We start from the raw sequence: 72,089 nt of genomic DNA, 5'->3' as shown, positions 1-72,089 counted from the left end.
TGTGCCCCAGCCATGTGTGACACAATTGTCTCCCCAACATATACATGTCACAGTGATTAAAAACAATTACTGGGACATGTATATTCCTGCAGTGGTCCTGACCTCCCATTCTCAACGTACCTTGGCAATGCAGAGTCCCTACCTTTGACTCCAGTGATGTGGAGTTGTGATGACAGGTGTTGTCCATGTGGGTCCAGTCAAAAACGGAAGTGAAATCGGGAAAAAGGTGAGCTTTCACCTCTTCCCCCCAGTCCACCAACTCAGAAGTGGAGGTCGGACCATCACTTTTTGCTTGACGGTAAGGCACATCCAAATCAGCCTGGTGGAAAGGGTGGCTGAGGACCTGTCGACATCCACTTTTCCCTCTCCAGCTATCGACGCTGGTGGTGTTTCTTGGCAAAGACAGCAGTTTGAATGTAGGCTTTTGGCTAAGGGACCGCCAACATCTAAATATGATGGGTGGACCGTCATAAGTTTTCAGTCAAAAACTCAACCGTGGGACCACTATTGCCAACATCTAAATCAGATCCTCAGTCCTTTTCCTCATCAAAATAAAGAGATGAGTGTTTTCTTAGCGCCTATACAACCTCTCTGTTTTGAATCTCCCAGCTGTTCAGTGGTGAACTGCCTCTCTCTCCCCAGTCTTAGGACCCATTGTTACCATGAAAGGTGCGGGTTCTGATATTCCCCTCTGTAAGTATTCAGCATCTATGGTGTCAGGGAACTCTGCAGTCAGGATTAACATAAAGCCCAGCCAAGAGATAGACCTGTGTGACCCGGAGAAAAAGGAGTGATTCCTCGGACTGAGGTGTTTAGTTCTTTCCACATCCCAAATGCCCAATGATTACCAAATTGCACTGGTGGTAATGGGTGTGGGCAGGTGTCACTCCTGGGGAGGACCTGTCCATTAATTGGTCAATGACATTGTTGAAATCTCCGTCTATGATATGAATGTCGGCTGCAGAGCCCGGAAGCACTGGGTTCATCGCCTCAAACTCTGTTTGGTGAAGCCGAGGTGGGGTGTATACAGTACAATAATAATATTCATCAGTCTCCTAATTGTGGACCTCAATACCCCTGCAAACATAACTAGGTGGTCCAGCAAGTTTTTTCAATTTGAAATGGGGAGTTTCTTTTCACTAGGATAGCTATTCCTCACAATACCCTGGCATATCTGACATAAGGCAAGGCTACAAATAGACCTCTGTTCAACCAAGCACAGTGATACATGCTTAAATATGTTTTCTGCAGTAATACCAAGTCTGGAGCATGCCTTTTCATATATTGGGTGACTACTCCCCTCTTGCATGTGCTAATGAGGCCATTAACATTCCACAATAGGATTTTCAGTAGATCTCTATTACCTGTAAGTTCCATGCCTGTGGATGTTTATAGAAATGGCATTTGCATATTTCACAACAGAAAATGCTTCCTCCCCATGGGGCAGCAAGCATTCTGTGAGTAGGCCTGTTACAGGCTGTTCCCGACCCCAGCTATAGACTCTGAATAGTACAAAATCCCTTCTGTTTTTTTACAGAATCTGACCCTGGTGATTGATCCCAGGCCGATCCCAAGGCAGGCCCTTATGTCTTGTCTTATCGTCTCTAGGCGCTGTCTGCAGCGGCTCCTGGTGTCCCAGGGGCCACTAGGTAGAACCAGTCTTCACTCCAGAGATGAACATGTGCTTAACGCAAAATTTGAGACTCCAGACCCAGTGGCACCCTTGTGCCCCTTCCTGGATAGGAAAGAGTCCCTTTAACAGTCTGTGTCCAGTCTAGTTTGTGCCGTTCTGGCATGCTAGTAATGCCTTGTCTTCTGGTCCTGGGTGATGGAGCTGTCCTCCAGGAGACTGTTTCTCGGTGGGTCTTCCACTGGTGGCGATCCTTGACAGGGGTGTCTATTCCACCCATCTCCACATTACCTCTGGTTGATCTAAGAAGTATGTTTTACCTTCTGAAATGGAGGACATTGACAAATAAAATATCAGTTGTTTTCTAAATATGAGGTATTTTTGGGAGAAAGTTAATTCTGTTCTTTCATCTATGGCACCCTCTTCATCTTTGACATTGAAGGACTCCACTCTATCTGACCTGATTGATAGAAACGTTAAATCAGTATTTAAATAACAATGTGCTGCCTCTGACTTTTGGCATAAGAGCTAGCTCTGATGCAGCTTACGCTTCCCAGAATCTTTTAAGCAATTTTCAAAGACTGTACGATTGTGTTCAGAAGAGTGCTGGCCTTTTGGCAATTCTAGTACAAACGGATGTACTTTCCCAATTTTTTGTGATTATGAGATTTGATAATCTGTGAGTTTCTACTTCAGCTGTGGGGGCAGCAATTGTTGGTAGGAGAACTCTGTGGATAAAACCATGGGAATTGGAATCAGCCCAGAGTTCCTTAGTTAACAAGCTTCAATTTACTGGATCAAAACTCCCTGGGGAAGAGCTTTATGACATGGTTTAGAGAACCTCCAAGCAGGACAAAACTCTAAAGCATTTAAGCTCTACCAGGGGAAAAATTGTTTTGTTCAGAATCAGCAATCACAGGAGTGCAAACATTTTTTTCCCTTTCGTCGCCGGGCTCTAGGTCAGGGAGCCCATTTTCCAATAAATCCCCAACCACAAGCACAATCTGCTAAATATCAAAATGTCAAATGACTACATAGATGTGAGGCCCAGGCTAAGATTCCTCCTTCCACAATGGACTATTAATGTTACAGCTCCTTGTCTACTCACGATGATTCAGGAGGGGTACAAATTCCCTTCAAACAATCTCCACCTCTCTCATTGTTCAGGCCAATGCCTTTGCCAAAACACAAGATCAAGAGAGAAGCTCTACTGTCACGAGCAGAAAAGATACTGTGCACAATGGCTACTGTTCTGGTTCCTCACCATTAGGAAGAAAATTGGTTTAATTTGAGTGAATTCTTGATATTGAAGGCAAATTGATATTTTTCTTCAGTACTGAACCTGAAAGCATTGAAAAAAGTCACTTCCAGCAGTTTTGGATGGTCTTGTTGCAATCGATCATACCTCGAAGAAGGCAATTCAAAGAAGGCAATTTCCTGGCTACTCTAGATGTGGAAAGCACTTATTTTCATGAACCAATCCATCCCGACATTCAACCTCACCTAAGGTTCCCGGTGGAAAGGAGGCATTTCCAGTTTCAAGTGCTATCGTTCAGGTAGTCATCCTCACCAGGAACCTTCACGAAGGTACTAGCACGAGTGGTGGCAATTTTGCTGCTTAAGTGGGTCTCTATTTTTTCCTATCTGTGTGATTGGCTAATCTTCGCTTCTTCTTTCTTTACCCAGACAGTAGATCTTCACCTGTTAAACTTTAAATTGAACACCTTGAGGTCTCACTTAATGCTGGCCCAGGTCATGCAATTCACAGGGGCAGTGTTTGACACAAAGAAGAGTTTGTGTTTCTCACTCAGAACAGAATCCAGTCTCTACAGAAGGAGCTCTAGGTACTTTTGACTCACCCAGCAGCATTGGTGAGGTTCTGGTTGAGGATCCAAGTGATAATAACTGCAACAGTTGTAGTGTTTTTGTGGTCCTGTTTATACTTGAAACCCCTGATGAATCACCTCCTAAATTCCAGTGACTCCTGCGATAACCCAAGATCTCAATTGGTGGTGTGCATTCACAACTTGGAGAGAGGAGTCTCATTTTCAACTTCCAGTTCTACTCCACTTGACTAAGGGTGAGAAGGGACCTTTGGAGAACTGGAATGCAAGAAGCAGTGGACTGAGGAGGACAGCCTTTGCTAGTCCAACTGGAGAGAACTGATTGCAGTGTTAGCTCGTTTTGACAGCGTCCACCAGGAGGAGGGGCAGGCCAAGGAGGCCCCTTTAAATCTGAACTCTTGCGCTCCCACTTCGCGGGTAGCGCGTTTTGACAGCATCCACCAGGAAGAGGGGCAGGCCAAGGAGGCCCCTTTAAATCAGAACTCTTGCGCTCCCGCTTCGCGGGTAGGGTGTTTTGACAGCGTTCACCAGGAGGGGCAGGCCAAGGAGGCCCTTTTAAACCTTAACTCTTGTGCTCCCGCTTCGCGGGAAGCGCGTGGGCGGTGCCCGGGCAAAGCCAGGGCCAAGGGCGGGCCTGTCCTTCGCCCGTCATCGCCAGGAAGAGGCAGGGCATGGCCCCCCCTATGACATCTTCATCACATATTTGATCCTGGGACATATAAGTGTGTGGTCGCCAGGAGGTACTTTTCTTTAATTTTCTAATCTGGAAAGGATGCTTTTATTCTCACTGCTGTTTGAATGCAAAATAAACTAAAGACTAGGATTTTGTCTGCGGTTGTTGGGGGTGGGACTAAACCCCCATAAACTTGACATTGTGCTTACGCTATAAGTGCCGGATTTGTCTCTGTTGTTGGGGGTGGGACTAAGCCCCTATAAACCTGACTTTGCACTCCTGCTACACAGGAAGCATCGGATCCTGTTTGAGGCTGTTGGAGGCGGGTCCTAGACCTCATAAATCTGTCATCGTACTCCCTTGGCTTTCTCCTCGTGCTATACATAATATTGAGGAATTGTATTAACGTATTCAGGATGGGGAAAAGGAAAGCCAGCGGTAATTCTATTGGGCAGGGAAGGGCGAAGAAAATACCTCGACATGCCGCTGAAAACTGTACACTGACTCAAATCGACGACCTAATAGAGGAAGTAGAGAGCTTGTTAGCTACTAAACCTTCCAAGTCTTCCAAGAGAGGGACCGATGTGTCAACTAAAGACATAAAAATCTTTTTTTCCCCTGTAAACAGAGAGCTGTTACCAGTGCTACCACGAGGGTCTCATTTAGAGCCTACTATATTAGAAACTTCGGCCAATTCAATAGAGAGCCCAAAATTGAGTGTGTTAAACCAGCAGGGTAGTGTATCTCCTCCTATTAACTGTTCTAATCATTTTTTACCTCTTGTCTCCCTGGCTACCTCCAGTATAGAGAAGAATGTATCAAGGGAAGTTTAGGAGCCATTAATACGCTTAGCAATGGAGGGGGAACTTCCTGTTGAGGCACAGTTAGTACAAATAAGAGCTGAAATTGTTAGCCTAAGAGTGTATCTTACATCCTTTAGTCACATGATACACGAGAAGTTGGACGGCATAAGTGCCGTAATCGGGGACATAAGGAAATCCTCTTTTAAATCTGAGTCTAACTCTCTACCCACGCAAATTCAACAAACTGAAATGATTGGTAGCACAAGACCGCCAACAGGAAGAATGTTTACCCCCTGAAGTGGTTGATTTAAATAAATGTGACACTAATTTGATAAGAGGGGCAAACCACGAGATGTCCAGAAGTAAGCCTTTAGTTATTAGTAAAAAAGACCCCCCTCAAAGTACCCTATCAAGCCAGACTAAGCATAGTTAGTATGACGTATATATGATGAACATTCCTAAGTTAAATCACGGATCAAAGGAAGAAGGGGATTCACTTAAAAATAAAGTAATCCATTGGATAAGGGGTGTAAAGAAATGTAGATCTGTTATAAGGGATTACATAGTAACTGTCCAGAGACATTCAAGCGATAGCTTAGAAACAGATTTTATAGGGCTGAAATTAAACAGCCAGAGCTTAGTAAAGGGCTTTATAGCGCTTGATCAAAGATCGAGACCTGGTTCTTCATCCCAAGTGACTCTTACCCAAACGATCCCCCAATCAACGGCTAATTTGTTTTTTAGAGGGAGCTCTAACAATCAAATGCTTCCCAGTATATGTACCCTGAGAGGGGGTAGTAGGAGCAGCCCAATTTTAATTGTGGATTGACGCAAAGCCCCCGCAGTGGAAGTAGGGAGTGATGACATACTCAGTAAAAAGGCAATGGACCCCTGTGCCTTAAGCAACCTGTCATTGGGTATCGTGGGAGTGGAGGCTGGAATGTATTGTAATGCTCAAGTAGCAGGGAGGGATTGCAGAGCTACACCCTCTTTAAGTAAGATTAAAGAGAGGCTGCAAAATATTGGGGGTGCAAATGATCCACTAATTACATTTTTATCTTGGAATGTGGCAGGTGTGTTACCAAAAACAACCAACCCAGAGTGGTGTAGTTTTATAGATGAACATCATATTACCTTATTGCAGGAGACATGGGCCCCTTCTGCAACCTATAGAGCAGGTTATTGGACCTTCCAGAGGGTTGCACTCCCATCACCATCTGGTAGGGCATCAGGGGGTTTGATAACTTGGCTAAAGCACAATCTGTTTCCCAAGGCAAAGGAGCTGTTTACTCCCACCAGGGACATACTAGCTGTGGATGTCGAATTTAGCAGCCTAAGGGGGCCTGTTCGCATAGTAATTGTAAATATATACACCAGACCTGGCCCACAAAGGACCCAGATTGTTCTGCTAAATTTACTTACAGATCTTTTGAACCAATTACCAGGGGGGTAGGGCTTAATCGTTGCAGGAGACTATAATATGCAACTGAGCTGTAAGGATGGCTACCAGCAAAAAGGAATACAGTTTGTGGATCCATGCGATAGATCAGGGCCGGTCCAGGTTGTAACAAAGAAAACAGGGAGAGCATTAGATTTATTGGAGGATTTAATAAAAGTAAAGGGGCTACGAATAGTAAATGGGACCACAAAGTCAGATACCCCGGCGATGCCTACATACAGAAAAAGTTTATATTCAAGCCACCTAGACTATGTCCTAGTAGACAACACACTTTGGAATTTTCTTATTGACATGGTTGTTTTTCTACGAGATGATAGTGACCATCAAGCTTTTTGTATATCCTTCTCAACCTCCTCATTTAATTGTAATACACTGACTAAGTGGGTGAAGGGTAATGCCTTAACCGTGACAAATGATTATAAAAATGTGAGATGGGAATTGGTGGAAGAAGATGTAAACTTCCAGATATCAATCTATAAAGCAGTTATATCGGCGTTCCTCCCCTTGAAGTACATTGATTCTGTACCGGTTGACCTGATTAATTTGCATAGTATCTTGTTCAATCGGTTAAGACCATATTTCCAGGTAGTAAGGAGGCGGGTAGAGGCTGGGGATAAACCACTGAGATGGTTCTTCAGCTCCTGCCGGCAGGCAAAAACACAGCTATTGGGAGCACTGAAAGCAGGTTATTGCCGAGAGATAAGAGCAACCAGGACTGCATACAAAATAGTATTGAAAAATGCCAAAAAAGAGTGGGAATCTAAATATTGGAACGGTTTGGTAGATGCTCTCCATTAGAAGGATTTTTAACTGTTTTGGAAATTAGTGGGAGGGAAAGGCTACTCTCAAACCGTGGAGAACTACCCAGCAATCCAGACAGAAATCTGGGTGTCACATTTTGGGAATCTATTTAGAGCGGATCAAATTAGCAATATCACTGCTTCTCTACCAAAATCCCAAAGCCTCCCTACTTCTCATACACCAGCTACCGGGTCAGTCATATCATCCAAATTTGACCTGAACTCCTTTTCTCTAAAAGAAACAACTTCGGCTCTCCAAACATTACATAAAGGGAAGGCCCCTGGGCTAGATGGTATCCCAGGCTATTTGTACTTGTCTCGGCCCAGAACTTGGTCTTTATACCTAAATGCGCTTAGCAACGAGATACTGAGGGGTGGTAGGCTTCCCCCTACATGGCAAGGAGCAATCATAGTCCCTGTTTTTAAAAAGGGGTTAAGAGAAGTACCAACTAACTACAGACCAATAAGTTTAATTGATGTTAGCCAAAAAATATTTTGTAAGCAGGTCCTGACTACACTGCAGACATGGATAGAGGACTCCCACATCCTTTCCAATATTCAGGCAGGATTCAGGAAGGGAGTGAGCACAATAGACCAGGCGTTTAGGTTGAATCTCCTTTGTTGGAAATACCTGACACTTAGCAAGAGCCAAATGTACATGGCCTTTATAGACCTAAAAGCTGCTTTCGACATGGTCCCTCTGGACTTATTGTGGAATGTCCTGGAGAACTACCAACTTGACAAAGAATTGCTGAGATTGATTAGGTACCTTCATGAGGGCACTTATGCCCAGGTACGCTGGTCTCAAGCCGGAGCTCTGACAGAAGCCATACCTGTTGATAGGGGGGTTAGACAGGGGTGTGTTTTGCCTCCCACTCTGTTTAACCTCTTTATCAACAGTGTGGTAGATCAGCTGATGTACTGTAATCATGATGCCCCAAAGCTAGCAGGAGTCCCTGTCCCCATTTCAATGTTTGCGGACGACATCTTATTGATTTCAAGAACCCCAATGGGTTTACAAAATGAACTTGACGCTTTTTCTAATTTTTGTACCATGAGGGGCCTTGAAATAAATCCAACTAAGACAAAGTTTATGGCTTTTAATCCGCATAAGTCATTTAGGGGGAAAATGTCCATAGCAGGACAACTGGTAGAGAGAGTTAGTCAGTTTGACTATCTGGGGATCAGACTAGCAGACAATCAACAGTGGTCGGCACAGATTGGGGAAAGTTTGTCTGTCCTTCGGCAGAGGTCAGTAGCAATAGGGAGAAAAATTGCTAACATCTCGGAAGGGGAAATTTCAACTGCTATCTAAGCGGTAGTGGCTGCTTCAACTTATGGTGCTGAGTTATGGGGGTACTGTAATTCTAGAAGTCTGACGACGATAGAAAACCGCTTTATTCGTAACTTCTTGTGGCAGCCGATGAGTACCCCCTCATACCTCTTAGGTTTGAATTAGCTTTAAACAAGGTCCACAATGAAATTGCCTTAAGACCTCTTATGTACTGGGTCCGCCTTTGGACTTCCGAACATCTGTCCACCTACCAAACAGCAACAGCTGAGCTTCATGGACGGTGGTGTATTAAAAATTCCTTGGTTTAAACATATTATTAGAGATATGAGTAAATTCCTCCAAATGGAGGAGGTATGGAGAGATCCTTGTAATTTGACCAAGGAAGCAAAAGCACATATAAGGAAGTGCTACTGGGAGACTATTCTAGTGCAAACTTGGTCCAAAAAAACTCAAGGCAGCAGGACACTACAGTTTTTAAATCATAAATGTAATCCTAAATTTGAGGCCTATATGGACAGTATAACCCCCCCCCCACACACATACACACACTAAAACCCTTTTTATCAAATTTAGGTTAGGGATTTTGGCTCTCAAGTCATTTACTGCTAGGTGGAGCAAGGAGGATCACAATCTGTGTTTTTGCCATTCCTGTCACGAGCAACCAGAGTCACTCTCACACTTTATGTTCTTTTGTCCCAGATATTTGGCATCTAGGAAGAAGTGGATTATTCCTTTATGTAGATCAATGGGGATAAGGAAATGCAATACATCCTTACACATTCTGGCAAGTGATACAAGTGACAAGGTAGTTTTTGCAGTCGCAAGGTACCTACAAACTGCTTGGGCTATAAGAACTAGAGAACTGTCATAACTGTGTGTTTTAATAATTTATTTTAGATTAAAATTAATTTAGGCTGAAGTAGACTACTAAGTGGAACCAAGATGCAAAGGTTTACAGGGTTCTAAAACTTGTTGTCCGTTTTGCATTGTTTTTATAATTGTGTGTTTTAATAATTTATTTATGAAGGAGTTGTTTAGGGCTTTTTAATGTACTATGTGGCACTTCTTGTTTTATCCTTCATTGTTTTATTGTATGATTATGGTATGTTGTTAGGGGATACTTTTATGGCTTTTAGCCGAAATAAAGTTTATAAAGAAAAAAAGATTGCAGTGTTGAAAGCAGCCTAGTGTTTTTAGCTGCAGTTGATAAGCAACAGTCTGGTGATCCATAATGACAATCAGGTTGCATTATGCTACCTGAATCATCAAGGGGGAACAAATAATTATCTTTTAAATCTCTTGGCAGCTTGAATTTGCTCTTGGACAGAAGTTCATTTATTATCTCTAAGAGCAATTTAATTGAAGGGACATTGAAGTACAATGCAGACAGCATGAGTCACAATCCACCTTCTTCTGTGTTGTATCACCCAGCAACTACACACTTTCAACAAATACGTCTGTATTCAGGACTCACTGTATAGACGTTAGCGTCACCAGAGAACATAATACTGCCAGTATTTTATTTGGAGGTCAATTTTCACCAAGGCTGGGCATTGGATGCTTTTTCAATTTAATGGCTACAGGGTCTCTTGTATGCTTTCCCTAGATTTCCATCCTACTGAGCATGTTGCAGAAGATTCTGGAGGGAAAAAGTATCAATGATTCTTGTGGTACTGTTGTGGCCAAGGCATTTATGATTTCCCCCTTTTAATGAATGTATCCACGGGCAGGGTCTAGAAATTACTGATAAACCCGTCTGCTTTGCAATTTCCAATCCTGCCTCTCAGCCAATTGCAAAACTTAGTTTAATTACTTGAAGCTTGAAAGAGTGGGTCTAGTTAGCTTAGGCTGTTCTTAACAGGTTGCAGCGGAAATCTAGCTCTCTAGGAAATAATTTACTTGTACCCTCTATAAGAGGTACTGTAATTCCTTTTCAAGGTGGTGTTCATCTAGGTATTTTAGATCCCGTAGGAAGGGTTCCATTAAGAACATTATCCTACAACTTTACCAGCTTAATCAGCAGCTGTTGATGAACTCAGGAAGTCCAGGATGACCTTAGTAATCAGAACCCTCTAATATGTGGGTTGTTTAAAGGTTTTCATTTGAGACAGCTAGTTTCCTCAACAGGGGTACCATGTTAGGACCTATCTATGGTTTTGAAAGGGCTACAGGGTGAGCATTTTGAACCACTGGGAACTGCACAGATGGTTTGGGGCTCAACTATCTTATTGGAGATTTAGGACCTGATTATGAGTCTGGCGGTCACTCTACTGCCAGACTCGCGGTGGCAGTCAGGATTGCCGTTACTGTGGCAGTCTGACCACCACATTATGATCCTGGCAGTCAGACTGCCCGGGTGCCGCAGTCTCCAATGGGATAGGTGATCCCAACGGGTTGACGGTGGGTGCAGGTTGGAATCTGCTGATTATGGCCTGGTTCTCCGCTAGCCTTTTAATGACGGTTTTACTGCCATGAAAAGTCTGGCAGAGGACAGGTGCAGGGGGCCACAGGGAGGCCCCCCACAGCCCATGCATTAGGCATGGGAGTGGCGAGGTCACCCTTCCTGCACTCTCATAATGCGCACTGTCTGCTGTGCATTACAAGGGTACTGGTGCCCTCCACGGAAGGTACCATTGCCACCTGCTTGATTACGAGCCGGTGACAATGCTGCTGCCACTTTCCCATCTGGCTGTTGGGTGGAATTTCCGCCCGTCAGCCAAGCGGGAAAGTCATAATAGGTCCGGTGAGGAGGTCCCCACTACAGTGGCAGCCACCCTGTCGGGAGTTTGACGGACATTTGTGTCCGTCCACCAAACTCGTAACTAGGCCCTATGTCAGCTAAGAGAATAGAACAGTTGGGATCTTTAGTAATTAAGTATCCATAGCATAATATTTTACCTGACGGTGTGATCAATAAACAAGGCCTTAAGTTTGCTTCTAAGGGTAACTCTAAATTTCATCTCTAGCAGAAGGCAGTTCTGACAGTTCTCCAGGTAGATGAGCATTAGCAAAATCATACCCCCATGATGTTAAAGGGGCATAAATAATCTACTTGCAATGGACTGGTGACTTTTGGGTTTCCATTTCCTGTTTGTATCATTTGGTAGTGTTAACAAGGAAAATAAGGTGTCCTTGTCTAGTAGGTGGATACATCAGTTGATTTCTACCGCTTACTTGCAGAAATTCCAAAAACCAGATTCAAGGTTGATTTACAAGATCGGTCTCAGCATCTTGAGCAGAGATTGCTGCAGTCTGTACACATGAAACATATAGGGCCACCACATGGGCATTCCACCATAAATTCAAAAAACTTTACAGACTGGATGTTCTGATAGAAGCATCTGATAATTTTGGTGTGAGTGTTAAAGCAGCAATGAGTCAATTGTCATGTAAATAATATTAATGGCATCAGATGTTGGTCCATAAATAGTTTGCTGAAGCTTGTGAAATCCTCAAGTAGTGAAGGACTAGAATGAGGGGAACAAATGAGCGGGGAGTAATGAAACCATTACATACTGATAAACTTCATCAGGTCTCCCTCATCACAGTCATAGCCTCTCCCTCCCGTCTGCTGAGATTTCTTCTGTACCTTATTTGTGTGTCTTGTTGCACACTGGTTTTGCATATCAGAGTCAGATTTTTTTTGCTAATGAGGGGCATAAAACACAGAAAGGAGTAGATCAGGTACAAGTCTGTTGGGTAGGCAGGGCTGTCCTCTTGTAGTAAAGGAGTGGAACGAGAGGGATCTGATTCGGGATAATGAAGTTTACTGGTACGTAATGAACACATTGGGCCCAATTCACATAAACAATTGCAATGAGTATGTCAGGTCAGATTGCCCTTGTTGTATTCCTGACCTTGTCATGAATTTCAGGAGTTACATTATGTTAAAACAGTTTCTGAAGTACATACTATTGCCCTAAAGGGGCATCCTGGGGCTAAACCTAATATGACATAACTGGACGTATGTTCTATCGATATCACTCAAAGAGGATGCTTATCTCAGCTTTCTTGAACAGATGATATGAGGTGATTTCTCTAATGTTGCCAGCAAGAGCATTCCAGGGGCTTAGTAGCCAAATAACCAGAAGCACAACCTTTGTATGAGACCATCTTAATATAAGGAAACACCAAATTTTATGCTTATGCAAAATGAAGTAGATGGCTAGGATGATTCGTCTGGAGTTTCTCCTATATGTCAAAAGCATGCATTTTGTGAAATGCATGATGCATCATACAGAGAGAGACTTGAACATAATCTTCTTTTCTTTGGGAGCCCAATGGAGGTTTCTCGAGTATCCAATCATCTGTACTTGTCTCCTATGTCCACATGTCATCCAAAATAATTTATTTTGGAGAAGCTGTAACTTTACAAGTAAGCGTTTGAGATGCACAGGAACAGACTGTTACCATAAAAGAAGTAAGGTCTGAGCCAATATGGAATGGAAATATTATAATACAAAAATATTGTGTCAAGAATATCAGAATGTAAAAAATATCATCCACAGGAATATCGAAGGTAAAAATATTATTTTAAGTGTTGTTTTCATTATCTTTGAAAAAAATATTGATTTAGAAATATTGCTGTATAAAAATATCTATTGCTTAGCAGAGAGTGCGCATTCTGATGGAGCTGGGGTGCTATGGTATTGGCCGCAGTGTACCACTGTTCCTGCCAGACAGCCCGGCTGGAACCTTATAATACAATGTTCCCACTGGTCAGCCCAGCGGGAACATTGTCATTGTAATATGGTCAGGGGGATGCCACTGCCATGGTGCTGGCATCCTTCCGGTGGGTTTAGCGGTCGGCTTGCCCAACCGCCAAACCCATAATGAGGCCCTATATTTCTAAATGCCAACAATACTAATTAAATAACACAAACTGTATTTACTACTTACAAATACAATTGAAATCTAGAATTTCACACTAGAATTATGAAAATATATAATCACACGCCAACGTAAGCAATTTTTAAGAAAGTGTTGGACACTAAATGGATGACAGTTAGTATTCCTACTCAAATCTACGCCAATTTGGGGGACTGTCTTGGACATTAAAGGGGTGATATTTACTATTCCCACTAATGTCTATACCAAGTTGGAGACGGTGTTGGACACTAAGGGGGTCATTCCGACCCTGGCGGTAAAAACCGCCAGGGCCGGGGACCGCGGGAGCACCGCCAACAGGCTGGAGGTGCTCCCTTGGGCATTCTGACCGCGGCGGTACAGCCGCGGTCAGAAACGGAAAACCGGCGGTGTACTGCTGGTTTTCCGCTGCCCTGGGGAATCCTCCATGGCGGCGCAGCTTGCTGCGCCGCCATGGGGATTCCGACCCCCATACCGCCATCCTGTTCCTGGCGGTTTTGGCCGCCAGGCACAGGATGGCGGTATGGGGTGTCGTGGGGCCCCCGTAACAGGGCCCCACCATGATTTTCAGTGTCTGCCATGCACACACTGAAAATCGCGACGGGTGCAACTGCACCCGTCGCACCCCTTCCACTCCGCCGGCTCCATTCGGAGCCGGCATCCTCATGGAAGGGTGTTTCCCGCTAGGCTGGTGGGCAGCCTTCTGGCGGTCGACCGCCAGCCCAGCGGGAAACCCAGAATACCCGCGGCGGTCTTTTGACCGTGCAGCGGTATTCTGGCGGGGGGCACCGGCCGGGGTCAGAATGACCCCCTAAGACTGTGACATTTACTATTCCCACTCCAATCTATAACAATTTAGGGAAGCTGTTTGCCAGTAAATGAGATATATTTACTCGTCCCACTCCAGTCAGTACCAAGGTGGGAAAGGTGTTGAACAATGGAAGGGTAACATACTATTTCCACTCCAATCTATACCAATTTGGAGACAGTGTTGGACAATAAAAAGTGGGACATTTACCATTCCCACTCTAATCTATAACAATTTGGGGAAGGTGTTGGACACTAAAAGGATGGCGTTTACTATGCCCAGTCCAATTTAAACCAATTTGGGGAAAGTAATGGAAACTAAAGGGGTAAATGTACTGTTTACAACCAATTTGAATGAGGTGTTGGGCAGAAAAGCAGTGACATTTACTATTCCCCCATCCAATCTACACCAATTTGGAGAAGGTGTTGGATACTAAAGGTCTGAAAGTTACTATTTCCACTACAATATAAAACATTTATATACACCTACATTACTCCATACTCACACAATACAATAAACTAAAATTTACTGAAAAAAGACACTAACTAATGTTAAAAAAATAATATGCATACTTAAACATTAACATATAAAATTATATTTCTACCATACCATATAAGCAGACAGTGTGCATTCTGATGGTGCTAGGCGGGGGGGGGCCCTGTACTGCCAATGCCAGGGACATGGGCAGTCAGGGACCCTCCTGTGGACCCAGGCACTGGTTTCCGCCAGCCTTTCCATGGTAGGGTGACCGCCATGGAAAGGTTGGCAGAAAGTGGGGTTGTTCTCAGCACGGCGGCACTGAGTTCAGCACTGCCATGGCTGAGTACAACTCCTGCCAAAATTGACCCTTCGGAAACCATGTTTCTGTTGGAGACGGAGGTCCCCTGGTGTGTCCGGGCACCAGGGTTATAATGTGGTGGTCGGACTGCCACAGTTGCAACTGTCTGACCGCCACCACAAGGCTGGCCGTCCGACCCTCATCGCAAGGCTGGAGGTCCTTAGACTGCCAGCCTTGTAGTGAGGCCCATAATAAAAATTGTTATGTTTGTAATAAACATATATATTTTAAACAGTTAATCATATTTAAATAATATTTTGTCATGTATTTTCTACTTTTTTCCATTGTTTTCCATTTTTTAACATTTATTAAATTGTTTTCTATATATATTTTGTACATCATTTTAAGAAACTTTTTCATTGTGTACTAAATAATTGTATATTTTTATACCATTATTTACTATACTTAATTTGTTATTTACTATTATTTAAGTTATACTTTAGATTTTTTTTAAAAAATTAGAACATTTTGACATGCTTTAAATCGTTCTCATTTTTCAACATTTTATAATACATTTATTCAGCATTTTTCCAATTAATTTCCATAGGGAAATAGTATTTTTTGTTAGTTTCATTTAGCTGCCATTTCATTTTTACCACTACCGTCTATTTTGTATTCTATTTGTATAATTTTTAGTCTGTTTTCCAGGTCCCATGTCATGGAAAGATGCTGCTGTTCATCACAGCTGTGAAATTCTTTTTAAGGATAAGGGGTTTTAGGGTGGTCTAAAGGTTAGTCATAGTGTTGTTTGTAGGTATTTTGAACATTTAGGTGTATTAATAGTAATTGTTTTCACTGGTGTGTAGTTTGTGGTTTGCATACACTGTTTTAGTAATGTATCATTTTGTTATGTTACATTGTTATGTTACTTATTTTATGATGATTAAGTCTAATGTACATGGGCCAGATTACGAGTTTGGCGGTTGGACCACTGTGTCAGCGGCCCCTACCCCACCATATTACAATGTAAAAAGGCAGAGCCGGCCGCCAAGCAAAAAGGCAGACCACCAGCTGCACAGCAGTCTGCTATCTAGGTGGTTCACCTCCATCATCGTCATCGTTGCGGCCAACCGCTGAGTCTGTTACAAACACGCAGTCAGGGTGGTGGTCCCTTGCGGTAGTTAGCCAATGGCAGTCGACTACCATGGTCAGTGGTCAGCAAAATAACAGACAAGTTCACATTGGATGAATTAAAAAACAACACATCTGATAATTATGGGCCCAGTGGACAGACCTGCAACTCACACTAAAAAAAGCACATCCCTTCATTGACCATGATCCTTTATATCTCCACTGCAAACAAGAGACCACATTTGATTTTGTTCAGAGCGATTAGGCACCCCTTTTTTCAATATCCCATTAAATCCCTTTCACACACTTTTCTCCATTTACTCCCCACATCACTTTTTTTGTACGCAACTCCCTTTCACCCATTTTAATTTTCCACCATTTCATGCTAAAAAATCTCAATTTTTCAGAGAACTGACTACAACTCCCATGAGGCCCTGTTTCTCTAAATCTAAACACCACCCCAATGTTCACTTGCACAATGACACCTGTGTGTACCCACAAATTAAGTTTACTCATTGGGTAGTATACCATTTGTGAAGTGTTGGGAAGTAGAGAGAGTGACCTGACTGCTAAGCCCAATAAGCTCTATTTCTCTACCTCCAAACTCCAGCCCAGTGTTCACTTGCCCAAATACAACTTTTAGTGAGCTCTCAAATGTAGTTTACTCATCTTAGAGTATATCATTTGTCAAGTGTTGGGCAGTAGAGGCATAGACCTGGCTGCTAAGGTCAAAATGCCCTATTTCTCTAACTCAAACTCAAGCCTAGTATTCACTTCCCAAAGATAGCTCTTTGTGTACCCTCAAATGATGTTTACTTACCTGGTATTATGGCATTTGTCAAGTGCTGGGAAGTAGAATTATTGATCTGACTGCAAAGCCCAATAGGCTCTTTTTCTCTAATTCCAACCACCAGCCCAGTGTTCACTTGGGCAAATACATCTGTTAGTTAACTCTCAAATGAAGTTTACCCATCTGGAAGTATAACATTTGTCAACTGTTGTGAAGTAGAGGGAGCGGCCTGACTACAACTCCTAGGAGGCCCTGTTTCTCTAATTCCAATCACCAGCCCAGTATTCACTTTCCCAAATGTATTTGTTAGTGAACTTCCACATGAAGTTTACTCACCTCAGAGTGATTAATATACAGATCATGCTTAAGTCAGAGACATGTCTGTCTAACCTGCTCTATCTTGACTTGACATTCCAAAATGAAACTAGTGAGGACAGGAATTACAACTTAAGAAAGTTAGTACACCAAGTATTTCTAAGGCCTTGAGCTGCATCAGCAGTTTGGTAGCAGCAACAAACACATTAATACACCACTGCACACATGATGATTGCAGATACAGATACAGAAACGTTGTGAGTTTGCCTGCATCTCATTCAACTAAATGATCAAACGCACATGTTACCTCTCTACTGTATTGGTTTCACTGCAGGTAAGATGTAATTTTCATTCTCTCATCCACACTGCAAATGATCAGCACATCTGCTGAGCTACTTGAGTCTAATAATCTAGGCAATCTTCACATATGTCATGTCAAGTACTCCAATACCATTGTAACATGGCACATTGGGCTACCCTACAACTTACGAATGTCCAATGTCTCCACTTACTGTGACACAACACCTTTGGAAGTAGATGGCTCACTTCAACCAATAACAATGTACTCTCCTACTCAACAGGTCAAGCTGGCAGACCTCTTCCACTGACCAGACAGCTACTATACCCCCGGATGAAGCCCTCAGTCATGGCAACACTCCTGGACAGGTGAATGTGGAGGACAGTCCTGGCACATCTGGGCAACCTGGTCAGATGGCAACAGTGAGTCAAACTGTGGCAACAACTACACCTCCTAGCCCTGTTTATCAACATCACAGGTAACAATGCTCCACCCAAACTGTGTACCTAGCACAGTTTCCACCATCCTGTGCCCCACAGTCCTAAATCCTGAGGTCCAACCCAACAATCCTGGCACTGAGGCTCTAGGACCCAGTGGGAGAGGACACCCTGTGTCAAAGGCATAGGCTCCTGGGTGTGGGGTCCATGGGAGGTATGCTGTGGGCCAGCAGAGAGAGGCCCCTGATGCTATGCACAACCAGGATACCATTAGCCAAGTCTTGGCGATCTATCAGGAGTCCTAAGATGTGATGGGCCAGGTAATTACTAAACTCCAGGAAATGAAGCAGCTGCAGAGGGACATGTGTAGGGACATGTGTGAACAAATGGAGGCCCACAATTGGAACATGGCCGCCATAACAGAGGTGCTGAGGGACATTCATACAACCCTGAGCATCGCTTTTTCAACCCAATCTTTCCCTTCCTTTGGGTCAACAACATCAGGCCCAAGTACATTGGCACCAGCAACAGGAAGGGAGGCCCTGCCAGAGGCACAACCACCACTAAACACCCCTACCTCTGTTGCAGCTGAGCCCCCTCATCGCAAGCGGGAACATCCATTCAAGAATCCAGGAGGTGAGGATGGCAAGACACCCACCACTACCAGTTAAAAACCTCTTCCTTAATGTCCTCCTTTGTGTGCCACACATACACTCTGTAGACTGATCCTGATCCACATTTCATTTCCAATGGGAGGAGTACTCTGGACTTTGAATGGTGTAGCACCTACTCCAATAATTTCATTCACCATGACTGACCCCTTCACTTAACATTTTTGTTTATCTCTTTCACAAATATTTTTGCATGTATTAGCATTGCAATACATTCAGCCATCACAAAGCCATTGTCTGCTATCTTTATTTTCACATTTAGCCAGCTAGATATGTCAGACCATGTGAACCGTACAATAAATATCCAAGGAGGGATATGTTGCATGTATACAGAGTCCAGACCAGGATCACAACCATTCCCACACAAACACCTACATACAAATGTCTTGTCAAAGGAGAATTGATATTACATTGTTCAGCGTATAGGCTGTCAGTATGTCTGAAACATAGCAAATCATACATGGTTGAATCATACTGGGTAAATTATCAAATTTAAAGATACAGACCTCCAGACCATGAAAGGAAGGGATTTATCAGACCTTGTCCTGTAGAATAGGCAAAAATTTAAGTGGTTAATGTCATCAGCTGGAGCCATATCGCCTACCACACAAAAGTAATCCAGCATCATATAATGCAAGACTCAGACAGATGGCAGTACAACAGTTTCTGATCACAGGGTCATAACAATTCAGTGCTTTGGCATCTGGGTTTGTGACACAAACAAATGCCAGTGATGTGCTGCAGGCACTTTAACCTACAATGATGAAATACTTCAAAAGCTACATACAGTTCATACAACAAGAGTGTTTAGCCAGTGTGAAGGGAAACTGACATGAATTTGGCCTAGGACTACATATTTTCTGGCCACATGACACACATGATGCATCAGGGCCACCACACGACAAAGAACAAGTCCAATGGAGTCTTCCAAACCGCCATCCTATCACTGTGCAAGCTGTCTTGGCAAAGGTCTTGTACACTCAAAGTCTGTGACCTACATTTCCAGGAACAATCCATGTCTAATTCGTATGTCTAAACAACATCACATACCTGCCAATGTCACAACTCTAAAATGCCCACATGAAGATGTAATGGTGATGGTACCTGAATAAAGAAGAAAAGAAGGAGTATATGTATAAAACAATACATATATCACCAGTCACATAGAAAGCATCTGGAGAACAAAGTACATTACAAGATGTGGACGTGTCAAAAGCTACCTCATCAAACACCCTTTGGCTGATTTTGCCTGAGGATCAGCTCCCTAATTCCAAGAATTATCTCCTTACATCATCACAACTACAGTTCATTACAGTCAAAGTCAGGACATCTCAAGACATACACTCATGAAAAGAAGCTGTCAGTGAGATATTGTCACAAGTCAGCTCCTTCCTCTTCACCACTATCATCTTCATTTGGCATTTCAGGATTCTTACCCAGTGGCACCGCAGGCTCTTCTTCCTCTGGGATGTAGGGGATAGTCCTATGCAGGATGACGTCATGGAGCATGCAGCATGCCACAATTATCTGACACTGGGCCTGATTCTAACTTTGGAGGACGGTGTTAAACCGTCCCAAAAGTGGCGGATATGCCACCTACCGTATTACGAGTTCCATAGGATATAATGGACTCGTAATACGGTAGGTGGTATATCTGCCACTTTTGGGACGGTTTAACACCGTCCTCCAAAGTTAGAATCAGGCCCACAGTTTCCCGTGTGAGTAGAGGAGGGCTCCCCAGTCCTATCCAGACAGCAAAATCTGGCCTTCAGGAGCACTAAAGCCCGCTCCACTGCCCACTGTGTTCTTCCATGGTCCTTATAGAAGCGGATTTCCCATGGCTTAGTTGCATTCCTTAGCGGCATCAATAACAAAGGACAATTTGGATATGCTGAGTCTCCTGTTTAGGAATGAGACACAAGTGCAACAATGAGTCACTCACTTCATGATTGCAGCACCTTCCATTGCACAAAATCTGGACAGATGTGACTTACGAACAAGCCACCCCCTCTTTGGTTGCAATTGTGACATCATCTGGGGTATGGTGCTGTTCCTCATTACAAAGGAATCATGGTTTGAACCTGTGAACCAGGCACAAACGTTTGAGAAGTAGAGATCTGAGAAGCAGAGAACTTGCACATTGATAGAAGTGCTTCCTGTCGCAATATACTTGTTCACTGATTTGCGGTGGCATCAAGGCAACATGTCTGCCATCAATGGCTCCCACTACGTATGGGAGGTAAGCAAAACCATAGAAGTCAACCTTGACATTGGCTAAATCCTCACATCGGGTGAACCTGATATAGCTGTTAATGTGTTTCATCGTGGCTGATAGCACATCTCTCAATATACCACTGAACATAGGTTGGGACATACCACCAGATATGGCCACTGTCTGATGTAAGGACCCTCTGGCCAGGAAGTGTAATAGTATCATGAGTTGAACAATGGGTGGTCTGCATGTTGGATTTGTGTTTTCAGGCATCAGATCTGGCTCCAACTAATGACATATTCAACAATTGTTAGCCTATTCAGATGCTACTGTTTGATGATGTGATGTTCTTTCATGAAGATCTGACAATGGACAGTACACAAGAGGCTGTTGCCTCCTCCCTCTCCCAGGGTACCTATTTGTGAAAATACATGAGTTGGAGCATTAGTTACTGTGTCCACACCTACATACATGATGTATAGCAACAAAATCATGAGCAAAGCATTTCTGACAGGAAATATATTACACCCATCACAGCTGTCAACTACACAAGGTTCAAATGTGACCCCCATGGTTGTCAACACATGTATCCACAACATGGATTTGGCAACACCCAGCTCTCTGCTCTTAAAATGCCCCTTGAAATTTAACAGTCTGTTCCGACCACCAAAAATTCTGTAAGCCGCGATGGACAGTGCACCTCAGTAATATGCCATCTGTGGCTAGCAACACTCCACACAGTTGATTACATAGAAGAACCTACACAACAAGGCTGTTTTAGAATGTTTGTGATGATCCGACTCACATATTGTTGTTGTGACCCATATATCAGGGCCAAATACTGTATTTCCAGCCACCAAAATGGCGGATACCTGACCTACTTCACTGGACTAGCGTTGTTGCCTGCGACAGTCACTCAGACACACAGTCACACATTCACTGGTAGTCGTCGGTGATGACCGCATATATGGCATACATGTATGCCACATTTTGCAAATTCACTCACTTGACTCCTAACACTGCTGCCATCAACACCTCCATTACTTCAGCTGCTGTGAGTCACCTCTGGGAACAATAATGCTAGGCTAAGCAGGCAAAAGAGTTCCTCCTTTCTCTCCTGAGGAGTTGAAGAGGCTCGTTAAGGAGGTCCTGCTCCTGCATGGTCAGCTCTATTGCTCACCAGAGGAGTAGGTAAGAAACACGTAAGCATACTTGACTCTGTTCAACACCATGCGTCCCTTCCTCATAGGCTACAATGTGCCTCTGTGAGCCAGTTAGTTTTTTTTAGTGCCTGTTGTCACATTGTGTGTGCCATATATGTGATTTACATGGTGCAGGTAGTGGATAAAAGTACTCTCTGTATTACACATTAAAATTGTGTTGTGTGATGTATGTTAATGCCTAAATCATCCTTGAGTTGCATTCAGATTTCTAGGCAAGGAGACTTTACAGCCATACAATGACACATCTTTCAATAGGATGGTTGTAAATGTCAAACTACATATATATGCATCAAGTATGTATACTGTTTGAGTCATTTAAGGATCTTATGAGCAATGTGTATAATGCCACAGATCATTCAGCCCTTATCTGGCCTTTAAAAACTGTTGTATGAGAAGTATATAAAAAATCAATGTGCCATTCAGAGCGCCACACAAGCCACATTGATCATGGCCCCATGATGTACTCTCATGCATGGAAGTGATGGGAATTTGAGTGTCATATAGGTTCTGTATGCTCAGCCTGCAGAGACCAGAGCCTTTTAAATCTATCTCCCAGTATGGAACTTGGTCCAAGCTGGGGTAGAGTTACTGTGGCTTTGGCTCTGTGCACACTCCCTGTAGACCTGCAGATGGTGGCATGTGGCTAAAATGAATATCCGGTGGCAAGATGTGGCCTGAAGGCCTATGTCCATTGACTAGATTAGGAATGGGTACTGAGGTAACTCCCTGACCTCCTACATATGTGCATTTTTCATCATTATTAATGTATGTCATTGACTCATGACAGGTCCCTTACTCCCACAGCTGCTTTGTCACCTTTATAAGTCATATTTCTCCATCACAGGCATATTGCACAAGTGACAATCTTACAGTGCAGATAGTTGGTTGATTCCGGAAAGGCCATGACATGTTACTCATTAGCTTGGTTAAATGGAAACACACCTTTATATGTTGAATGCCATCTCTGTAGGTTTACAACATATGGTGAAAAGTGTTTTCTGTTCTACAGGTACATGTCATATAAACCCACCCTCAAGTGACATGAGTTGACAATGGGTAGACCACATGTCCACACATGCACAGGGAGGATACTTTCTGTGTCCCTCCATGGCAGCCCTTTCATTGTCACTCAAATCTTAGGGTGAAGCCTGTACTATGGTAGTTGCCTGTAGGGACTGTATACAGATTGTCAGTGTTGCAGAATGTAATTGTGGCTGCCAGTCAGGCCCATGGAGTGTACCCTTCAGAAGGCCACAACCGTGTGTTATGTTTCATCGTGGCTCACATCACAGTACCTGTTGCTTGAGCCTGGGCTACCTAATATCAGTAGGAATGATAGTCAGTGTAGTCTATGAGCAGGGTAGTGGATTAGTCTGCAGATAAATTCAAAAGTGTTTAGTCATGTCCCTGTACTTATCAGCATGTGTGCTTTACACTTTGGAGTGCAGACAATTAGAAGTTTTTGGTGCTTGGTGTTTCTAAAATGTGCGTGATACAACCATTTGGCCAAATATTTATATTTGTAACCTTTTGATTTGTCTCTTGCATCCCTACAGGTCAGCGCCCATCAGAAGAAAGGGATTTGGAAAGCCATTACCTGGACAGTGCAGATCCTGAGGGGCCATAGCCGGGAGAGTGCCCACTGTCGGAAGAGGTGGGAGAGCATGAGACCCTGGGCCAGTAAGATCACTGAGGTCTAGCTGGGGCTGTCTTCCTAACATGGGTGGGGCACACGTCAGAGCTTGACACCTCTAATGGCCGACATTCTGGCAGAGGCCTACCCTGAGCTTGATGGGCGTTTGAGGGTAGCACAGAGGCCACAAGTGAGTGAGTCCAGGCCATATTCCTGCCTGTTGCATTGCAAAGTTTATGTGTTAGAGTCTGCCATCTCCCCCTGAACATTGGAGTTGGGTCACATGGGACACACAAGTTGAGCAATTGTTTGTTTAGGTATAGACATTGGTGCATGCTGATGTGCTCTGCCTATTTGCCCAGTGACCTAGGACACAATCGCGTATGGTCCACAACCAATTATCTCTCTAGGGCCAATACATTGCTGAATACAGTGATCAGTCAGGTCATTTTTGTTGTGAGTGTAATTTGTACACAACAGTCCACTTCTCTTCAGTGTGACAGCCCAGACAACATGAAATAATAGATTACTGTCCTCAGCCGTGTGTCTGCTCAAGTGGGTATATTGGCATCTGTCCCCCACAGACCACTTGTCTTCAGTGTGTCACTAGTGCACAAGCATCACTACTGTCTGTCATGTGAAGTTGGCCATCACACATATGACAGAATATACATTGCTTTTTGGGTGCAGTCACAGATCAATACTTTCCGTTGCAAATGTTGGAGCCACTTTTCTGCAGCTTGTGGTTGAGGCTACTGTATGCCATGGTAATGTTTGCCAACCACAGCTGTTGTTCAAGTGTCATAAGGAACATGTAGTGATCCTATTTGTCTTTCTGATTTCAGCATCATCCCAGACAAGCAGAGGAGACAGATCTGAACCAAGTGGGGAAGCACCTGGCCACGGTACCTCCAGTCATGAGACAACCGATACGAAGGGACCCAATGGCCCGGAGGGTGAGGGGAGTGCCATGAAGGACATAGGATCCACATCATCATCTTCCTCCAGTGGCCACTCCCTAGTGGTGGTGGACCTACCAGGACATGCTCCTGTTCCAGCCTTGTAATTGTTATTTGGAAATGTGTAGTTTATATTTGTATTTATTTTACATGATGGATTTAGTTTGTTCTATGAGCATTTATATATTATTTTATATTTAAATGCATATTATTTTATGATTTCATTTTTAAGATTGGAGTTTTAGTTAATATTTAGACTGATTTAATAATTATGTTTATTATTTACATCAAAAATGATTTGTCATGTTGGTTTAGATTTTGTGACTTTTGTAGGTTATTTGTAGGTTATTATTTATTTTATATCATACTCTTGGCTATTTCTAAGCAATCTTTTCCTTTGTTGTTTATGAATATTTTGACACTTCGTTGTAGCATGTACATTTACTTGGTTTGTGTGAGAAAACTGGGCTGATTTCAGAAGCCCTCTCACTTTTTGCCTCCATTTGTAACTGGTGCTGGTGTTTTCTAACTCGGATGGTGCCCTAGGTACTGCTAACTAGCCTCATGCCCTGTGCTCTGATTAAAATGCAATATGCAAGTTAGGCATAAGTACAATTGGCACCGACTATCTATAGGTCCCTAATATATGATAGGACATGTAGGTTTAGGGACCCCAGAATAGTTAGAGCTCCCATAGGTCATTTAAAGGCAGGCCTGCCTTACTAGCTTAATTGGCAGGTGTGTTACCAAAAACAACCAACCCAGAGTGGTGTAGTTTTATAGATGAACATCATATTACCTTATTGCAGGAGACATGGGCCCCTTCTGCGACCTATAGAGCAGGTTATTGGACCTTCCAGAGGGTTGCACTCCCATCACCATCTGGTAGGGCATCAGGGGGTTTGATAACTTGGCTAAAGCACGACCGTTTTCCCAAGGCAAAGGAGCTGTTTACTCCCACCAGGGACATACTAGCTGTGGATGTCGAATTTAGCAGCCTAAGGGGGCCTGTTCGCATAGTAATTGTAAATATATACACCAGACCTGGCCCACAAAGGACCCAGATTGTTCTGCTAAATTTACTTGCAGATCTTTTGAACCAATTACCAGGGGGGTAGGGCTTAATCGTTGCAGGAGACTATAATATGCAACTGAGCTGTAAGGATGGCTACCAGCAAAAAGGAATACAGTTTGTGGATCCATGGGATAGATCAGGGCCGGTCCAGGTTGTAACAAAGAAAACAGGGAGAGCATTAGATTTATTGGAGGATTTAATAAAAGTAAAGGGGCTACGAATAGTAAATGGGAACACAAAGTCAGATACCCCGGCGATGCCTACATACAGAAAAAGTTTATATTCAAGCCACCTAGACTATGTCCTAGTAGACAACACACTTTGGAATTTTCTTATTGACATGGTTGTTTTTCCACGAGATGATTGCGACCATCAAGCTTTTTGTATATCCTTCTCAACCTCCTCATTTAATTGTAATACACTGACTAAGTGGGTGAAGGGTAATGCCTTAACCGTGACAAATGATTATAAAAATGTGAGATGGGAATTGGTGGAAGAAGATGTAAACTTCCAGATATCAATCTATAAAGCAGTTATATCGGCGTTCCTCCCCTTGAAGTACATTGATTCTGTACCGGTTGACCTGATTAATTTGCATAGTATCTTGTTCAATCGGTTAAGACCATATTTCCAGGTAGTAAGGAGGCGGGTAGAGGCTGGGGATAAACCACTGAGATGGTTCTCCAGCTCCTGCCGGCAGGCAAAAACACAGCTATTGGGAGCACTGAAAGCAGGTTATTGCCGAGAGATAAGAGCAACCAGGACTGCATACAAAATAGTATTGAAAAATGCCAAAAAAGAGTGGGAATCTAAATATTGGAACGGTTTGGTAGATGCTCTCCATTAGAAGGATTTTTAACTGTTTTGGAAATTAGTGGGAGGGAAAGGCTACTCTCAAACCGTGGAGAACTACCCAGCAATCCAGACAGAAATCTGGGTGTCACATTTTGGGAATCTATTTAGAGCGGATCAAATTAGCAATATCACTGCTTCTCTACCAAAATCCCAAAGCCTCCCTACTTCTCATACATCAGCTACCAGGTCAGTCATATCATCCAAATTTGACCTGAACTCCTTTTCTCTAAAAGAAACAACTTCGGCTCTCCAAACATTACATAAAGGGAAGGCCCCTGGGCTAGATGGTATCCCAGGCTACTTGTACTTGTCTCGGCCCAGAACTTGGTCTTTATACCTAAATGCGCTTAGCAACGAGATACTGAGGGGTGGTAGGCTTCCCCCTACATGGCAAGGAGCAATCATAGTCCCTGTTTTTAAAAAGGGGTTAAGAGAAGTACCAACTAACTACAGACCAATAAGTTTAATTGATGTTAGCCAAAAAATATTTTGTAAGCAGGTCCTGACTAGACTGCAGACATGGATAGAGGACTCCCACATCCTTTCCAATTTTCAGGCAGGATTCAGGAAGGGAGTGAGCACAATAGACCAGGCGTTTAGGTTGAATCTCCTTTGTTGGAAATACCTGACACTTAGCAAGAGCCAAATGTACATGGCCTTTATAGACCTAAAAGCTGCTTTCGACATGGTCCCTCTGGACTTATTGTGGAATGTCCTGGAGAACTACCAACTTGACAAAGAATTGCTGAGATTGATTAGGTACCTTCATGAGGGCACTTATGCCCAGGTACGCTGGTCTCAAGCCGGAGCTCTGACAGAAGCCATACCTGTTGATAGGGGGGTTAGACAGGGGTGTGTTTTGCCTCCCACTCTGTTTAACCTCTTTATCAACGGTGTGGTAGATCAGCTGATGTACTGTAATCATGATGCCCCAAAGCTAGCAGGAGTCCCTGTCCCCATTTTAATGTTTGCGGACGACATCTTATTGATTTCAAGAACCCCAATGGGTTTACAAAATGAACTTGACGCTTTTTCTAATTTTTGTACCATGAGGGGCCTTGAAATAAATCCAACTAAGACAAAGTTTATGCTTCTAATCCGCATAAGTCATTTAGGGGGAAAATGTCCATAGCAGGACAACTGGTAGAGAGAGTTAGTCAGTTTGACTATCTGGGGATCAGACTAGCAGACAATCAACAGTGGTCGGCACAGATTGGGGAAAGTTTGTCTGTCCTTCGGCAGAGGTCAGTAGCAATAGGGAGAAAAATTGCTAACATCTCGGAAGGGGAAATTTCAACTGCTATCTAAGTATACAAAGCAGCGGTAGTGGCTGCTTCAACTTATGGTGCTGAGTTATGGGGGTACTGTAATTCTAGAAGTCTGACGACGATAGAAAACCGCTTTATTCGTAACTTCTTGTGGCAGCCGATGAGTACCCCCTCATACCTCTTAGGTTTGAATTAGCTTTAAACAAGGTCCACAATGAAATTGCCTTAAGACCTCTTATGTACTGGGTCCGCCTTTGGACTTCCGAACATCTGTCCACCTACCAAACAGCAACAGCTGAGCTTCATGGACGGTGGTGTATTAAAAATTCATTGGTTTAAACATATTATTAGAGATATGAGTAAATTCCTCCAAATGGAAGAGGTATGGAGAGATCCTTGTAATTTGACCAAGGAAGCAAAAAGCACATATAAGGAAGTGCTACTGGGAGACTATTCTAGTGCAAACTTGGTCCAAAAAAACTCAAGGCAGCAGGACACTACAGTTTTTAGATCATAAATGTAATCCTAAATTTGAGGTCTATATGGACAGTATACCCCCCCCCACACACACACACACACACTAAAACCCTTTTTATCAAATTTAGGTTAGGGATTTTGCCTCTCAAGTCATTTACTGCTAGGTGGAGCAAGGAGGATCACAATCTGTGTTTTTGCCATTCCTGTCACGAGCAACCAGAGTCACTCTCACACTTTATGTTCTTTTGTCCCAGATATTTGGCATCTAGGAAGAAGTGGATTATTCCTTTATGTAGATCAATGGGGATAAGGAAATGCAATACATCCTTACACATTCTGGCAAGTGATACAAGTGACAAGGTAGTTTTTGCAGTCGCAAGGTACCTACAAACTGCTTGGGCTATAAGAACTAGAGAACTGTCATAACTGTGTGTTTTAATAATTTATTTCAGATTAAAATTAATTTAGGCTGAAGTAGACTACTAAGTGGAACCAAGATGCAAAGGTTTACAGGGTTCTAAATCTTGTTGTCCGTTTTGCATTGTTTTTATAATTGTGTGTTTTAATAATTTATTTATGAAGGAGTTCTTTAGGGCTTTTTAATGTACTATGTGGCACTTCTTGTTTTATCCTTCATTGTTTTATTGTATGATTATGGTATGTTGTTAGGGGATACTTTTATGGCTTTTAGCCAAAATAAAGTTTATAAAGAAAAAAAGATTGCAGTGTTGAAAGCAGCCTAGTGTTTTTAGCTGCAGTTGATAAGCAACAGTCTGGTGATCCATAATGACAATCAGGTTGCATTATGCTACCTGAATCATCAAGGGGGAACAAATAATTATCTTTTAAATCTCTTGGCAGCTTGAATTTGCTCTTGGACAGAAGTTCATTTATTATCTCTAAGAGCAATTTAATTGAAGGGACATTGAAGTACAATGCAGACAGCATGAGTCACAACCCACCTTCTTCTGTGTTGTATCACCCAGCAACTACACACTTTCAACAAATACGTCTGTATTCAGGACTCCCTGTATAGACGTTAGCGTCACCAGAGAACATAATACTGCCAGTATTTTATTTGGAGGTCAATTTTCACCAAGGCTGGGCATTGGATGCTTTTTCAATTTAATGGCTACAGGGTCTCTTGTATGCTTTCCCTAGATTTCCATCCTACTGAGCATGTTGCAGAAGATTCTAGAGGGAAAAAGTATCAATGATTCTTGTGGTACTGTTGTGGCCAAGGCATTTATGATTTCCCCCTTTTAATGAATGTATCCACGGGCAGGGTCTAGAAATTACTGATAAACCCGTCTGCTTTGCAATTTCCAATCCTGCCTCTCAGCCGATTGCAAAACTTAGTTTAATTACTTGAAGCTTGAAAGAGTGGGTCTAGTTAGCTTAGGCTGTTCTTAACAGGTTGCAGCGGAAATCTAGCTCTCTAGGAAATAATTTACTTGTACCCTCTATAAGGGGTACTGGAATTCCTTTTCAAGGTGGTGTTCATCTAGGTATTTTAGATCCCGTAGGAAGGGTTCCATTAAGAACATTATCCTACAACTTTACCAGCTTAATCAGCAGCTGTTGATGAACTCAGGAAGTCCAGGATGACCTTAGTAATCAGAACCCTCTAATATGTGGGTTGTTTAAAGGTTTTCATTTGGGACAGCTAGTTTCCTCAACAGGGGTACCATGTTAGGACCTATCTATGGTTTTGAAAGGGCTACAGGGTGAGCATTTTGAACCACTGGGAACTGCACAGATGGTTTGGGGCTCAACTATCTTATTGGAGATTTAGGACCTGATTATGAGTCTGGCGGTCACTCTACTGCCAGACTCGCGGTGGCAGTCAGGATTGCCGTTACTGTGGCAGTCTGACCACCACATTATGATCCTGGCAGTCAGACTGCCCGGGTGCCGCAGTCTCCAATGGGATAGGTGATCCCAACGGGTTGACGGTGGGTGCAGGTTGGAATCTGCTGATTATGGCCTGGTTCTCCGCTAGCCTTTTAATGACGGTTTTACTGCCATGAAAAGTCTGGCAGAGGACAGGTGCAGGGGGCCACAGGGAGGCCCCCCCACAGCCCATGCATTAGGCATGGGAGTGGCGAGGTCACCCTTCCTGCACTCTCATAATGCGCACTGTCTGCTGTGCATTACAAGGGTACTGGTGCCCTCCACGGAAGGTACCATTGCCACCTGCTTGATTACGAGCCGGTGACAATGCTGCTGCCACTTTCCCATCTGGCTGTTGGGTGGAATTTCCGCCCGTCAGCCAAGCGGGAAAGTCATAATAGGTCCGGTGAGGAGGTCACCACTACAGTGGCAGCCACCCTGTCGGGAGTTTGACGGACATTTGTGTCCGTCCACCAAACTCGTAACTAGGCCCTATGTCAGCTAAGAGAATAGAACAGTTGGGATCTTTAGTAATTAAGTATCCCTAGCATAATATTTTACCTGACGGTGTGATCAATAAACAAGGCCTTAAGTTTGCTTCTAAGGGTAACTCTAAATTTCATCTCTAGCAGAAGGCAGTTCTGACAGTTCTCCAGGTAGATGAGCATTAGCAAAATCAGACCCCCATGATGTTAAAGGGGCATAAATAATCTACTTGCAATGGACTGGTGACTTTTGGGTTTCCATTTCCTGTTTGTATCATTTGGTAGTGTTAACAAGGAAAATAAGGTGTCCTTGTCTAGTAGGTGGATACATCAGGTGATTTCTACCGCTTACTTGCAGAAATTCCAAAAAACAGATTCAAGGTTGATTTACAAGATCGGTCTCAGCATCTTGAGCAGAGATTGCTGCAGTCTGTACACATGAAACATATAGGGACACCACATGGGCATTCCACCATAAATTCAAAAAACTTTACAGACTGGATGTTCTGATAGAAGCATCTGATAATTTTGGTGTGAGTGTTAAAGCAGCAATGAGTCAATTGTCTTGTAAATAATATTAATGGCATCAGATGTTGGTCCATAAATAGTTTGCTGAAGCTTGTGAAATCCTCAAGTAGTGAAGGACTAGAATGAGGGGAACAAATGAGCGGGGAGTAATGAAACCATTACATACTGATAAACTTCATCAGGTCTCCCTCATCACAGTCATAGCCTCTCCCTCCCGTCTGCTGAGATTTCTTCTGTACCTTATTTGTGTGTCTTGTTGCACACTGGTGTTGCATATCAGAGTCAGATTTTTTTTGCTAATGAGGGGCATAAAACACAGAAAGGAGTAGATCAGGTACAAGTCTGTTGGGTAGGCAGGGCTGTCCTCTTGTAGTAAAGGAGTGGAACGAGAGGGAACTGATTCGGGATAATGAAGTTTACTGGTACGTAATGAACACATTGGGCCCAATTCACATAAACAATTGCAATGAGTATGTCAGGTCAGATTGCCCTTGTTGTATTCCTGACCTTGTCATGAATTTCAGGAGTTACATTATGTTAAAACAGTTTCTGAAGTACATACTATTGCCCTAAAGGGGCATCCTGGGGCTAAACCTAATAAGACATAACTGGACATATGTTCTATCGATATCCCTCAAAGAGGATGCTTATCTCAGCTTTCTTGAACAGATGATATGAGGTGATTTCTCTAATGTGGCCAGCAAGAGCATTCCAGGGCTTAGTAGCCAAATAACCAGAAGCACAACCTTTGTATGAGACCATCTTAATATAAGGAAACACCAAATTTTATGCTTATGCAAAATGAAGTAGATGGCTAGGATGATTCGTCTGGAGTTTCTCCTATATGTCAAAAGCATGCATTTTGTGAAATGCATGATGCATCATACAGAGAGAGACTTGAACATAATCTTCTTTTCTTTGGGAGCCCAATGGAGGTTTCTCGAGTATCCAATCATCTGTACTTGTCTCCTAAGTCCACATGTCATCCAAAATAATTTATTTTGGAGAAGCTGTAACTTTACAAGTAAGCGTTTGAGATGCACAGGAACAGACTGTTACCATAAAAGAAGTAAGGTCTGAGCCAATATGGAATGGAAATATTATAATACAAAAATATTGTGTCAAGAATATCAGAAAGTAAAAAATATCATCCACAGGAATATCGAAGGTAAAAATATTATTTTAAGTGTTGTTTTCATTATCTCTGAAAAAAATATTGATTTAGAAATATTGCTGTATAAAAATATCTATTGCTTAGCAGAGAGTGCGCATTCTGATGGAGCTGGGGTGCTATGGTATTGGCCGCAGTGTAGCACTGTTCCTGCCAGACAGCCCGGCTGGAACCTCATAATACAATGTTCCCACTGGTCAGCCCAGCGGGAACATTGTCATTGTAATATGGTCAGGGGGATGCCACTGCCATGGTGCTGGCATCCTTCCGGTGGGTTTAGCGGTCGGCTTGCCCAACCGCCAAACCCATAATGAGGCCCTATATTTCTAAATGCCAACAATACTAATTAAATAACACAAACTGTATCTACTACTTACAAATACAATTTAAATCTAGAATTTCACACTAGAATTATGAAAATATATAATCACACGCCAACGTAAGCAATTTTTAAGAAAGTGTTGGACACTAAATGGATGACAGTTAGTATTCCTACTCAAATCTACGCCAATTTGGGGGACTGTCTTGGACATTAAAGGGGTGATATTTACTATTCCCATTACAGTCTATACCAAGTTGGAGACGGTGTTGGACACTAAGGGGGTCATTCCGACCCTGGCGGTAAAAACCGCCAGGGCCGGGGACCGCGGGAGCACCGCCAACAGGCTGGAGGTGCTCCCTTGGGCATTCTGACCGCGGCGGTACAGCCGCGGTCAGAAACGGAAAACCGGCGGTGTACCGCCGGTTTTCCGCTGCCCTGGGGAATCCTCCATGGCGGTGCAGCTTGCTGCGCCGCCATGGGGATTCCGACCCCCATACCGCCATCCTGTTCCTGGCGGTTTTGGCCGCCAGGCACAGGATGGCGGTATGGGGTGTCGTGGGGCCCCCGTAACAGGTCTGCCATGCACACACTGAAAATCGCGACAGGTGCAACTGCACCCGTCGCACCCCTTCCACTCCGCCGGCTCCATTCGGAGCCGGCATCCTCATGGAAGGGTGTTTCCCGCTGGGCTGGCGGGCGGCCTTCTGGCGGTCGACCGCCAGCCCAGCGGGAAACCCAGAATACCCGCGGCGGTCTTTTGACCGTGCAGCGGTATTCTGGCGGTTCCAGCCAGGCCGGCGGCTTCCGCCGCACGCCGGGGTCAGAATGACCCCCTAAGACTGTGACATTTACTATTCCCACTCCAATCTATTACAATTTAGGGAAGCTGTTTGCCAGCAAATGAGATATATTTACTCGTCCTACTCCAGTCAGTACCAAGGTGGGAAAGGTGTTGAACAATGGAAGGGTAACATACTATTTCCACTCCAATCTATACCAATTTGGAGACAGTGTTGGACACTAAAAAGTGGGACATTTACCATTCCCACTCTAATTTATAACAATTTGGGGAAGGTGTTGGACACTAAAAGGATGGCGTTTACTATGCCCAGTCCAATTTAAACCAATTTGGGGAAAGTAATGGAAAATAAAGGGGTAAATGTACTGTTTACAACCAATTTGAATGAGGTGTTGGGCAGAAAAGCAGTGACATTTACTATTCCCCCATCCAATCTACACCAATTTGGAGAAGGTGTTGGATACTAAAGGTGTGAAAGTTACTATTTCCACTACAATATAAAACATTTTATGCAATATGCTACAGACTAAAAATTTTATATACACCTACATTACTCCATACTCACACAATACAATAAACTAGAATTTACTGAAAAAAGACACTAACTAATGTTAAAAAAATAATATGCATACTTAAACATTAACATATAAAATTATATTTCTACCATACCATATAAGCAGACAGTGTGCATTCTGATGGTGCTAGGCGGGGGGGCCCTGTACTGCCCATGCCAGGGACATGGGCAGTCAGGGACCCTCCTGTGGACCCAGGCACTGGTTTCCGCCAGCCTTTCCATGGTAGGGTGACCGCCATGGAAAGGCTGGCAGAAAGTGGGGTTGTTCTCAGCACGGCGGCACTGAGTTCAGCACTGCCATGGCTGAGTACAACTCCTGCCAAAATTGACCCTTCGGAAACCATGTTTCTGTTGGAGACGGAGGTCCCCTGGTGTGTCCGGGCACCAGGGTTATAATGTGGTGGTCGGACTGCCACAGTTGCAACTGTCTGACCGCCACCACAAGGTTGGCCGTCCGACCCTCATCGCAAGGCTGGAGGTCCTTAGACTGCCAGCCTTGTAGTGAGGCCCATAATAAAAATTGTTATGTTTGTAATAAACATATATATTTTAAACAGTTAATCATATTTAAATAATATTTTGTCATGTATTTTCTACTTTTTTCCATTGTTTTCCATTTTTTAACATTTATTAAATTGTTTTCTATATATATTTTGTACATCATTTTAAGAAACTTTTTCATTGTGTACTAAATAATTGTATATTTTTATACTATTATTTACTATACTTAATTTATTTACTATTATTTAAGTTATACTTTAGATTTTGAAAAAAAATTTAGAACGTTTTGACATGCTTTAAATCGTTCTCATTTTTCAACATTTTATAATACATTTATTCAGCATTTTTCCAATTCATTTCCATAGGGAAATAGTATTTTTTGTTAGTTTCATTTAGCTGCCATTTCATTTTTCCCACTACCTTCTATTTTGTATTCTATTTGTATAATTTTTAGTCTGTTTTCCAGGTCCCATGTCATGGAAAGATGCTGCTGTTCATCACAGCTGTTAAATTCTTTTTAAGGATAAGGGGTTTTAGGGTGGTCTAAAGGTTAGTCATAGTGTTGTTTGTAGGTATTTTGAACATTTAGGTGTATTAATAGTAATTGTTTTCACTGGTGTGTAGTTTGTGGTTTGCATACACTGTTTTAGTAATGTATCATTTTGTTATGTTACATTGTTATGTTACTTATTTTATGATGATTAAGTCTAATGTACATGGGCCAGATTACGTGTTTGGCGGTTGGACCACTGTGTCAGCGGCCCCTACCCCACCATATTACAATGTAAAAAGGCAGAGCCGGCCGCCAAGCAAAAAGGCAGACCACCAGCTGCACAGCAGTCTGCTATCTAGGTGGTTCACCTCCATCATCGTCATCGTTGCGGCCAACCGCCGAGTCTGTTACAAACACGCAGTCAGGGTGGTGGTCCCTTGCGGTGGTTAGCCAATGGCAGTCGACTACCATGGTCAGTGGTCAGCAAAATAACAGACAAGTTCACATTGGATGAATTAAAAAACAACACATCTGATAATTATGGGCCCAGTGGACAGACCTGCCACTCACACTAAAAAAGCACATCCCTTCATTGACCATGATCCTTTATATCTCCACTGCAAACAAGAGACCACATTTGATTTTGTTCAGAGCGATTAGGCACCCCTTTTTTCAATATCCCATTAAATCCCTTTCACACACTTTTCTCCATTTACTCCCCACATCACTTTTTTTGTACGCAACTCCCTTTCACCCATTTTAATTTTCCACCATTTCATGCTAAAAAATCTCAATTTTTCAGAGAACTGACTACAACTCCCATGAGGCCCTGTTTCTCTAAATCTAAACACCACCCCAATGTTCACTTGCACAATGACACCTGTGTGTACCCACAAATTAAGTTTACTCATTGGGTAGTATACCATTTGTGAAGTGTTGGGAAGTAGAGAGAGTGACCTGACTGCTAAGCCCAATAAGCTCTATTTCTCTACCTCTAAACTCCAGCCCAGTGTTCACTTGCCCAAATACAACTTTTAGTGAGCTCTCAAATGTAGTTTACTCATCTTGGAGTAAATCATTTGTCAAGTGTTGAGCAGTAGAGGCATAGACCTGGCTGCTAAGGTCAAAATGCCCTATTTCTCTAACTCAAACTCAAGCCTAGTATTCACTTCCCAAAGATAGCTCTTTGTGTACCCTCAAATGATGTTTACTTACCTGGTATTATGGCATTTGTCAAGTGCTGGGAAGTAGAATTATTGATCTGACTGCAAAGCCCAATAGGCTCTTTTTCTCTAATTCCAACCACCAGCCCAGTGTTCACTTGGGCAAATATCTGTTAGTTAACTCTCAAATGAAGTTTACCCATCTGGAAGTATAACATTTGTCAACTGTTGTGAAGTAGAGGGAGCGGCCTGACTACAACTCCTAGGAGGCCCTGTTTCTCTAATTCCAATCACCCGCCCAGTATTCACTTTCCCAAATTTATTTGTTAGTGAACTTCCACATGAAGTTTACTCACCTCAGAGTGATTAATATACAGATCATGCTTAAGTCAGAGACATGTCTGTCTAACCTGCTCTATCTTGACTAGACATTCCCAAATGAAACTAGTGAGGACAGGAATTACAACTTACCAAGTTAGTACACCAAGTATTTCTAAGGCCTTGAGCTGCAGCAGCAGTTTGGTAGCAGCAACAAACACATTGATACACCACTGCACACATGATGATTGCAGATACAGATACAGAAACGTTGTGAGTTTGCCTGCATCTCATTCAACTAAATGATCAAACGCACATGTTACCTCTCTACTGTATTGGCTTCACTGCAGGTAAGATGTAATTTTCATTCTCTCATCCACACTGCAAATGATCAGCACATCTGCTGAGCTACTTGAGTCTAATAATCTAGGCAAGCTTCACATATGTCATGTCAAGTACTCCAATACCATTGTAACATGGCACATTGGGCTACCCTACAACTTACGAATGTCCAATGTCTCCACTTACTGTGACACAACACCTTTGGAAGTAGATGGCTCACTTCAACCAATAACAATGTACTCTCATACTCAACAGGTCAAGCTGGCAGACCTCTTCCACTGACCAGACAGCTACTATACCCCCGGATGAAGCCCTCAGTCATGGCAACACTCCTGGACAGGTGAATGTGGAGGACAGTCCTGGCACATCTGGGCAACCTGGTCAGATGGCAACAGTGAGTCAAACTGTGGCAACAACTACACCTCCTAGCCCTGTTTATCAACATCACAGGTAACAATGCTCCACCCAAACTGTGTACCTAGCACAGTTTCCACCATCCTGTGCCCCACAGTCCTAAATCCTGAGGTCCAACCCAACAATCCTGGCACTGAGGCTCTAGGACCCAGTGGGAGAGGACACCCTGTGTCAAAGGCATAGGCTCCTGGGTGTGGGGTCCATGGGAGGTATGCTGTGGGCCAGCAGAGAGAGGCCACTGATGCTATGCACAACCAGGATACCATTAGCCAAGTCTTGGCGATCTATCAGGAGTTCTAAGATGTGATGGGCCAGGTAATTACTAAACTCCAGGAAATGAAGCAGCTGCAGAGGGACATGTGTAGGGACATGTGTGAACAAATAGAGGCCCACAATTGGAACATGGCCGCCATAACAGAGGTGCTGAGGGACATTCATACAACCCTGAGCATCGCTTTTTCAACCCAATCTTTCCCTTCCTTTGGGTCAACAACATCAGGCCCAAGTACATTGGCACCAGCAACAGGAAGGGAGGCCCTGCCAGAGGCACAACCACCACTAAACACCCCTACCTCTGTTGCAGCTGAGCCCCCTCATCGCAAGCGGGGACATCCATTCAAGAATCTAGGAGGTGAGGATGGCAAGACACCCACCACTACCAGTTAAAAACCTCTTCCTTAATGTCCTCTTTTGTGTGCCACACATACACTCTGTAGACTGATCCTGATCCACATTTCATTTCCAATGGGAGGAGTACTGTGGACTTTGAATGGTGTAGCACCTACTCCAATAATTTCATTCACCATGACTGACCCCTTCACTTAACATTTTTGTTTATCTCTTTCACAAATATTTTTGCATGTATTAGCATTGCAATACATTCAGCCATCACAAAGCCATTGTCTGCTATCTTTATTTTCACATTTAGCCAGCTAGATATGTCAGACCATGTGAACCGTACAATAAATATCCAAGGAGGGATATGTTGCATGTATACAGAGTCCAGACCAGGATCACAACCATTCCCACACAAACACCTACATACAAATGTCTTGTCAAAGGAGAATTGATATTACATTGTTCAGCGTATAGGCTGTCAGTATGTCTGAAACATAGCAAATCATACATGGTTGAATCATACTGGGTAAATTATCAAATTTAAAGATACAGACCTCCAGACCATGAAAGGAAGGGATTTATCAGACCTTGTCCTGTAGAATAGGCAAAAATTAAAGTGGTTAATGTCATCAGCTGGAGCCATATCGCCTACCACACAAAAGTAATCCAGCATCATATAATGCAAGACTCAGACAGATGGCAGTACAACAGTTTCTGATCACAGGGTCATAACAATTCAGTGCTTTGGCATCTGGGTTTGTGACACAAACAAATGCCAGTGATGTGCTGCAGGCACTTTAACCTACAATGATGAAATACTTCAAAAGCTACATACAGTTCATACAACAAGAGTGTTTAGCCAGTGTGAAGGGAAACTGACATGAATTTGGCCTAGGACTACATATTTTCTGGCCACATGACACACATGATGCATCAGGGCCACCACACGACAAAGTACAAGTCCAATGGAGTCTTCCAAACCGCCATCCTATCACTGTGCAAGCTGTCTTGGCAAAGGTCTTGTACACTCAAAGTCTGTGACCTACATTTCCAGGAACAATCCATGTCTAATTCGTATGTCTAAACAACATCACATACCTGCCAATGTCACAACTCTAAAATGCCCACATGAAGATGTAATGGTGATGGTACCTGAATAAAGAAGAAAAGAAGGAGTATATGTATAAAACAATACATATATCACCAGTCACATAGCAAGCATCTGGAGAACAAAGTACATTACAAGATGTGGACGTGTCAAAAGCTACCTCATCAAACACCCTTTGGCTGATTTTGCCTGAGGATCAGCTCCCTAATTCCAAGAATTATCTCCTTACATCATCACAACTACAGTTCATTACAGTCAAAGTCAGGACATCTCAAGACATACACTCATGAAAAGAAGCTGTCAGTGAGATATTGTCACAAGTCAGCTCCTTCCTCTTCACCACTATCATCTTCATTTGGCATTTCAGGATTCTTACCCAGTGGCACCGCAGGCTCTTCTTCCTCTGGGATGTAGGGGATAGTCCTATGCAGGATGACGTTATGGAGCATGCAGCATGCCACAATTATCTGACACAGTTTCCCGTGTGAGTAGAGGAGGGCTCCCCAGTCCTATCCAGACAGCAAAATCTGGCCTTCAGGAGCACTAAAGCCCGCTCCACTGCCCACTGTGTTCTTCCATGGTCCTTATAGAAGCGGATTTCCCATGGCTTAGTTGCATTCCTTAGCGGCATCAATAACAAAGGACAATTTGGATATGCTGAGTCTCCTGTTTAGGAATGAGACACAAGTGCAACAATGAGTCACTCACTTCATGATTGCAGCACCTTCCATTGCACAAAATCTGGACAGATGTGACTTACGAACAAGCCACTCCCTCTTTGGTTGCAGTTGTGACATCATCTGGGGTATGGTGCTGTTCCTCATTACAAAGGAATCATGGTTTGAACCTGTGAACCAGGCACAAACGTTTGAGAAGTAGAGATCTGAGAAGCAGAGAACTTGCACATTGATAGAAGTGCTTCCTGTCGCAATATACTTGTTCACTGATTTGCGGTGGCATCAAGGCAACATGTCTGCCATCAATGGCTCCCACTACGTATGGGAGGTAAGCAAAACCATCGAAGTCAACCTTGACATTGGCTAAATCCTCACATCGGGTGAACCTGATATAGCTGTCAATGTGTTTCATCGTGGCTGATAGCACATCTCTCAATATACCACTGAACATAGGTTGGGACATACCACCAGATATGGCCACTGTCTGATGTAAGGACCCTCTGGCCAGGAAGTGTAATAGTATCATGAGTTGAACAATGGGTGGTCTGCATGTTGGATTTGTGTTTTCAGGCATCAGATCTGGCTCCAACTAATGACATATTCAACAATTGTTAGCCTATTCAGATGCTACTGTTTGATGATGTGATGTTCTTTTATGAAGATCTGACAATGGACAATACACAAGAGGCTGTTGCCTCCTCCCTCTCCCAGGGTACCTATTTGTGAAAATACATGAGTTGGAGCATTAGTTACTGTGTCCACACCTACATACATGATGTATAGCAACAAAATCATGAGCAAAGTATTTCTGACAGGAAATATATTACACCCATCACAGCTGTCAACTACACAAGGTTCAAATGTGACCCCCATGGTTGTCAACACATGTATCCACAACATGGATTTGGCAACACCCAGCTCTCTGCTCTTAAAATGCCCCTTGAAATTTAACAGTCTGTTCCGACCACCAAAAATTCTGTAAGCCGCGATGGACAGTGCACCTCAGTAATATGCCATCTGTGGCTAGCAACACTCCACACAGTTGATTACATAGAAGAACCTACACAACAAGGCTGTTTTAGAATGTTTGTGATGATCCGACTCACATATTGTTGTTGTGACCCATATATCAGGGCCAAATACTGTATTTCCAGCCACCAAAATGGCGGATACCTGACCTACTTCACTAGACTAGCGTTGTTGCCTGCGACAGTCACTCAGACACACAGTCACACATTCACTGGTAGTCGTCGGTGATGACCGCATATATGGCATACATGTATGCCACATTTTGCAAATTCACTCACTTGACTCCTGACACTGCTGCCATCAACACCTCCATTACTTCAGCTGCTGTGAGTCACCTCTGGGAACAATAATGCTAGGCTAAGCAGGCAAAAGAGTTCCTCCTTTCTCTCCTGAGGAGTTGAAGAGGCTCGTTAAGGAGGTCCTGCTCCTGCATGGTCAGCTCTATTGCTCACCAGAGGAGTAGATAAGAAACACGTAAGCATACTTGACTCTGTTCAACACCATGCGTCCCTTCCTCATAGGCTACAATGTGCCTCTGTGAGCCAGTTAGTTTTTTTTAGTGCCTGTTGTCACATTGTGTGTGCCATATATGTGATTTACATGGTGCAGGTAGTGGATAAAAGTACTCTCTGTATTACACATTAAAATTGTGTTGTGTGATGTATGTTAATGCCTAAATCATCCTTGAGTTGCATTCAGATTTCTAGGCAAGGAGACTTTACAGCCATACAATGACACATCTTTCAATAGGATGGTTGTAAATGTCAAACTACATATATATGCATCAAGTATGTATACTGTTTGAGTCATTTAAGGATCTTATGAGCAATGTGTATAATGCCACAGATCATTCAGCCCTTATCTGGCCTTTAAAAACTGTTGTATGAGAAGTATATAAAAAATCAATGTGCCATTCAGAGCGCCACACAAGCCACATTGATCATGGCCCCATGATGTACTCTCATGCATGGAAGTGATGGGAATTTGAGTGTCATATAGGTTCTGTATGCTCAGCCTGCAGAGACCAGAGCCTTTTAAATCTATCTCCCAGTATGGAACTTGGTCCAAGCTGGGGTAGAGTTACTGTGGCTTTGGCTCTGTGCACACTCCCTGTAGACCTGCAGATGGTGGCATGTGGCTAAAATGAATATCCGGTGGCAAGATGTGGCCTGAAGGCCTATGTCCATTGACTAGATTAGGAATGGGTACTGAGGTAACTCCCTGACCTCCTACATATGTGCATTTTTCATCATTATTAATGTATGTCATTGACTCATGACAGGTCCCTTACTCCCACAGCTGCTTTGTCACCTTTACAAGTCATATTTCTCCAGCACAGGCATATTGCACAAGTGACAATCTTACAGTGCAGATAGTTGGTTGATTCCGGAAAGGCCATGACATGTTACTCATTAGCTTGGTTAAATGGAAACACACCTTTATATGTTGAATGCCATCTCTGTAGGTTTACAACATATGGTGAAAAGTGTTTTCTGTTCTACAGGTACATGCCATATAAACCCACCCTCAAGTGACATGAGTTGACAATGGGTAGACCACATGTCCACACATGCACAGGGAGGATACTTTCTGTGTCCCTCCATGGCAGCCCTTTCATTGTCACTCAAATCTTAGGGTGAAGCCTGTACTATGGTAGTTGCCTGTAGGGACTGTATACAGATTGTCAGTGTTGCAGAATGTAATTGTGGCTGCCAGTCAGGCCCAAGGAGTGTACCCTTCAGAAGGCCACAACCGTGTGTTATGTTTCATCGTGGCTCACATCACAGTACCTGTTGCTTGAGCCTGGGCTACCTAATATCAGTAGGAATGATAGTCAGTGTAGTCTATGAGCAGGGTAGTGGATTAGTCTGCAGATAAATTCAAAAGTGTTTAGTCATGTCCCTGTACTTATCAGCATGTGTGCTTTACACTTTGGAGTGCAGACAATTAGAGGTTTTTGGTGCTTGGTGTTTCTAAAATGTGCGTGATACAACCATTTGGCCAAATATTTATATTTATAACCTTTTGATTTGTCTCTTGCATCCCTACAGGTCAGCGTCCAATCAGAAGAAAGGAATTTGGAAAGCCATTACCTGGACAGTGCAGATCCTGAGGGGCCATAGCCGGGAGAGTGCCCACTGTCCGAAGAGGTGGGAGAGCATGAGACCCTGGGCCAGTAAGATCACTGAGGTCTAGCTGGGGCTGTCTTCCTAACATGGGTGGGGCACACGTCAGAGCTTGACACCTCTAATGGCCGACATTCTGGCAGAGGCCTACCCTGAGCTTGATGGGCGTTTGAGGGATGCACAGAGGCCACAAGTGAGTGAGTCCAGGCCATATTCCTGCCTGTTGCATTGCCAAGTTTATGTGTTAGAGTCTGCCATCTCCCCCTGAACATTGGAGATGGGTCACATGGGACACACAAGTTGAGCAATTGTTTGTGTAGGTATAGACATTGGTGCATGCTGATGTGCTCTGCCTATTTGCCCAGTGACCTAGGACACAATCGCGTATGGTCCACAACCAATTATCTCTCTAGGGCCAATACATTGCTGAGTACAGTGATCAGTCAGGTCATTTTTGTTGTGAGTGTAATTTGTACACAACAGTCCACTTCTCTTCAGTGTGACAGCCCAGACAACATGAAATAATAGATTACTGTCCTCAGCCGTGTGTCTGCTCAAGTGGGTATATTGGCATCTGTCCCCCACAGACCACTTGTCTTCAGTGTGTCACTAGTGCTTGTGCATCACTACTGTCTGTCATGTGAAGTTGGCCATCATACATATGACAGAATATACATTGCTTTTTGGGTGCAGTCACAGATCAATACTTTCCATTGCAAATGTTGGAGCCACTTTTCTGCAGCTTGTGGTTGAGGCTACTGTATGCAATGGTAATGTTTGCTAACCACAGCTGTTGTTCAAGTGTCATAAGGAACATGTAGTGATCCTATTTGTCTTTCTGATTTCAGCATCATCCCAGACAAGCAGAGGAGACAGAGCTGAACCAAGTGGGGAAGCACCTGGCCACGGTACCTCCAGTCATGAGACAACCGATACGAAGGGACCCAATGGCCCGGAGGGTGAGGGGAGTGCCATGAAGGACATAGGATCCACATCATCATCTTCCTCCAGTGGCCACTCCCTAGTGGTGGTGGACCTACCAGGACATGCTCCTGTTCCAGCCTTGTAATTGTTATTTGGAAATGTGTAGTTTATATTTGTATTTATTTTACATGATGGATTTAGTTTGTTCTATAAGCATTTACATATTATTTTATATTTAAATGCATATTATTTTATGATTTCATTTTTAAGATTGGAGTTTTAGTTAATATTTAGACTGATTTAATAATTATGTTTATTATTTACATCAAAAATGATTTGTCATGTTGGTTTAGATTTTGTGACTTTTGTAGGTTATTTGTAGGTTATTATTTATTTTATATCATACTCTTAGCTATTTCTAAGCAATCTTTTCCTTTGTTGTTTATGAATATTTTGACACTTCGTTGTAGCATGTACATTTACTTGGTTTGTGTGAGAAAACTGGGCTGATTTCAGAAGCCCTCTCACTTTTTGCCTCCATTTGTAACTGATGCTGGTGTTTTCTAACTCGGATGGTGCCCTAGGTACTGCTAACTAGCCTCATGCCCTGTGCTCTGATTAAAATGCAATATGCAAGTTAGGCATAAGTACAATTGGCACTGACTATCTATACGTCCCTAATATATAATAGGACATGTAGGTTTAGGGACCCCAGAATAGTTAGAGCTCCCATAGGTCATTTAAAGGCAGGCCTGCCTTACTAGCTTAATTGGCAGGTGTGTTACCAAAAAAAACCAACCCAGAGTGGTGTAGTTTTATAGATGAACATCATATTACCTTATTGCAGGAGACATGGGCCCCTTCTGCGACCTATAGAGCAGGTTGTTGGACCTTCCAGAGGGTTGCACTCCCATCACCATCTGGTAGGGCATCAGGGGGTTTGATAACTTGGCTAAGCACGATCTGTTTCCCAAGGCAAAGGAGCTGTTTACTCCCACCAGGAACATACTAGCTGTGGATGTCGAATTTAGCAGCCTAAGGGGGCCTGTTCGCATAGTAATTGTAAATATATACACCAGACCTGGCCCACAAAGGACCCAGATTGTTCTGCTAAATTTACTTGCAGATCTTTTGAACCAATTACCAGGGGGGTAGGGCTTAATCGTTGCAGGAGACTATAATATGCAACTGAGCTGTAAGGATGGCTACCAGCAAAAAGGAATACAGTTTGTGGATCCATGGGAAAGATCAGGGCCGGTCCAGGTTGTAACAAAGAAAACAGGGAGAGCATTAGATTTATTGGAGGATTTAATAAAAGTAAAGGGGCTACGAATAGTAAATGGGAACACAAAGTCAGATACCCCGGCGATGCCTACATACAGAAAAAGTTTATATTCAAGCCACCTAGACTATGTCCTAGTAGACAACACACTTTGGAATTTTCTTATTGACATGGTTGTTTTTCCACGAGATGATAGCGACCATCAAGCTTTTTGTATATCCTTCTCAACCTCCTCATTTAATTGTAATACACTGACTAAGTGGGTGAAGGGTAATGCCTTAACCGTGACAAATGATTATAAAAATGTGAGATGGGAATTGGTGGAAGAAGATGTAAACTTCCAGATATCAATCTATAAAGCAGTTATATTGGCGTTCCTCACCTTGAAGTACATTGATTCTGTACCGGTTGACCTGATTAATTTGCATAGTATCTTGTTCAATCGGTTAAGACCATATTTCCAGGTAGTAAGGAGGCGGGTAGAGGCTGGGGATAAACCACTGAGATGGTTCTCCAGCTCCTGCCGGCTGGCAAAAACACAGCTATTGGGAGCACTGAAAGCAGGTTATTGCCGAGAGATAAGAGCAACCAGGACTGCATACAAAATAGTATTGAAAAATGCCAAAAAAGAGTGGGAATCTAAATATTGGAACGGTTTGGTAGATGCTCTCCATTAGAAGGATTTTTAACTGTTTTGGAAATTAGTGGGAGGGAAAGGCTACTCTCAAACCGTGGAGAACTACCCAGCAATCCAGACAGAAATCTGGGTGTCACATTTTGGGAATCTATTTAGAGCGGATCAAATTAGCAATATCACTGCTTCTCTACCAAAATCCCAAAGCCTCCCTACTTCTCATACATCAGCTACCAGGTCAGTCATATCATCCAAATTTGACCTGAACTCCTTTTCTCTAAAAGAAACAACTTCGGCTCCCCAAACATTACATAAAGGGAAGGCCCCTGGGCTAGATGGTATCCCAGGCTATTTGTACTTGTCTCGGCCCAGAACTTGGTCTTTATACCTAAATGCGCTTAGCAACGAGATACTGAGGGGTGGTAGGCTTCCCCCTACATGGCAAGGAGCAATCATAGTCCCTGTTTTTAAAAAGGGGTTAAGAGAAGTACCAACTAACTACAGACCAATAGGTTTAATTGATGTTAGCCAAAAAATATTTTGTAAGCAGGTCCTGACTAGACTGCAGACATGGATAGAGGACTCCCACATCCTTTCCAATTTTCAGGCAGGATTCAGGAAGGGAGTGAGCACAATAGACCAGGCGTTTAGGTTGAATCTCCTTTGTTGGAAATACCTGACACTTAGCAAGAGCCAAATGTACATGGCCTTTATAGACCTAAAAGCTGCTTTCGACATGGTCCCTCTGGACTTATTGTGGAATGTCCTGGAGAACTACCAACTTGACAAAGAATTGCTGAGATTGATTAGGTACCTTCATGAGGGCACTTATGCCCAGGTACGCTGGTCTCAAGCCGGAGCTCTGACAGAAGCCATACCTGTTGATAGGGGGGTTAGACAGGGGTGTGTTTTGCCTCCCACTCTGTTTAACCTCTTTATCAACGGTGTGGTAGATCAGCTGATGTACTGTAATCATGATGCCCCAAAGCTAGCAGGAGTCCCTGTCCCCATTTTAATGTTTGCGGACGACATCTTATTGATTTCAAGAACCCCAATGGGTTTACAAAATGAACTTGACGCTTTTTCTAATTTTTGTACCATGAGGGGCCTTGAAATAAATCCAACTAAAACAAAGTTTATGCTTCTAATCCGCATAAGTCATTTAGGGGGAAAATGTCCATAGCAGGACAACTGGTAGAGAGAGTTAGTCAGTTTGACTATCTGGGGATCAGACTAGCAGACAATCAACAGTGGTCGGCACAGATTGGGGAAAGTTTGTCTGTCCTTCGGCAGAGGTCAGTAGCAATAGGGAGAAAAATTGCTAACATCTCGGAAGGGGAAATTTCAACTGCTATCTAAGTATACAAAGCAGCGGTAGTGGCTGCTTCAACTTATGGTGCTGAGTTATGGGGGTACTGTAATTCTAGAAGTCTGACGACGATAGAAAGCCGCTTTATTCGTAACTTCTTGTGGCAGCCGATGAGTACCCCCTCATACCTCTTAGGTTTGAATTAGCTTTAAACAAGGTCCACAATGAAATTGCCTTAAGACCTCTTATGTACTGGGTCCGCCTTTGGACTTCCGAACATCTGTCTACCTACCAAACAGCAACAGCTGAGCTTCATGGACGGTGGTGTATTAAAAATTCCTTGGTTTAAACATATTATTAGAGATATGAGTAAATTCCTCCAAATGGAGGAGGTATGGAGAGATCCTTGTAATTTGACCAAGGAAGCAAAAGCACATATAAGGAAGTGCTACTGGGAGACTATTCTAGTGCAAACTTGGTCCAAAAAAACTCAAGGCAGCAGGACACTACAGTTTTTAGATCATAAATGTAATCCTAAATTTGAGGTCTATATGGACAGTATAACCCCCCCCCCCGACACACACACACACACTAAAACCCTTTTTATCAAATTTAGGTTAGGGATTTTGCCTCTCAAGTCATTTACTGCTAGGTGGAGCAAGGAGGATCACAATCTGTGTTTTTGCCATTCCTGTCACGAGCAACCAGAGTCACTCTCACACTTTATGTTCTTTTGTCCCAGATATTTGGCATCTAGGAAGAAGTGGATTATTCCTTTATGTAGATCAATGGGGATAAGGAAATGCAATACATCCTTACACATTCTGGCAAGTGATACAAGTGACAAGGTAGTTTTTGCAGTCGCAAGGTACCTACAAACTGCTTGGGCTATAAGAACTAGAGAACTGTCATAACTGTGTGTTTTAATAATTTATTTCAGATTAAAATTAATTTAGGCTGAAGTAGACTACTAAGTGGAACCAAGATGCAAAGGTTTACAGGGTTCTAAATCTTGTTGTCCGTTTTGCATTGTTTTTATAATTGTGTGTTTTAATAATTTATTTATGAAGGAGTTGTTTAGGGCTTTTTAATGTACTATGTGGCACTTCTTGTTTTATCCTTCATTGTTTTATTGTATGATTATGGTATGTTGTTAGGGGATACTTTTATGGCTTTTAGCCGAAATAAAGTTTATAAAGAAAAAAAGATTGCAGTGTTGAAAGCAGCCTAGTGTTTTTAGCTGCAGTTGATAAGCAACAGTCTGGTGATCCATAATGACAATCAGGTTGCATTTTGCTACCTGAATCATCAAGGGGGAACAAATAATTATCTTTTAAATCTCTTGGCAGCTTGAATTTGCTCTTGGACAGAAGTTCATTTATTATCTCTAAGAGCAATTTCATTACAGGGACATTGAAGTACAATGCAGACAGCATGAGTCACAACCCACCTTCTTCTGTGTTGTATCACCCAGCAACTACACACTTTCAACAAATATGTCTGTATTCAGGACTCCCTGTATAGACGTTAGCGTCACCAGAGAACATAATACTGCCAGTATTTTATTTGGAGGTCAATTTTCACCAAGGCTGGGCATTGGATGCTTTTTCAATTTAATGGCTACAGGGTCTCTTGTATGCTTTCCCTAGATTTCCATCCTACTGAGCATGTTGCAGAAAATTCTAGAGGGAAAAAGTATCAATGATTCTTGTGGTACTGTTGTGGCCAAGGCATTTATGATTTCCCCCTTTTAATGAATGTATCCACGAGCAGGGTCTAGAAATTACTGATAAACCCGTCTGCTTTGCAATTTCCAATCCTGCCTCTCAGCCAATTGCAAAACTTAGTTTAATTACTTGAAGCTTGAAAGAGTGGGTCTAGTTAGCTTAGGCTGTTCTTAACAGGTTGCAGCGGAAATCTAGCTCTCTAGGAAATAATTTACTTGTACCCTCTATAAGAGGTACTGGAATTCCTTTTCAAGGTGGTGTTCATCTAGGTATTTTAGATCCCGTAGTAAGGGTTCCATTAAGAACATTATCCTACAACTTTACCAGCTTAATCAGCAGCTGTTGATGAACTCAGGAAGTCCAGGATGACCTTAGTAATCAGAACCCTCTAATATGTGGGTTGTTTAAAGGTTTTCATTTGAGACAGCTAGTTTCCTCAACAGGGGTACCATGTTAGGACCTATCTATGGTTTTGAAAGGGCTACAGGGTGAGCATTTTGAACCACTGGGAACTGCACAGATGGTTTGGGGCTCAACTATCTTATTGGAGATTTAGGACCTGATTATGAGTCTGGCGGTCACTCTACTGCCAGACTCGCGGTGGCAGTCAGGATTGCCGTTACTGTGGCAGTCTGACCACCACATTATGATCCTGGCAGTCAGACTGCCCGGGTGCCGCAGTCTCCAATGGGATAGGTGATCCCAACGGGTTGACGGTGGGTGCAGGTTGGAATCTGCTGATTATGGCCTGGTTCTCCGCTAGCCTTTTAATGACGGTTTTACTGCCATGAAAAGTCTGGCAGAGGACAGGTGCAGGGGGCCACAGGGAGGCCCCCCCACAGCCCATGCATTAGGCATGGGAGTGGCGAGGTCACCCTTCCTGCACTCTCATAATGCGCACTGTCTGCTGTGCATTACAAGGGTACTGGTGCCCTCCGCGGAAGGTACCATTGCCACCTGCTTGATTACGAGCCAGTGACAATGCTGCTGCCACTTTCCCATCTGGCTGTTGGGTGGAATTTCCGCCCGTCAGCCAAGTGGGAAAGTCATAATAGGTCCGGTGAGGAGGTCACCACTACAGTGGCAGCCACCCTGTCGGGAGTTTGACGGACATTTGTGTCCGTCCACCAAACTCGTAACTAGGCCCTATTTCAGCTAAGAGAATAGAACAGTTGGGATCTTTAGTAATTAAGTATCCCTAGCATAATATTTTACCTGACGGTGTGATCAATAAACAAGGCCTTAAGTTTGCTTCTAAGGGTAACTCTAAATTTCATCTCTAGCAGAAGGCAGTTCTGACAGTTCTCCAGGTAGATGAGCATTAGCAAAATCATACCCCCATGATGTTAAAGGGGCATAAATAATCTACTTGCAATGGACTGGTGACTTTTGGGTTTCCATTTCCTGTTTGTATCATTTGGTAGTGTTAACAAGGAAAATAAGGTGTCCTTGTCTAGTAGGTGGATACATCAGGTGATTTCTACCGCTTACTTGCAGAAATTCCAAAAAACAGATTCAAGGTTGATTTACAAGATCGGTCTCAGCATCTTGAGCAGAGATTGCTGCAGTCTGTACACATGAAACATATAGGGCCACCACATGGGCATTCCACCATAAATTCAAAAAACTTTACAGACTGGATGTTCTGATAGAAGCATCTGATAATTTTGGTGTGAGTGTTAAAGCAGCAATGAGTCAATTGTCATGTAAATAATATTAATGGCATCAGATGTTGGTCCATAAATAGTTTGCTGAAGCTTGTGAAATCCTCAAGTAGTGAAGGACTAGAATGAGGGGAACAAATGAGCGGGGAGTAATGAAACCATTACATACTGATAAACTTCATCAGGTCTCCCTCATCACAGTCATAGCCTCTCCCTCCCGTCTGCTGAGATTTCTTCTGTACCTTATTTGTGTGTCTTGTTGCACACTGGTGTTGCATATCAGAGTCAGATTTTTTTTGCTAATGAGGGGCATAAAACACAGAAAGGAGTAGATCAGGTACAAGTCTGTTGAGTAGGCAGGGCTGTCCTCTTGTAGTAAAGGAGTGGAACGAGAGGGAACTGATTCGGGATAATGAAGTTTACTGGTACGTAATGAACACATTGGGCCCAATTCACATAAACAATTGCAATGAGTATGTCAGGTCAGATTGCCCTTGTTGTATTCCTGACCTTGTCATGAATTTCAGGAGTTACATTATGTTAAAACAGTTTCTGAAGTACATACTATTGCCCTAAAGGGGCATCCTGGGGCTAAACCTAATAAGACATAACTGGACGTATGTTCTATCGATATCCCTCAAAGAGGATGCTTATCTCAGCTTTCTTGAACAGAAGATATGAGGTGATTTCTCTAATGTTGCCAGCAAGAGCATTCCAGGGCTTAGTAGCCAAATAACCAGAAGCACAACCTTTGTATGAGACCATCTTAATATAAGGAAACACCAAATTTTATGCTTATGCAAAATGAAGTAGATGGCTAGGATGATTCGTCTGGAGTTTCTCCTATATGTCAAAAGCATGCATTTTGTGAAATGCATGATGCATCATACAGAGAGAGACTTGAACATAATCTTCTTTTCTTTGGGAGCCCAATGGAGGTTTCTCGAGTATCCAATCATCTGTACTTGTCTCCTAAGTCCACATGTCATCCAAAATAATTTATTTTGGAGAAGCTGTAACTTTACAAGTAAGCGTTTGAGATGCACAGGAACAGACTGTTACCATAAAAGAAGTAAGGTCTGAGCCAATATGGAATGGAAATATTATAATACAAAAATATTGTGTCAGGAATATCAGAATGTAAAAAATATCATCCACAGGAATATCGAAGGTAAAAATATTATTTTAAGTGTTGTTTTCATTATCTTTGAAAAAAATATTGATTTAGAAATATTGCTGTATAAAATTATCTATTGCTTAACAGAGAGTGCGCATTCTGATGGAGCTGGGGTGCTATGGTATTGGCCGCAGTGTAGCACTGTTCCTGCCAGACAGCCCGGCTGGAACCTCATAATACAATGTTCCCACTGGTCAGCCCAGCGGGAACATTGTCATTGTAATATGGTCAGGGGGATGCCACTGCCATGGTGCTGGCATCCTTCCGGTGTGTTTAGCGGTCGGCTTGCCCAACCAACAAACCCATAATGAGGCCCTATATTTCTAAATGCCAACAATACTAATTAAATAACACAAACTGTATCTACTACTTACAAATACAATTTAAATCTAGAATTTCACACTAGAATTATGAAAATATATAATCACACGCCAACGTAAGCAATTTTTAAGAAAGTGTTGGACACTAAATGGATGACAGTTAGTATTCCTACTCAAATCTACGCCAATTTGGGGGACTGTCTTGGACATTAAAGGGGTGATATTTACTATTCCCACTACAGTCTATACCAAGTTGGAGACGGTGTTGGACACTAAGGGGGTCATTCCGACCCTGGCGGTAAAAACCGCCAGGGCCGGGGACCGCGGGAGCACCGCCAACAGGCTGGAGGTGCTCCCTTGGGCATTCTGACTGCGGCGGTACAGCCGCGGTCAGAAACGGAAAACCGGCGGTGTACCGCCGGTTTTCCGCTGCCCTGGGGAATCCTCCATGGCGGCGCAGCTTGCTGCGCCGCCATGGGGATTCCGACCCCCATACTGCCATCCTGTTCCTGGCGGTTTTGGCCGCCAGGCACAGGATGGCGGTATGGGGTGTCGTGGGGCCCCCGTAACAGGGCCCCACCATGATTTTCAGTGTCTGCCATGCACACACTTAAAATCGCGACGGGTGCAACTGCACCCGTCGCACCCCTTCCACTCCGCCGGCTCCATTCGGAGCCGGCATCCTCATGGAAGGGTGTTTCCCGCTGGGCTGGCGGGCGGCCTTCTGGCGGTCGACCGCCAGCCCAGCGGGAAACCCAGAATACCCGCGGCGGTCTTTTGACCGTGCAGCGGTATTCTGGCGGTTCCAGCCAGGCCGGCGGCTTCCGCCGCACGCCGGGGTCAGAATGACCCCCTAAGACTGTGACATTTACTATTCCCACTCCAATCTATAACAATTTAGGGAAGCTGTTTGCCAGTAAATGAGATATATTTACTCGTCCCACTCCAGTCAGTACCAAGGTGGGAAAGGTGTTGAACAATGGAAGGGTAACATACTATTTCCACTCCAATCTATACCAATTTGGAGACAGTGTTGGACACTAAAAAGTGGGACATTTACCATTCCCACTCTAATCTATAACAATTTGGGGAAGGTGTTGGACACTAAAAGGATGGCGTTTACTATGCCCAGTCCAATTTAAACCAATTTGGGGAAAGTAATGGAAACTAAAGGGGTAAATGTACTGTTTACAACCAATTTGAATGAGGTGTTGGGCAGAAAAGCAGTGACATTTACTATTCCCCCATCCAATCTACACCAATTTGGAGAAGGTGTTGGATACTAAAGGTCTGAAAGTTACTATTTCCACTACAATATAAAACATTTTATGCAATATGCTACAGACTAAAAAATTTATATACACCTACATTACTCCATACTCACACAATACAATAAACTAAAATTTACTGAAAAAAGACACTAACTAATGTTAAAAAAATAATATGCATACTTAAACATTAACATATAAAATTATATTTCTACCATACCATATAAGCAGACAGTGTGCATTCTGATGGTGCTAGGCGGGGGGGGGCCCTGTACTGCCAATGCCAGGGACATGGGCAGTCAGGGACCCTCCTGTGGACCCAGGCACTGGTTTCCGCCAGCCTTTCCATGGTAGGGTGACCGCCATGGAAAGGTTGGCAGAAAGTGGGGTTGTTCTCAGCACGGCGGCACTGAGTTCAGCACTGCCATGGCTGAGTACAACTCCTGCCAAAATTGACCCTTCGTAAACCATGTTTCTGTTGGAGACGGAGGTCCCCTGGTGTGTCCGGGCACCAGGGTTATAATGTGGTGGTCGGACTGCCACAGTTGCAACTGTCTGACCGCCACCACAAGGCTGGCCGTCCGACCCTCATCGCAAGGCTGGAGGTCCTTAGACTGCCAGCCTTGTAGTGAGGCCCATAATAAAAATTGTTATGTTTGTAATAAACATATATATTTTAAACAATTAATCATATTTAAATAATATTTTGTCATGTATTTTCTACTTTTTTCCATTGTTTTCCATTTTTTAACATTTATTAAATTGTTTTCTATATATATTTTGTACATCATTTTAAGAAACTTTTTCATTGTGTACTAAATAATTGTATATTTTTATACTATTATTTACTATACTTAATTTGTTATTTACTATTATTTAAGTTATACTTTAGATTTTTTTTAAAAATATATAACGTTTTGACATGCTTTAAATCGTTCTCATTTTTCAACATTTTATAATACATTTATTCAGCATTTTTCCAATTCATTTCCACAGGGAAATAGTATTTTTTGTTAGTTTCATTTAGCTGCCATTTCATTTTTTCCACAACCTTCTATTTTGTATTCTATTTGTATAATCTTTAGTCTGTTTTCCAGGTCCCATATCATGGAAAGATGCTGCTGTTCATCACAGCTGTTAAATTCTTTTTAAGGATAAGGGGTGTTAGGGTGGTCTAAAGGTTAGTCATAGTGTTGTTTGTAGGTATTTTGAACATTTAGGTGTATTAATAGTAATTGTTTTCACTGGTGTGTAGTTTGTGGTTTGCATACACTGTTTTAGTAATGTATAATTTTGTTATGTTACATTGTTATGTTACTTATTTTATGATGATTAAGTCTAATGTACATGGGCCAGATTACGAGTTTGGCGGTTGGACCACTGTGTCAGCGGCCCCTACCCCACCATATTACAATGTAAAAAGGCAGAGCCGGCCGCCAAGCAAAAAGGCAGACCACCAGCTGCACAGCAGTCTGCTATCTAGGTGGTTCACCTCCATCATCGTCATCGTTGCGGCCAACCGCCGAGTCTGTTACAAACACGCAGTAAGGGTGGTGGTCCCTTGCGGTGGTTAGCCAATGGCAGTCAACTACGATGGTCAGTGGTCAGCAAAATAACAGACAAGTTCACATTGGATGAATTAAAAAACAACACATCTGATAATTATGGGCCCAGTGGACAGACCTGCAACTCACACTAAAAAAAGCACATCCCTTCATTGACCATGATCCTTTATATCTCCACTGCAAACAAGAGACCACATTTGATTTTGTTCAGAGCGATTAGGCACCCCTTTTTTCAATATCCCATTAAATCCCTTTCACACACTTTTCTCCATTTACTCCCCACATCACTTTTTTTGTACGCAACTCCCTTTCACCCATTTTAATTTTCCACCATTTCATGCTCAAAAATCTAAATTTTTCAGAGAACTGACTACAACTCCCATGAGGCCCTGTTTCTCTAAATCTAAACACCACCCCAATGTTCACTTGCACAATGACACCTGTGTGTACCCACAAATTAAGTTTACTCATTGGGTAGTATACCATTTGTGAAGTGTTGGGAAGTAGAGAGAGTGACCTGACTGCTAAGCCCAATAAGCTCTATTTCTCTACCTCCAAACTCCAGCCCAGTGTTCACTTGCCCAAATACAACTTTTAGTGAGCTCTCAAATGTAGTTTACTCATCTTGGAGTATATCATTTGTCAAGTGTTGGGCAGTAGAGGCATAGACCTGGCTGCTAAGGTCAAAATGCCCTATTTCTCTAACTCAAACTCAGCCTAGTATTCACTTCCCAAAGATAGCTCTTTGTGTACCCTCAAATGATGTTTACTTACCTGGTATTATGGCATTTGTCAAGTGCTGGGAAGTAGAATTATTGATCTGACTGCAAAGCCCAATAGGCTCTTTTTCTCTAATTCCAACCACCAGCCCAGTGTTCACTTGGGCAAATACATCTGTTAGTTAACTCTCAAATGAAGTTTACCCATCTGGAAGTATAACATTTGTCAACTGTTGTGAAGTAGAGGGAGCGGCCTGACTACAACTCCTAGGAGGCCCTGTTTCTCTAATTCCAATCACCAGCCCAGTATTTGTCAGGTGTTAGCCGCGGCGCCTACATTGCCGATCGGGATAATGTAGTCCTTTTGGACTACATATCCCATGACGCCTAGAGGGGAAGGGGTCGCTTAAAAATCAAGCACATACAGGAAGTAATGTGCGTTATTCGTTTCCTAGAACCCAGTCGGATGGACAACAAGGGCTCTTGTTGACGGCGTTTCCGAGGTTGAGTTGTTTGCTTGGGAGGTATAATTCCTCCTCCGGTTTTCCTTGAAGCCTGGGACCTTCCCGATATCAGCAGGAGTGTCGAGTTATTTTCCCTGGGGAACCTGACACGAAGGAGAGGTGGTAAGCGGTGAGACGATTTGGTGCCGGAATCCCTCGCCTTTCTTTTTCCCATTATTACAGTTTGACAAGGACACTGGTAACTTCTGAAGCACGGCGGTCTTTTGTTGGAGTTACCAATAAAGCACGAACGATTATCTTTGGGGCCAGAGAACATTATATGTTTGGCTACGACAGAAGGTTAATGTTTATTTTTGCGGGAATTGAACTGCCGGGACGATTTTTCTTTTCAATACGTAAGGAAATAACACAGGGTTATTCCTACAAATTGCGTGACTATGACAGGGGGCTTAGTGGATTAACTGAGTCATAGAAAGGACTACGAGATAGGTTCTTATCGTCGTTAATTTTATTCCCTTTCTTTTCGTTTCTGTTTCCTCATGATTTCGTGACTATCTTGTATAAAAGTGGGTGTTGAGCAACCCATTAGAGATCATCGGTGTTAATTGTTGGCTTGTGGCGTCCGTCTATGATTCAGATGGAGCACAGATAGGCGTTGGACTAGTTCTGCCCTCATGAGTTATGGGCAGGTACGGTCGTTGGTACTTTAGCGAGACATTGCGAGAGTAGACAGGCAATGTGATATTAACACTGTGTATTCCTCTCTTTACAGATATCCCGTCCCTGCTGTTCCTTCCCCTTCCTTCCCTCACCTGATTACTCCAATGCACCGTGGTTTATATAGGTGACTTGGTGGTGTCAGGAGGTGGACCTTTATTTGCATCACACCGAGTCTGAGGAGCATCTACAACGTGACAGTATTCACTTTCCCAAATTTATTTGTTAGTGAACTTCCACATGAAGTTTACTCACCTCAGAGTGATTAATATACAGATCATGCTTAAGTCAGAGACATGTCTGTCTAACCTGCTCTATCTTGACTTGACATTCCAAAATGAAACTAGTGAGGACAGGAATTACAACTTACCAAGTTAGTACACCAAGTATTTCTAAGGTCTTGAGCTGCATCAGCAGTTTGGTAGCAGCAACAAACACATTGATACACCACTGCACACATGATGATTGCAGATACAGATACAGAAACGTTGTGAGTTTGCCTGCATCTCATTCAACTAAATGATCAAACGCACATGTTACCTCTCTACTGTATTGGCTTCACTGCAGGTAAGATGTAATTTTCATTCTCTCATCCACACTGCAAATGATCAGCACATCTGCTGAGCTACTTGAGTCTAATAATCTAGGCAAGCTTCACATATGTCATGTCAAGTACTACAATACCATTGTAACATGGCACATTGGGCTAACCTACAACTTACGAATGTCCAATGTCTCCACTTACTGTGACACAACACCTTTGGAAGTAGATGGCTCACTTCAACCAATAACAATGTACTCTCCTACTCAACAGGTCAAGCTGGCAGACCTCTTCCACTGACCAGACAGCTACTATACCCCCGGATGAAGCCCTCAGTCATGGCAACACTCCTGGACAGGTGAATGTGGAGGACAGTCCTGGCACATCTGGGCAACCTGGTCAGATGGCAACAGTGAGTCAAACTGTGGCAACAACTACACCTCCTAGCCCTGTTTATCAACATCACAGGTAACAATGCTCCACCCAAACTGTGTACCTAGCACAGTTTCCACCATCCTGTGCCCCACAGTCCTAAATCCTGAGGTCCAACCCAACAATCCTGGCACTGAGGCTCTAGGACCCAGTGGGAGAGGACACCATGTGTCAAAGGCATAGGCTCCTGGGTGTGGGGTCCATGGGAGGTATGCTGTGGGCCAGCAGAGAGAGGCCCCTGATGCTATGCACAACCAGGATATCATTAGCCAAGTCTTGGCGATCTATCAGGAGTCCTAAGATGTGATGGGCCAGGTAATTACTAAACTCCAGGAAATGAAGCAGCTGCAGAGGGACATGTGTGGGGACATGTGTGAACAAATGGAGGCCCACAATTGGAACATGGCCGCCATAACAGAGGTGCTGAGGGACATTCATACAACCCTGAGCATCGCTTTTTCAACCCAATCTTTCCCTTCCTTTGGGTCAACAACATCAGGCCCAAGTACATTGGCACCAGCAACAGGAAGGGAGGCCCTGCCAGAGGCACAACCACCACTAAACACCCCTACCTCTGTTGCAGCTGAGCCCCCTCATCGCAAGCGGGACATCCATTCAAGAATCCAGGAGGTGAGGATGGCAAGACACCCACCACTACCAGTTAAAAACCTCTTCCTTAATGTCCTCCTTTGTGTGCCACACATACACTCTGTAGACTGATCCTGATCCACATTTCATTTCCAATGGGAGGAGTACTCTGGACTTTGAATGGTGTAGCACCTACTCCAATAATTTCATTCACCATGACTGACCCCTTCACTTAACATTTTTGTTTATCTCTTTCACAAATATTTTTGCATGTATTAGCATTGCAATACATTCAGCCATCACAAAGCCATTGTCTGCTATCTTTATTTTCACATTTAGCCAGCTAGATATGTCAGACCATGTGAACCGTACAATAAATATCCAAGGAGATATATGTTGCATGTATACAGAGTCCAGACCAGGATCACAACCATTCCCACACAAACACCTACATACAAATGTCTTGTCAAAGGAGAATTGATATTACATTGTTCAGCGTATAGGCTGTCAGTATGTCTGAAACATAGCAAATCATACATGGTTGAATCATACTGGGTAAATTATCAAATTTAAAGATACAGACCTCCAGACCATGAAAGGAAGGGATTTATCAGACCTTGTCCTGTGGATTAGGCAAAAATTAAAGTGGTTAATGTCATCAGCTGGAGCCATATCGCCTACCACACAAAAGTAATCCAGCATCATATAATGCAAGACTCAGACAGATGGCAGTACAACAGTTTCTGATCACAGGGTCATAACAATTCAGTGCTTTGGCATCTGGGTTTGTGACACAAACAAATGCCATTGATGTGCTGCAGGCACTTTAACCTACAATGATGAAATACTTCAAAAGCTACATACAGTTCATACAACAAGAGTGTTTAGCCAGTGTGAAGGGAAACTGACATGAATTTGGCCTAGGACTACATATTTTCTGGCCACATGACACACATGATGCATCAGGGCCACCACACGACAAAGAACAAGTCCAATGGAGTCTTCCAAACCGCCATCCTATCACTGTGCAAGCTGTCTTGGCAAAGGTCTTGTACACTCAAAGTCTGTGACCTACATTTCCAGGAACAATCCATGTCTAATTCGTATGTCTAAACAACATCACATACCTGCCAATGTCACAACTCTAAAATGCCCACATGAAGATGTAATGGTGATGGTACCTGAATAAAGAAGAAAAGAAGGAGTATATGTATAAAACAATACATATATCACCAGTCACATAGCAAGCATCTGGAGAACAAAGTACATTACAAGATGTGGACGTGTCAAAAGCTACCTCATCAAACACCCTTTGGCTGATTTTGCCTGAGGATCAGCTCCCTAATTGCAAGAATTATCTCCTTACATCATCACAACTACAGTTCATTACAGTCAAAGTCAGGACATCTCAAGACATACACTCATGAAAAGAAGCTGTCAGTGAGATATTGTCACAAGTCAGCTCCTTCCTCTTCACCACTATCATCTTCATTTGGCATTTCAGGATTCTTACCCAGTGGCTCCGCAGGCTCTTCTTCCTCTGGGATGTAGGGGATAGTCCTATGCAGGATGACGTTATGGAGCATGCAGCATGCCACAATTATCTGACACAGTTTCCCGTGTGAGTAGAGGAGGGCTCCCCAGTCCTATCCAGACAGCAAAATCTGGCCTTCAGGAGCACTAAAGCCCGCTCCACTGCCCACTGTGTTCTTCCATGGTCCTTATAGAAGCGGATCTCCCATGGCTTAGTTGCATTCCTTAGCGGCATCAATAACAAAGGACAATTTGGATATGCTGAGTCTCCTGTTTAGGAATGAGACACAAGTGCAACAATGAGTCACTCACTTCATGATTGCAGCACCTTCCATTGCACAAAATCTGGACAGATGTGACTTACGAACAAGCCACCCCCTCTTTGGTTGCAGTTGTGACATCATCTGGGGTATGGTGCTGTTCCTCATTACAAAGGAATCATGGTTTGAACCTGTGAACCAGGCACAAACGTTTGAGAAGTAGAGATCTGAGAAGCAGAGAACTTGCACATTGATAGAAGTGCTTCCTGTCGCAATATACTTGTTCACTGATTTGCGGTGGCATCAAGGCTACATGTCTGCCATCAATGGCTCCCACTACGTATGGGAGGTAAGCAAAACCATCGAAGTCAACCTTGACATTGGCTAAATCCTCACATCGGGTGAACCTGATATAGCTGTCAATGTGTTTCATCGTGGCTGATAGCACATCTCTCAATATACCACTGAACATAGGTTGGGACATACCACCAGATATGGCCACTGTCTGATGTAAGGACCCTCTGGCCAGGAAGTGTAATAGTATCATGAGTTGAACAATGGGTGGTCTGCATGTTGGATTTGTGTTTTCAGGCATCAGATCTGGCTCCAACTAATGACATATTCAACAATTGTTAGCCTATTCAGATGCTACTGTTTGATGATGTGATGTTCTTTCATGAAGATCTGACAATGGACAATACACAAGAGGCTGTTGCCTCCTCCCTCTCCCAGGGTACCTATTTGTGAAAATACATGAGTTGGAGCATTAGTTACTGTGTCCACACCTACATACATGATGTATAGCAACAAAATCATGAGCAAAGCATTTCTGACAGGAAATATATTACACCCATCCCAGCTGTCAACTACACAAGGTTCAAATGTGACCCCCATGGTTGTCAACACATGTATCCACAACATGGATTTGGCAACACCCAGCTCTCTGCTCTTAAAATGCCCCTTGAAATTTAACAGTCTGTTCCGACCACCAAAAAGTCTGTAAGCCGCGATGGACAGTGCACCCCAGTAATATGCCATCTGTGGCTAGCAACACTCCACACAGTTGATTACATAGAAGAACCTACACAACAAGGCTGTTTTAGAATGTTTGTGATGATCCGACTCACATATTGTTGTTGTGACCCATATATCAGGGCCAAATACTGTATTTCCAGCCACCAAAATGGCGGATACCTGACCTACTTCACTGTACTAGCGTTGTTGCCTGCGACAGTCACTCAGACACACAGTCACACATTCACTGGTAGTCGTTGGTGATGACCGCATATATGGCATACATGTATGCCACATTTTGCAAATTCACTCACTTGACTCCTGACACTGCTGCCATCAACACCTCCATTACTTCAGCTGCTGTGAGTCACCTCTGGGAACAATAATGCTAGGCTAAGCAGGCAAAAGAGTTCCTCCTTTCTCTCCTGAGGAGTTGAAGAGGCTCGTTAAGGAGGTCCTGCTCCTGCATGGTCAGCTCTATTGCTCACCAGAGGAGTAGGTAAGAAACACGTAAGCATACTTGACTCTGTTCAACACCATGCGTCCCTTCCTCATAGGCTACAATGTGCCACTGTGAGCCAGTTAGTTTTTTTTAGTGCCTGTTGTCACATTGTGTGTGCCATATATGTGATTTACATGGTGCAGGTAGTGGATAAAAGTACTCTCTGTATTGCACATTAAAATTGTGTTGTGTGATGTATGTTAATGCCTAAATCATCCTTGAGTTGCATTCAGATTTCTAGGCAAGGAGACTTTACAGCCATACAATGACACATCTTTCAATAGGATGGTTGTAAATGTCAAACTACATATATATGCATCAAGTATGTATACTGTTTGAGTCATTTAAGGATCTTATGAGCAATGTGTATAATGCCACAGATCATTCAGCCCTTATCTGGCCTTTAAAAACTGTTGTATTAGAAATAAATAAAAAATCAATGTGCCATTCAGAGCGCCACACAAGCCACATTGATCATGGCCCCATGATGTGCTCTCATGCATGGAAGTGATGGGAATTTGAGTGTCATATAGGTTCTGTATACTCAGCCTGCAGAGACCAGAGCCTTTTAAATCTATCTCCCAGTATGGAACTTGGTCCAAGCTGGGGTAGAGTTACTGTGGCTTTGGCTCTGTGCACACTCCCTGTAGACCTGCAGATGGTGGCATGTGGCTAAAAAGGCTAAAATGAATATCCGGTGGCAAGATGTGGCCTGAAGGCCTTTGTCCATTGACTAGATTAGGAATGGGTACTGAGGTAACTCCCTGACCTCCTACATATGTGCATTTTTCATCATTATTAATGTATGTCATTGACTCATGACAGGTCCCTTACTCCCACAGCTGCTTTGTCACCTTTATAAGTCATATTTCTCCAGCACAGGCATATTGCACAAGTGACAATCTTACAGTGCAGATAGTTGGTTGATTCCGGAAAGGCCATGACATGTTACTCATTAGCTTGGTTAAATGGAAACACACCTTTATATGTTGAATGCCATCTCTGTAGGTTTACAACATATGGTGAAAAGTGTTTTCTGTTCTACAGGTACATGCCATATAAACCCACCCTCAAGTGACATGAGTTGACAATGGGTAGACCACATGTCCACACATGCACAGGGAGGATACTTTCTGTGTCCCTCCATGGCAGCCCTTTCATTGTCACTCAAATCTTAGGGTGAAGCCTGTACTATGGTAGTTGCCTGTAGGGACTGTATACAGATTGTCAGTGTTGCAGAATGTAATTGTGGCTGCCAGTCAGGCCCAAGGAGTGAACCAAGTGGGGAAGCACCTGGCCACGGTACCTCCAGTCATGAGACAACCGATACGAAGGGACCCAATGGCCCGGAGGGTGAGGGGAGTGCCATGAAGGACATAGGATCCACATCATCATCTTCCTACAGTGGCCACTCCCTAGTGGTGGTGGACCTACCAGGACATGCTCCTGTTCCAGCCTTGTAATTGTTATTTGGAAATGTGTAGTTTATATTTGTATTTATTTTACATGATGGATTTAGTTTGTTCTATGAGCATTTATATATTATTTTATATTTAAATGTATATCATTTTATGATTTCATTTTTAAGATTGGAGTTTTAGTTAATATTTAGACTGATTTAATAATTATGTTTATTATTTACATCAAAAATGATTTGTCATGTTGGTTTAGATTTTGTGACTTTTGTAGGTTATTATTTATTTTATATCATACTCTTGGCTATTTCTAAGCAATCTTTTCATTTGTTGTTTATGAATATTTTGACACTTCGTTGTAGCATGTACATTTACTTGGTTTGTGTGAGAAAACTGGGCTGATTTCAGAAGCCCTCTCACTTTTTGCCTCCATTTGTAACTGGTGCTGGTGTTTTCTAACTCGGATGGTGCCCTAGGTACTGCTAACTAGCCTCATGCCCCGTGCTCTGATTAAAATGCAATATGCAAGTTAGGCATAAGTACAATTGGCACTGACTATCTATAGGTCCCTAATATATGGTAGGACATGTAGGTTTAGGGACCCCAGAATAGTTAGAGCTCCCATAGGTCATTTAAAGGCAGGCCTGCCTTACTAGCTTAATTTGGAGGCTAAATGTATCCCCAAATTCGACTTTGGAATTAAAAGTACTTCCAAAGTACTAAACTACCTTATTTTTACATATGTCACCCTTAAGGTCTGCCCATAGTGCCCAAGGGTTGGGTGCAGTGTAAATATAAGCAGGGACTTTATAAATTATTTTTATAAGCCCTGATGAGGGAAAAACAGCCAAAGTGGTTTTCCCTGTTGTAATGCATTACCTCCATAGGGTAACATTGGTAGACTTTATTTAAAATTAATAAAGTCTCATTTCCATTAGAACAAAGCAAAATCTGTCAAGTTTGGTATCAAATTAAAAGATAGAATAGATCCCATACCTTGTCAAGGTTGGATTTATTATAACTAGCACACACAAAGAGTTTTAGAACTCTTTCTGAAATTTACCAAAATCATCCCTGCAGTACCCTTCCCTGAACGGTCAGACTCTGGCAGTGTGAACCAAGCTGTCTTGATGAGGTGTGAAGTGGCCTGGGATGAAATAAAGGAAGCATCTCATGGTAGAAGAACTGCTGCAGCAGATGGCAGAGCAGAATGGGCAAGAGTGGCCAAACTGGATTTTCAAAGGAGGGAAATCCACCTCGGACAGAAACTGGACCTCCGCCATTTCCTGTTCCCCCAGCCAGATGGGAGCCCAAAAAAATAGATTGGGAGAGGGGCTGGTAGGGGTAGTTTATGGAGACATCACCACACAAGTGGGCGGGCTTAGCCAAATGTAAACCTCAGAAAGAGAATTCCTCCATGTTGGATTTTGAAAGAATGTTGCTTTTGGGATTAATTTTTGCCGCACTTCACAAGAGGTGGTCACCCCAGATAGTGGGACCGTACACCCCATTGGTCAGTGGCACCCCCATCCTGACCAACCCAGGAGCAAAGATAAATATGGCAGGGCGGCCCAACAATTCAAATCCCTTTCCAGAGAAGATACTGGAGAAGAAAGGCTGCCCTGCTAAACCCATGGTCTGCACTTGAAGAACTGCACTCACAAGGACTGCACCAGCTGCACACTTTGGGCTTCACCAAGAAAAGAATTTAGCCTTGCTTCTGCAACTCCCGAAGTGGACTCTCTGTAAGCTACAGGTACAAATGGAGCTGAAGAGGTTCCCCTGCATCAAGTCCTGGAAGAAGAGCCCAGCTAACCAGCATCCCGTGGCCATTTGAGGATTCTGAACAGGTGCATTCTGGGAACTGTAGTCCCACCATCCAAGGAGCAACTCATAACATCTGGAACCCTCAGCCACGTTTGTAGACACTTCAAGGACCCCAAAAGGACCTCTGGAATAAGATCCAGAAGTTTGGAGCAACTGTTGAAAAAAGCTCCATAAGTTGAAGCAGTGCATTGTCGGAGTTATAGCCCCAGGCCCCAAGAGGAACCCTAGGCTGGTACTGTGGGCCACTTTCCTAAATAAGAAACACTTCTGAAAGTAAGTGTAACAGTGTTACATTGTGTGTGGCCTGAACTCGGGACTTTGGCCCATTCCAGTGCAACCTTTGTTTAACCCTTAGAATGCTATTTGCTTCTAAGTGCTAGTTTTACTTTTAATCTTTAAAAATTCATATATTTGGTTCCCCACGTTGGATTTTTGTCCTTTTGGTTTCATTTGAAAGATACAAACATTACCTATATTTTATAAATTGGTACTGTATTTTTATTTTGTGTTTTACTTATTTACAGTTTTGTTGATATTAAATGATTTACACACCTGTCTCCTTAGTTAAGCCTAGCTGTTCATGGGCCAAACTACCAAGGGTTGAGCAAGGATTAATTTATTAAGGCATTGACTGGACCCAGTGGGGGACAGTGGCCTATTGCTAAGTGTAGGTACCTACCTGCCCTTACCAATAACCCACTTTCCAACATTGTTGGTGTGCAGTGATGGGATCCAGTACTTGTGTTTAATATTATCATACAGTGTTTAGGTGAAGCAAAGTAAAAATCCTTCAAATTGACTTAGAGCAAAATTGTTTTTGATTTTTCAAATTTGGACTAATTATGTTTTTAATCACTTCATTTTTTATTTTTCTAAATTGTTTTGATCAATTGGTACCAATGTTTTTTTGTGACCCAAAACTAGGAATTCCATAGAGCTAGATCTGGCTAGCCTACACACATTCACTACAGCTGAGCTTAGGGTGTAGTGCAGAAAGAGAGGATTACCTGCTGCTAACAACCTTATGAAAGTTGAGATGGTCGGTCTCTTGTAGTCTGGGCAGTGCTAGTGGAAGCAGAGAAAGCCACAGAGATAGAATGGGAGGGGGAAGATGTCTTCTCAAATCTCCAGGAGGAGGATGATGATCACCTGTCCCTTACTTCAGAGATCATGGCCCAGTCCTGAGCTAGTGGGAGAGGAGGGCCTATAGTATCCACCAAGACGAAGCAGAACTGGTCCTTGGAAATAAATGTACTTCCAAAGTCCTCAACTACTTTATTTCTGCATATAAGTCACCCTTTGTGTCTGCCTTACGTGGCCCGGGGCTTGGGTGCAGTGTAACTATAAGCAGGGACTTCATAAATGATGTTTTATAAGTTCTGATGAGGGAAAACAGCCAAAGTGTTTACCCCCATTGTATTGCATTAGCTCCATAGTCTAACATTGGGAGACTTATTTGAAATTAATAAAGTCTCATTTCCATTCGAACAGAGCAAAATCTGTCAAATTTGGTATCAAAATAAAAGTTAGAATGAATCACACAACTTGCCAAGGTTGGGTTTATTATACCTTGCACATACAAAAAGTTTTAGAACTCTTTCTGAAAATTACCAAAATCAGCATTGTAGTGCCCTTTGCTGATCGGTCAGTGTCTGGCAGCGTGTGCCAAGCTGTCCTAATGAGGTATGAAGTGGTCTGGGCTGAAGCAAAGGAAGTATCTGGTGGGAGAAGAACTGCTGCAGCAGATGGCAGAGCAGAATGGGCAAGAGTGGCCAAACTGCTTTTCAAAGGAGGGAAAGCCACCTATGAGAGAAATTGGACCTCCCATATTTCCTGTTCCCATAGCTAGATTGTAGGTTGGGTTCTGCCTTGTGTGCATTAAAATAAATTTTGACGTCCTTTCACTGTGTTTTGTTTTGACTTCCTATGCCAAAGTGCTGTCATAGACATTCCATCATGATATTTTGATTTTGGTTTAGCATTTGTGTCCAGAGAGATGCAGTTTGCAAACCCATGTGTCTTCAAATAAATCCAAGAGGAGGCTTAGTCAGTCTTCATTTTGTTGGCAGAAAGGTTTTCCATTAATTGTTTTGGTGAGTTATCTCTATGACAAGGACATAGGCTAGTGCTATCAGTTTTGTTCATCTCTAAAGCAAAGTATCTGTTTGTAGCATATTCCACACTTAGTGCAGATTGTTGGAGGTGTCTCCATTTGCCATATGGTCTGATTGAGATAATAACAGCCTTGTATGGCTGTGTGGGGTCCATTTTTAAAATGGTTTGAATCATGGCTTGTTCAAAGTCTAATTATTGTTTGTGGGCAGTAGGTTTGTGTTTTATATCTATTGGGTTTTAAGGGGTCTTTATTCCCCTTGATGGCCTCGTGAACTCCACCATTTTGAACCAAGCTTTCATTACATTTTATACCAGGGATTATGTCACACTGATAAGAAGTCCGTAGGGGCCAGAATGGTTCTGTCCTAAAACATGCAAGAGACTACATCTCTCCCTCTGTAAAATGAAAAATTAAAAATTTTAGAAAATCAGTACAACATGTGCTACTATATGTCTTTGATCAATCTTCATGGCACTTTGCTCATACGACCCGATCTGGTTACTGTAACCTTTCATCTTCAGTGTAAGGGATTGCTAAAGTTAGTAAGGAGTCAGCAGCAGTCACTGAGATTTCAAAGTCAGTCTTCTTTCACCATTTTGATTTGAAGACTGATGAAACACTGGCCTAAAATGAGAAGCATTTCTGGTAAGAGACTTCCAAGGGTGCTGGGCAGTCACAATGTGTCCCTTGGTAGACACCATTTGGAAAGGTTCAGCATCGTAGAGAGCATCAGATTTTCTTTTGCTCATCTGTTGGGCAATCACCAAACCTTCTTTTCTAAACAAGATGTCGTTTGCATTTCACCTCTTGTCTGCGTAAGCATTAGTTTTCTGCTTGTTCACCAAGTCCCTTGTATGAATCAAACTTTCATTTCCCAGCAGGCCTGTGGCTGGCGGTCCTTCATGGGTCAGCTGGGCTGTGGCTTGCGGGGCCCTCCTGGCCAGTGACGATTGGGCTGGCCTCCTGGGCAGTGACTCTGGCGGTGGCCTCCTGGCCAGTGACGATTGGGCTGGCCTCCTGTGCAGTGACTCTGGCGGTGGCCTCCTGGCCAGTGACGATTGGGCTGGCCTCCTGGGCAGTGACTCCGGCGGTGGCCTCCTGGCCAGTGACGATTGGGCTGGCGGTGGCCTCCTGGGCAGCGGGGATGATGGCGGCCTTCTCCGCCGTGCTGCTCCTCCCAGACTTTGGAGATTTCTTCTGCCCCTTCCCCACCTTGGGAGGAGTCACAGCTGAGTCAACACTACCCCCGGGACCCTTGTGAGCGGCTTTGCTGGCTGGAGTCGTCCCCCTCTCCCGCCAGGCACTGTCCAACTTCTGGTGCTTCACAGGGGGGGACTGGCTGTGCTGTGGCTCCGTGCTACACTGGCTGGCCTGGTGGCCGGTGCACTCCACATACCTGTAACAGACACCACTGGTCCCGGTGATTTTTTGGCTGAGGTGCTAGTACGGGACGTATGAGTTGGAGGGGGGGTGGGAAAGAGGTCAAGGTTGGCCAGGAAAAGTTTCTTAGGAACACTGGGACGGGTAGCTGGAGGGGGTTTAGGAGTGGAGGAAGAGGTAGTGGTTGTAGGAGGTGTACGTTTGGTGACTTTGGGTGAAGGTGCATGTGCTGGAGGCTGTCGTGAGGTGGATGGCTGTTGGGTGGGTGTGTGCCTGCGTTTGTGTATCTTCGTAGGGGGTGTCACAGACACACTGGGAGAGGTCACAGGGGACGTGTAAATGGGAGTGGGGGTGGTGACTGCAAGTTAGCAGGGTGTGGTGGTGGGTGTGCTGGTGCGAGACGTAGTGGCTGTAGAGGTAGTGCATGCAGGTGAGAGTGTAGATGAGACTGGGAGGGAGGAGGGAGACGACGAGGAGGGGGACACAGTGGAGGCAGTGGATGTTGGTGTGTCTGTATTTGTGTGATGCTTGCATGAGTGCCTGTGGGATGTGTGGTGCTTATGTTTGCCTGAGCTTCCCTTGTGTGGTGAGGTGTGTGCAGGCTGGTCTGATGGTGTGCTTGGGATAGGCTGGGGTACAGGGGATTGGGTCTGGGTGGAGGAAGTTGGAGGGGGGAGGCTAGACATAGGGACAATGGCTGCCATCAGTGTTGAGGCCAGAGTTTGCAGGGTTCGATGAAGGGCAGTCTGACCAGAATGAATGCCCTCCAGGAATGCATTTGTGTGTTGCAATTCCCTTTCTACACCCTGGATGGCATTCAAAATGGTAGACTGCCCAACAGTGAGGGACCTGAGGAGGTCAATGGCCTCCTCACTGAGGGCAGCAGAGGTGACAGGGGCAGGGGCTGAGGTACCTGGGGCGAAGGTGATGCCCACCCTCCTGGGTGAGCGGGCACGGGGCGCAGGCTGAGGGGCTGCTGGGAGGGCAGTGCTGGTAGGGGGGGTGGCGGCTGTACCTGTAGAAGTGGGGGGGCACAGATTTTGCCACCACCACAAGGGAGCTCCCATCGGAGGACGAGTCCGTGTCGCTGGTTGCTGATCCTGTCCCCGCCGTGAAGCTTCCCTCGCCCTCCGTCCCACTGGTGTATTCCGAGTCCGTGGTGTGGCCCTCCATGGCCATGTGGGATGCAGCTCCCTCGTGCTCCGGTGCCACTGTACCTCCGCCTGATGATGCTGATGCACAAAAGAACAGGGAGAGCACAAAAAGGGGTGGGGAAACAGAAGAAAGACAGGTTGAGTGCATGGCTTACCGGTACCGTTGGGGGACAATACAGACACAGCAGCCCCCAGCACTACGTTGCGCTGTTGGGCTCTACAGATGCAATTCCTGGGATATGTCCTACATGGCTATGGTCAACATCTGCACACATAGATGACACAGGGGCATGTATACCTGTACTTGGCACTCTACAGAGGTGGGGTGGGGTGCCACATGTCCTGCAATACGGAGGGGCCTAGCCTACGGAACTCGCCCTGGCCTAGGGAAACCCACAGCCCTCCTCCCCCACCCAGACTCCTTCACTGCGAGCAAAGTCCGCTGAATGATGTTGTACTCACCCCCTTGTGTCTGCTGTGATGCCCTCAAGCGCCCATCCAACTCAGGGTAGGCCACAGCCAGGATCTGGAAAATCAGGGGCGTCATGGTTCGACAGGCACCCCTCCCACGTTGGGAGGCCATCCCCAGCTGAGCATCCGCTGTCTTCTTGCTCCAGCGGCGAATGTCCTCCCATCTTTTCCGGCAGTGGGTGCTCCGTCTGTGGTGGACCCCCAGGGTCTGGACGTCCTTGGCGATGGCACGCCAAATATCCTTCTTCTGGTGGGCGCTGACCTACATGTCATGTACAGGGGAAGAAGAGAAGTCATTACCAACTGCACCGTGGAAGTGAGTGGCCCACATCCCTACCCTTGCCATGTGGCACATGCATTCACAGTCCTTCATGCACGCAGAACTGTGCCCCCTTCATTCTTACAACCAGCCCTCTCCACACAGGCATAGCCCATACAACGTGCTCCCTGTGTACTTACCTGTTGGTCTGGAGGACCGTAGAGTAGTGTGTACTGGGGGAGGACCCCGTCCATGAGCTTCTCCAACTCCTCTGCAGTGAAGGCAGGGGCCCTTTCCCCAGACGCACGAGCCATTGTCTCTTCCAGACCGAGGTCACAGCAGCACTTGCAGTGTAGGTCCTCGCCTGTCGAAGATCAGGTATCGAGTGATTGAACAGATAGAAAATGGCGGTCACGTCCGCGGCGGTGCGTACCATCACCGCCGGCGTACATCGTCATTGGTTCCTGGGACCCATAGGGTCCAATGTTAACCAATGCAGAATTGTGCCGCGGTCTTCAACCGCCTACCGCGACGGTGTACAACGCCAGCGCAGTTACCTCACATCCCATTGTCCCACTTTAGAGGTCAGGCAGCCGCCATTTCAGGGGCCCACATGGTCTCATTACCAACTGCATCACACAGACCTAGGCCTTGTCGCGCAACACAAATACAGGCCAGATTTTGTGTATGAATGGTGTTCTGTGTAGACTGTGGGTACATACCTCTGAGTTGTTTGACTCTGTGGTCGCTGTTGTCATTCCTAGGCACCGTCCGCTGGGACATGTGAGGAGATGGCGGAATCCTCCGGTGTACCGACCACTGGTGGACCTGTCGACAATGGAGGAAAGACATTTGATCCTCACCTACAGGTTTGACCGTGCCACAATCCAGGAACTGTGTGCCCAGTTGGAGCCAGACCTGATGTTAGCAATCGCCATCCCACAGGGATCCCCCCTCAAGTGCAGGTGCTATCAGTGCTCCATTTCCTTGCAAGTGGGTCATTTCAAACAACAGTGGCCATGGCATCAGGGATGTCCCAGCCTATGTTTTCCAACGTGTTGTCCAGAGTGTTGTCTGCCCTGCTGAAACACATGCGGAGCTACATCGTTTTCCCTCAGGTAGAGGATTTGCCTACAGTTAAAGATGACTTCTATGCCCTTGGACATATCCCCAACATCATAGGTGCCATTGATGGGACCCATGTAGCTCTGGTCCCCCCCCACAGGAGTGAACAGGTGTACAGGAACCGGAAGAGTTATCATTCGATGAATGTACAGATGGTATGTTTGGCAGACCAGTACATCTCCCAGGTAAATGCTATGTTCCCTGGCTCTGTGCATGACGCCTACATCCTGCGGAATAGCAGCATCCCTTATGTGATGGGTCAACTCCAGAGGCACCGGGTGTGGCTATTAGGGGACTCTGGTTACCCCAACCTGTCATGGCTACTGACCCCAGTGAGGAATCCCAGGACCAGGGCAGAGGAACGCTACAATGAGGCCCATGGGCGAACTAGGAGGGTGTTCGAACGCACCTTCGGCCTCCTGATGGCCAGGTTCAGGTGCCTCCATATGACAGGTGGTTCCCTATTCTACTCACCAAGGAAGGTGTGCCAGATCATCGTGGCCTGCTGTATGCTTCACAACTTGGCTTTGCGACAACAGGTTCCTTTTCTGCAGGAGGATGGTCCAGATGACGGTGTTGTAGCAGCTGTGGAGCCTGTGGACAGTGATGAGGAGGAAGCAGAGGAAGAAGACATTGACAACAGGGACTCAGTTATCCAGCAATATTTCCAGTGACACACAGGTGAGAACACATTCCTGCCTACTACAAGTACTTTCACACTTCTACCTCTATCCTGTCTGTCGATTTCACCCAGTATATGGTAACTGAGTTGTACATTTCCCTTACGGTTTCACAGGTGTGGTTTACAACGTGTGTCATCTGCTTAGATTCCTCATGGACTT

Source organism: Pleurodeles waltl, chromosome 1_1 (genome assembly GCF_031143425.1).
Source record: "Pleurodeles waltl isolate 20211129_DDA chromosome 1_1, aPleWal1.hap1.20221129, whole genome shotgun sequence".
Classification (NCBI taxonomy): Eukaryota; Metazoa; Chordata; class Amphibia; order Caudata; family Salamandridae; genus Pleurodeles; species Pleurodeles waltl.
This window is presented reverse-complemented; position numbering follows the sequence as displayed.